This window comes from Ambystoma mexicanum, chromosome 8, assembly GCF_040938575.1.
Source record: "Ambystoma mexicanum isolate Mex_15411 chromosome 8, UKY_AmexF1_1, whole genome shotgun sequence".
NCBI classification, from domain to species: Eukaryota; Metazoa; Chordata; class Amphibia; order Caudata; family Ambystomatidae; genus Ambystoma; species Ambystoma mexicanum.
The window spans coordinates 1534651511-1534723599 of NC_090929.1; positions in this window are offsets into that span (position 1 = coordinate 1534651511).

Consider the following 72089-nt stretch of genomic DNA (forward strand, 5'->3'; position numbering starts at 1 on the left):
CAGGTACCACCCCAATGCATGTGATACATTGCCATTCCAATTTCCACAGACCCATAAATAACGCTCGCCCTCCATTACTCCACCACAGGGTCCGATTCAAACGACGAGCTTCAGGACACCCCTACCAGCACACCTGCAAAGAGGGCCAAGACCAACGGCCAAAGACCCTCCACCTCAGCTGCACGGATCAAGACACGGCAGCAGCACAAATCAAGTGGCAGCACACAGGAGGGGACTTCAACAGGCACCCCAGCAGCCAGCATGCCCACAACAGCAGCACCACAGGTCCCCCCAATGGATGCCACAGAAGGCACTGCTTCTGGTGGCAGCAGCACCATAGGTGACACTGCATTAATGCCAGCATGCTCCGACACAGAAAACGGTGCTGTCGATGTAGGACCCATCCATGACTTGTCTCAATCCCCCTGTTTGTTTCATCCCGTACACCATGAGGATACCACGCAGGGGCACCCACAAGACGACGACTGGCCATCCCCCACAAGCCCTGTGGCAAGGCAACATGAGGTGATCAGCCCCTCTGTGACACCACCGCAAATGGGCATGGCCCAGCAGAGGCAACAGTCCCTCGACCAGGTGATCGTGCAACAGCAGCAACTGGCCACGCTCCTCAAGGAGCATGCTGATGAATGTGGGGGTTCTAAGGCAGCCATAGAAACATCTACTGAGACACTTAGGGCACAAATGGAGCGAAGTACAGAGACACTAAGGGTACAAATGGAGAGAAGTACAGAGACACTAAGGGTACAAATGGAGAGAAGCACCGAGAGCCTGAGGGGGGAACTGCATGCGACGTCCAAAGACGTATGTGGTGAACTTGCCGCTGTGCGCCGTGTGCTCACTGAGCTCTCACAAACCCTTAGGGACATGCATGGACGTGAGCAGGCAGAGACATCATCCGTTGCAAGTTCCGTCCAGGGCAGCCCCCAACGTAGATCTGGGAGGAACCTGCGCTCCACAGGCAGGGGTGCCCCTGATACCCGGAGAGGGGGCTTGCAATAGCGTCTGCCCACTGACAATGAGCATCTTTGGACACTGGTGTTCGGGGGGGGAGGTAGGAGGGTGGAGGGGGGTGTTGGGCTTTCTTGGGTGGCGGGTCGATGGGGTGTGTAATATAATTTCACATATGCTATAAACATTTCATAATCATCCAATGAGATGTGTGGACATTGATCTTTGTGTACGAGGCCTTTATAGGCGTACAGTCCACATTGTGCATGTTCCAGACACACACAGTGCCACAAGTCCCGTGTCCATGTATCAGCCACCAGGCGTGAGTGCTAGAAGCATGAATCTATGATATTCTGACGAATTTCACGGGCCTCCTGTGCCTCGCGGACTCCTTGAGGTGCTGCCACATCCCCACCCTCATCATGACCATCTTCAGGTGCTTGCAGTTCTGCGTCAGGGGGCATGGGCACATTTCTACGTACGCACATGTTGTGTAGCATGACACATGCCATGACCATCTTTGCAACCTTCTCATGGCGGTACAGGAGTGCCCCGCCAGACCTGCTGAGGCAGCGGAAACGAGCCTTCAGTAGGCCGAATGCCTGTTCTATGACTACACGGGTACGTGAGTGGGCATGGTTGTAGTCCTCCTCATGCTGGTTCTGTGGGTTCCGGAGTGGTGTAAGGAGCCATCTCTTCAGTGGATACCCGGCATCACCTGTATGTGGACAATAAAGGATGTTTGTGGAATGACATTGCTACGTACGCATCCCCCCCCCCTTCCTGCCAGGTCATTGCCGCATCACATACCCCACATTATCATGCATGAAATGAGACTCACCGAGTAGCCAGGAACTGTTCCCTGCGTGTCGCTCCATGTAGCGTGGTATTGTAGAGTTCCTCAAGACCATAGAATCATGGGTTGATCCAGGAAATCGGGCACAACAATGTGTAAAGATCCTGTTGGAGTCACACACCATTTGTACATTAAGAGAATGATATTGTTTCCGGTTGCGGTACTGGACCTCCATGGCATGTGGGACAACCAATTCCACATGGGTGCAGTCGATGGCACCAATGCAACCCGGTATGCCGGCAAGTGCATGGAATCCCACTTTTGTGTTTGTAATCTCCTGCTCCGAGCGTGGTAAAGAGATGTAGTCGTCTGCGTGCTTCAGGAGGGCATCGAGCACTTGCAATAGTGTCCGTGATAACAGTGGCTGTGAAATGCCATGCAACTGTCCGACTGTGTGCTGGTAGGTGCCTGTGGCCAGGAAGTGGAGTACAGACACCACCTTCAGTAGGGGTGGGATGGCGGTTGGGCTATCTATCATGCTGACAAGGTCAGCATGTGTCATGTTCACAATGGCGGTTATGGTGTCCCGGTCCAAACGGTAGAGGGTGTGGATCTGCTCAGCAGTGAGGTTGAACGGATGAGCTTGGAGGCGTGGGATTGCGGGCTGCCTGCGTGGTGGTAGTGGCTGTGCTGGTGGGCCTTGCTGGCCCTGCCTTGCCCTCCTCCTCCTCCTGCGTCTCCTCTGTGCGGCCGGTTGTTGTAGTAGTTGGTGTTCGTCTTCTTCTTGAAGTTGGAGTACTTGCAGTGCTATCAGGTCCCCCAGGGCCAACATCGCTAGTCCTGCCGGTAGCATTTTGGAGTGGGTGTGGTTGTGGGAGGGGGTTGGGTGTGCAATTTATGTGTTTTCAGGCTGTATAGCCTCCACCTGTGGTGATTCATTCCACCTGTGCCAGCTGCAATCCCCTTTGGGCGAGCACGTCCCGCACACAAAGCTGCAATGTGACGCATGGCATCTTGCTATTACAATCATGTATTTACTCCCGATGGCAGTGAAATATTGGTTTATATGTTCATTCTGCTTTGGTCCCATTGTTTCACATACTATCTTTGCAGTCGCGAACAAACTTGTGAAGGGTCAGTGGAATGTAGTACTCGATTAACGGTGGACCCTCATGCAGCACTGTACCGAGGTTCACCGACGGGCGGGGCGTCCCATTTGTGAGTGAAGCCAGTTGCCATTTTCACACATTGCCGCACTACATGGATGAATTTGTGATTTCAAGCGGTCACAGATGCCTTTTCGACGTGATGTTGCAAATGAGGAATTCGAAGGACAGCGCTTTCGGTTTTCAGCTAGCGGCGAGGAGACGCCCACAGGTCTGACTGCAAATATAACGTTCTATTGTTTAATGTCCTTGGGACAGGGGCCATGGCGAGAATGCAATGATTGATATGAATAGTATGGGATGCGCAATAGCGTAGTGGACGATAAGGCAGGACGTTCCCAAATACATGTTACTTCACAACACTAGAATTCCGGCCTGGAGCACAGTGGATTTTGCAGACTGCATTACGCACAGACTCAATGGAAATTTCTAATGTTATGTGAGTAAATAATCAGGCGTTTTTATACCGGGATGAGGGAATGATGTATGGATGCATGGACAGATGATTTAATTGAGAGTTTGCCATGTACATGGCTTTTTGGAATCTATCCCCTTCCCCTGCGCTATGTGATGCAGAGCTGCCATAGTGGGACCATCGTCTATCTGCCCTTGTTGAACCCTCCCTGTCTCGACGCGCCTTCAAACACTTGTGTCTATGCACGTTACTAATCCCATCTAATGGATTCTGTTTTAACAGACGCATGCACACAAACACTCGTTTGTAATAGTGTTTTCACCTCGATTTATATAGTTATGATTCGCAAGTGATTTTTGGGTGGAAATTATCCTTTTGAGTGGGCTAGCATGCATATGGCTGTAGATTTAGTGTGATCATTGAAGTGAGTGATACAAATGAAGTTCTGATGCCCATACTATTCTTTTTCATTTCATTTGGGTGACAGGTATCTCCTCCCCTTTTGCCGCTGCCATCTGTATGCCACTCCTGCAGATGGCTTTTACTCCCGACACCTGCTGCTTCGAGTTAATCAGTGGAGCACCATTACGATCTTATGGGACGATCGCCAATGGGCCACATGCCCTTACGCAGTAATAGTGGCTAGGAGCAACATATCAACCTTTCAGCTGGACTAGTGCCTACCTAAAGGGACGGCCCTGCGGTTCTAGGCGCTTCCATGTTGCCTTTTTGAACGTGAATGTAGCCCCTGTGTACCATGAAGGAACAGGGCGTCACACAAGAAGAAGCTGGTCATTTATTGCGGATGCAGCCCACAGTAATGAAAAATATTTTGGAGTTTATGACCCAATAGCTGTATGGGCTTGGTGATTTTGATGTGCATTAAAATTTTATTCTGATATTAACCGTGTAGCGTTATTCTTTGCAAGTAATGTAGCATATTCCTATTTGTGGAGCGATGTATTGTGAGAAGATCTGCATTGGGTTCCGGCTTCTGAGTATAGTTGCGTGGTACTGTACTGGCCGCGTTTGCCTACGAAGCCCAGAAAGGTCAGGGATAGGGGCTGCCATTATGACTGTTTTAATGATGTCATGCTCAGGGGCGGGGGATTAGCTTTTGTGTAACAGATGCCGGTCAGCCAGGTGGATTGGTGGAATGATGTGATTATCAGAAAATGGCTGGTCACAGGTGCCTGTGTTTGCGTGCGTTTCTTGGAGGGAGACTGAGGTCATGTCCATTGGAATAGCTTCTGTATTTGTGCCATCTGTGCCCTGCAGCTCCCATTGGCCCCTCTTGAGATGAGCCTGGCTGCTCAGTCACTCTGCCAACTTGTGTGGTACATGCTTATGCTGATGGTTGGTTTGTTTACTGGCAAGAGTACAGGGCTGGTGCAGTCTCCCTCAGGATACTGCTTTGAATGTTGCCTTACACTGGTGTCAAGCGATGGGGGCCTGTTGTTGTTTTGTCTCATATTTCAGTTCATATTGCTGTACTTGGACCTTCACATGCCTGTGCTGCATCAGTACGGCAATGGTGACATGCCAAATATGGATGGCCACTCACAAGGCACTTGGAGCCCCTACATTCATTTGTTCGTTGGCATGCATGGGTGACTTGTACATTTCACTGGTTGCATTGTGTAACTTCATTGCACCTATGAGGAGTTGTGCAATGTGGGCAGGGAGTGGTGTACAGGCACTCAGTAGGGCCATTTACGGTTGGTTCACGATGCCGTAATTCTCACCATGGCGGAATGGTACTTTCCGCCATGCTTGATGGCATTAAGTAAATGTCCGCTAGGGTCAGAATTCGCGTACCGTTGCGCCATGGTGGTAATTACGGTTTTGCATGGCGCGCGTGCGCGTACTTGGTGCAGTTAGGGTTGGCGTTCACTACGGTGTCGCTAATGGCATCGTACTTTACGGTGACGGGTCATAATCGCACCGAGCGGTATTCGATGGCGGTATTACATTTCCGCCATCGTTTTTCGATTTCCGCCAGGGTCGTAATGAGGGCCAGTACATTAACTAGATAGATGTAAAGCGGGGGGCTTCAGATGGAAGAACCGGAAGCCTTTTGTGCGTGCGGAGCACCAACGTTTAGTGGTATAGTTCAAGAATAATCTGGTCGATTGACAGTAAGTTGAGCGTTCTGGCTGACAGTGCCTGCGCACTGGTGAAGAAGTAACCCTGCCCAGTGCCACAAAATTGGGTCTAGATGCACCTTAGTGTATAAACATATACAATTTCTCAAGAAGAAGAACAGGCAGTTTGACATATGACATGGAACAGGACGAAGTTGCACATAAACTATGGCAGAAAGTGCTCTTGATACTCTAAGTTATACCGAGGAGCAAACATCATATTTACTTTCAGGGCCATCTTTTTTTGATCCTACAGGACCAAAAACACGGGAGATGATCTTGTAAAACTTAAGAAAAAGGTCTTCCGGACGGAACTACATGGGCATTTTCTCAAAGAATATTTGAGAGCCAGTATTATTCTGACCAGTTTAATTGTTCGAAACAAACCTTGTCTATTCTTAGAAGACAAAGAGTATACTACGAATTTTGGTTATATCGCTACAATATGCAGTAGGAACCTTATGGTCCTTACAGTTACAAGTGCACAGAGGATCAGTTTAGAACTACAAAAGACTCTAGACGATGAAGAGACGAAATGTACAAATAACACACTCATTACAGATGCTAGAAATCAAATAGAGGCAAACAATAAACAGTTTGCCACTTTCAAAACAAATAGCCTGGCAAGGAAAACCAATAAATTACAGAAAGACATCAAAGAATTTAAAACAGAATTAGTGTACCCCTACACAACCGAAGAATACTCCAAAAATATTAAACAGTCCTGGAACACCCATCCTGGGCAGCAGAGATAAAGGAGGACGGGTGTGACTTTTTCAGGGTCAAGCAGCAGCTCATCAAGTGGCAACTCTAATTATAACTGCAATCCCTTCGAATACAACCAATTTGGCCAACCACAATCACAAAATTACCCACCACCACCTCCTCCACCGTTTTTAGGACGAGGAGGGATAGGTGGAGGATGGGGCCCTCCACCATGGAATCCTGGTTTCCAAGGCCAACGCAGACGACCGAGACGTCGGAGGAGATACATTTAGAGGCAGACCAGGATTTACCAATCTTTAATTTGGCAAAGATTCAATTTACAGCCACACAAATGTCTGTATTATCAAAGGGCCTATCATTTGTACCATCTGGTAGTACCATCTGGTAATACAGACTGGTACAACACTGAAATGGAAATACGACGGTTCTTATGCACTGTGAGACTACGCTCCTTTTTTCAAGAGCATGAAGACATTGACACCCGCAATGACACTGGTCTTCACCCGAAACCTACCTTCACCCCCTCTGACAATCAAATCCCCGATGACCTTCTGACATTTGAGAGATGTGTCCTGCGAGATCTCAGAGATATGAGCAAGAGGAATGGTCCCAAGAGACACAAAACATTACCCGATCAGAAAGGGAAGCCCCATTGCAAATTATCTAAGAGATCTGAGCTAATCATAAAACCCGCCAACAAGGGTGGCCGGATTGTGATTATGAAATCTGAACAGTACTATCACATGGTCATGGAGCTTCTGAATGACTCAGAAAGTTACAACATACTTAAAAAAGACCCAACTAAAGATTTGAAAACAGAAATTGCTGCAATGGTCTCCTTTGCATTAGAAAGGGACTGGATATCAGAGAAATAGTCTGAATTTCTCTTGACTACTCAAGGCAGAACTCCTATATGCTCTACCTACGATATATAAAGACTCCACCAACCCCCCAGGGAGACCAATTGTGTCTGGCTGTGGGTTGATATTGGAACCCTTAAGCAAATGTGTTGATTATTTTTTAAAACCCACCAGCAGCATCACAGAATCATATATCCGGGACACCATGCATACTATTCAGTTATTTGAAAATTTGGACTTCAACCAACAGAAACAGCTGCTGGTGACTCTAGGCATCAGGGCATTATATACCAGCATTCCCCAACAGGCAACGATTGACTGTGTGTACGAATATCTTATCGCAGCCAATATACAGACAAAAGCTCCACCAGAATTCATCATTGAAGTTATGACACTAGCCCTATGTATTCAAGTTCAACAAACAGTTCTACTTACAGACTAAGGGAACAGCCATGGGGGTGACATTCGCCCCGAGTCTGGCAATTCTATTCATGGCCAATTTTGAACGAAATTTTGTACTCAATCAAACCAACAGGTGGAGGGATAACATCAAAAAATGGCGTCAGTCCATAGACGACGTGATATGCCTATGGGAAGGATCAGAGGAAGCACTACAAGAGTTCTTCGCATGGCTCAATACATGCAGCCCAGATATTCAATTCACATTCAAATACAGTAACTCATCTATTCACTTCCTGGTACTGACAATTGAACGCAATCAAGGCAAACTAGTGTGCACCACTTTTCGTAAACCCACAGATCGCAATACTCTGCTGCATTTTGCAAACGATCACCCCTAGCACATCAAAGAAATCTTACCATACGGGCAATTTTTGAGAATTCACAGAAATTGCACCTCTCTAGACGACTTTTATCATGACGCCAGCCTTCTAAGCGACAGATTGCGAGAAAGAGGCTACCCCAAAAAACTGGTGGCTAGATCCTTGAAAAGAGCTCGATTCACACCCCCAAAACACCGGCTGCAGGAGATGACCAAATCACATGTGTAATCACCCATGGCCAACATGCCTTTCAAATTAAAAAAATCATTCACAAGTACTGGCCCATAGTCAGACTATGTTTACCGGATCAAGAAAAACCCAGATTTGCATTCAAGAGGGCCCGCAATCTCAGAGACCACCTGGTACATACAATGTACATCAAAACATCCCCTCAGGGCAGCCTCTGGAATCTTCGACCCCTCAAAGGACACTATCCTTGTGGACCATGTTCAGTATGGCAATTCACCACTAAATTGCAACAATTCCAGGTCGGAGAAAGAACTTAGACCCTGAATGATGTTTCAAACTGCAAAACAAAGCAAGTGGTATACTGCATTGAGTGCCTGTGCCACTTGCGCTATGTTGGGCAGACTATGCGCAATGTTGGCATACGGATATCTGAACATCGATCATGAATCCGATGTAAAAACCTGACATCTCTTCTAGTACAACACTACATAGAGAAAAAACATAGCACTCAAGACATCAAGTGGTGGGTCATCGAACGGGTCCGCACTGGTCCCAACATCCAAGGTCGACTTTTATACTTGGAATGTAGGAGAATACACAGAATGGACTCAGTCGCCCATGGCCTGAATGAACAACAACTTTTTCCGCACAGATGACTGACAAATGCAGTCACTCTACTACTTCTGCACGCCATCTAGACCAATGATCATTGGAGGTGCATACACAAACAGTGCACCACAACAGGAGAGGTTCCCGGTAGTCGATTTTCCACCATGACAAGCAAGACTACCTCACAGAGAGCCCTCTCACACCAAACATTTTTTGTTTCCACTCCAACACTCAGATATCCCTTCTGATCCCTACAGACCAGTACCTCCCCAGCCAGGCGGCACCTGCCTCTACTTTGAGGGTGCCAGTGACTATTACTTCTTCATGCCATCTAGACCACAAGAGACCAGTACCCCCATAGCCAGTTGGCATCTTTCCTCAGCTCGAGGAGCCAGAGATTTACCTACCTTCTGTACACCAGATTGGATTATTCCCTCTACCTGCCAGACACATGGGAGAACCAGTGTGTGGGGGTGCACATACGCAAGTAATTTCACCGCAGGCATGACGGGCCTGCACACTTCAGACCCAGGGTCTCCACATCACAGACTGAGCTCTGGGTCTGCACCAAACCCGCCAATCATGACCCGATGCATTCAGGACTATGATTGGAGGATGCATGGCACACAACCCACAGGGGCCTGCCGGGCTCTGTTACATGCACACTTCTCGAGCCACAGTGGATGGCGTGATTGCAACAAACAAAATTGGATACGACTTCCTTATCACACCAGAAAACCCCCCGTGGGCCATGGAAGAACATGCATCTGGTGTAGCCACTCTTGGTTGAAAGCACTCAGCACTACCAGCCCCGGCAGCAGATTCTGCTTCCGGATTCCAAACGTCACAGCCAATCGCGATACAGAATTTCCAGTATCCTGATTGGCTGGGTGGCGCACACCCTCCATTTCCCCTGGGTACGTTTCACTGCAGCAGCAGCTCTGAAGCACTGCTGACACTCACCGCACAGCTCTGTGCACCAGGCTCTCAACTCGGGTAACACACCGGTTCTTTTTGGGAGCCAGGACCACATACAGGCCTAACGGAATAGAGCTGTACCCCCTGCAGCACTGAACAAAAGGTAAAAGAGAGAGAGCAAATAAAAAAAAAACAGGCAGAGAAAGGCTCTATACAGATGGTCTCTACTATCATGACTCTTAAGTGGAGTTTGAATGCACGGTGAGCAGAAAAATGCCATACAGCTTTTTCTCACTGCATTTCCATTGCCTCCTCCCGGATAGGATACACATGGCGCTGTGCTTACGCTGGAACACGGACACGAGCAGAGTCCCGCTCTGACCTCCAAAAACAGAGGACTACACGGGAGTCCAGGGACGGACCTTCAGTCTCCAGGTACCCTTCTCATAGATAATAATGTATTTTTTATCTGGCAACATTACCAATCCACCCCGGGTCCACATATCACCGGCCCTGTGTTCCATTGTCTGGAGTCTATCCATGCACAAGGCATTAGACTTTGGCTCTCCTTCATGCATGAACTCCGAACATAGTGACTTTAGCACATATTTAAAACAATGTCATTTTTTTTCTTGCTTCTCCACAGAGATACAGCACTCAGCACTTGAGCGGTATCTGCGCACCTCAGCGTGGGTTGAACATGACTGTCCCCTTTTTCAAACTAGTGAACAGCCCTGTGAACTGCAGAATCCCGTCCGGGAGCCTGCCCTATCAACAGATTTTCTACAAGGTTTCTCTGGTGAGACATGTATTCAATATGCCCACCTGAGAGTACCAGAGGTAGCAGCAATGATATATTCTACCCTGTGTTTTTACCAGCCCCCCCCTTCTTTGAACAATTGGCTAATATTTAATTAAATCTCCTGACGTTTGAAAAATTCTTTCTTTACTAATCTGCAAAGAAAGGTCCAGAAAGGAAACACAATTTCACCAAGAGGACATTAGACCTATCCCCCCTTTTTTTCTCTCTTGTTTTTTCTGCTATAGGGGCCGCTCAATCGCCCTGAAGAAGGTGGCTAACACGCACTAACATGCATCTCTCTGACGCAGCCTCAAGATGGATGCTATTGCCGCCAAAACATCTTTTTCAAGCAAGGGGGAATAATGAACCTACTCTTTGGGGTTCGGTGACTAATATGGTACATGTGATTTCTACAAACCCCCTGCGACGTTGGCATTTAGCTATTGGGACCATTCTTTCCTGGTAGAACCTACTAAAATAGGCAGATCCAAGACTGCTGCAATTACCTAGGCATCTCAAAACACTTTTAACTAAGGGTGCAAGGTAGACAAATGTATGCACCAGATACCTTGAATCTGGGCAGTTTCTAAGAACATAAGGGCCCTTATTACGACTCAGGCATTAAGGGTTTAACAGCGCCGTCGGTGCCGTTAACCCTTAACGCCTGATTACAAGTGTCCCTTTGCGGGTTGGTGTTTAACGCCTGCTTTTAGCAGGCGTTAAAAATCCAACCCGCAAAGGGACTTTGGAGCTAATTACGGCACCGTACTTTACGGTGCTGTAATTAGCGCCTTCCCCATTCCCATTATGCCCTATGGGGGCAAAAATGGGAATGGGGAAGGGCAAATGGTGAATGGGGAATTACCGCCCCACTCACCATGGAATGGGGCGGTAATTCCGCCATCCACCATGGCGGAATCGTAACCTTAGCGGCATGGACCATGGTGCTAATAGCACCATGGTCCTCCTCCAAGGTTGTAATGAGGGCCAAGTTGTTGATAGATGTACATATGTGTTAATTCACATGCACATTGAAAACATCCATAAGCTTTGTTTATGTTTTATGCTATGTTTATGATTCTCTTCAAAACATTCATGTTTAAGCTTTATGGTGTGTTTTTCACCATTCTTCAAACCACACTAACTCAAGGAGTATAATATGTTCAATGTTGTTTTGTTTAAAACTCTATTATATGTTTTGGTTTGTAATTCTGAATTTTGTTCATAAGTGTAAGTGTTTATAAGAAAACTATATTTTTGTTTCAATACAATTATTTTATATCCACAGCCCCTTGTGTGCATGTGGGTTTTCTTCCTGGACAATTTTTCGGGCAACTAACTTTGGGATATATTCCATTAGTAAAATTGGCAAAGGTTCCCTGATATAACAAACACGTCTTGCTTCATTTAATGACCAAATCAGGTTGAGCCTTCCCCAGTAGCAGTACTACCCCTTCTGTATAAGAAATGTAGCTCTTCTAATGACTCACCGAAGAAAGGTTTGAGGTGGTGTGCGATCGTGGATTAGATTGGCAGCATGATGGCACCCTGCGCCTTTAGCGCTCTGTCAGCTCGGTCAGCAGCCTTGGGCTTCGGCCTTTTGTTAGGCCGGCTTCGCTAACTGGCTGCTGCTGATTGGGTGAAATGCTATTCAGCAGCCAATCAGCTTCATGTAGGTGCAGCGGTGAGGATGTGCGGGCAAATCTAAGCTGGAACGGCCATTTTAGAGAGTAGAGGGCCACATGGATTCTGATGGTGTCTGTTTAGGGGATCAGGCGAAACGGTTTACAATTGCAGTAAGCTGCAATTTGCAGGGCCGGGTGACGGTGCTGAACAAAAGTAGCATCCAGCTGCTTCGCTTCAGTAATAAACAGCACCTCAGATTGGGGAAGATCAAGGCAGCTTGTAGAACTGCTCCAGGCCTTACCGCCACAGAGGTGGAAGGGGTGGGCTGCTCCTACAGTGCGGGATGCGGGCAAGCTCCTGCTCGGGGCAGATGAGGCTGATATAGAAAATAGAGTCCCGTTAATCACTTCAGTGTTCCAGTGTTTGTGTCCTTACAGGCGAATATTGAATAAGCCTCTTAATCTGAAGGAGTGGACTACCTCTATGAATGTATTCAACCCCCCAGGGAGACCAATTGTGTCTGGCTGTGGGTTGATATTGGAACCCTTAAGCAAATGTGTTGATTATTTTTTAAAACCCACCAGCAGCATCACAGAATCATATATCCGGGACACCATGCATACTATTCAGTTATTTGAAAATTTGGACTTCAACCAACAGAAACAGCTGCTGGTGACTCTAGGCATCAGGGCATTATATACCAGCATTCCCCAACAGGCAACAATTGACTGTGTGTACGAATATCTTATCGCAGCCAATATACAGACAAAAGCTCCACCAGAATTCATCATTGAAGTTATGACACTAGCCCTATGTATTCAAGTTCAACAAACAGTTCTACTTACAGACTAAGGGAACAGCCATGGGGGTGACATTCGCCCCGAGTCTGGCAATTCTATTCATGGCCAATTTTGAACGAAATTTTGTACTCAATCAAACCAACAGGTGGAGGGATAACATCAAAAAATGGCGTCAGTCCATAGACGACGTGATATGCCTATGGGAAGGATCAGAGGAAGCACTACAAGAGTTCTTCGCATGGCTCAATACATGCAGCCCAGATATTCAATTCACATTCAAATACAGTAACTCATCTATTCACTTCCTGGTACTGACAATTGAACGCAATCAAGGCAAACTAGTGTGCACCACTTTTCGTAAACCCACAGATCGCAATACTCTGCTGCATTTTGCAAACGATCACCCCTAGCACATCAAAGAAATCTTACCATACGGGCAATTTTTGAGAATTCACAGAAATTGCACCTCTCTAGACGACTTTTATCATGACGCCAGCCTTCTAAGCGACAGATTGCGAGAAAGAGGCTACCCCAAAAAACTGGTGGCTAGATCCTTGAAAAGAGCTCGATTCACACCCCCAAAACACCGGCTGCAGGAGATGACCAAATCACATGTGTAATCACCCATGGCCAACATGCCTTTCAAATTAAAAAAATCATTCACAAGTACTGGCCCATAGTCAGACTATGTTTACCGGATCAAGAAAAACCCAGATTTGCATTCAAGAGGGCCCGCAATCTCAGAGACCACCTGGTACATACAATGTACATCAAAACATCCCCTCAGGGCAGCCTCTGGAATCTTCGACCCCTCAAAGGACACTATCCTTGTGGACCATGTTCAGTATGGCAATTCACCACTAAATTGCAACAATTCCAGGTCGGAGAAAGAACTTAGACCCTGAATGATGTTTCAAACTGCAAAACAAAGCAAGTGGTATACTGCATTGAGTGCCCGTGCCACTTGCGCTATGTTGGGCAGACTATGCGCAATGTTGGCATACGGATATCTGAACATCGATCATGAATCCGATGTAAAAACCTGACATCTCTTCTAGTACAACACTACATAGAGAAAAAACATAGCACTCAAGACATCAAGTGGTGGGTCATCGAACGGGTCCGCACTGGTCCCAACATCCAAGGTCGACTTTTATACTTGGAATGTAGGAGAATACACAGAATGGACTCAGTCGCCCATGGCCTGAATGAACAACAACTTTTTCCGCACAGATGACTGACAAATGCAGTCACTCTACTACTTCTGCACGCCATCTAGACCAATGATCATTGGAGGTGCATACACAAACAGTGCACCACAACAGGAGAGGTTCCCGGTAGTCGATTTTCCACCATGACAAGCAAGACTACCTCACAGAGAGCCCTCTCACACCAAACATTTTTTGTTTCCACTCCAACACTCAGATACCCCTTCTGATCCCTACAGACCAGTACCTCCCCAGCCAGGCGGCACCTGCCTCTACTTTGAGGGTGCCAGTGACTATTACTTCTTCATGCCATCTAGACCACAAGAGACCAGTACCCCCATAGCCAGTTGGCATCTTTCCTCAGCTCGAGGAGCCAGAGATTTACCTACCTTCTGTACACCAGATTGGATTATTCCCTCTACCTGCCAGACACATGGGAGAACCAGTGTGTGGGGGTGCACATACGCAAGTAATTTCACCGCAGGCATGACGGGCCTGCACACTTCAGACCCAGGGTCTCCACATCACAGACTGAGCTCTGGGTCTGCACCAAACCCGCCAATCATGACCCGATGCATTCAGGACTATGATTGGAGGATGCATGGCACACAACCCACAGGGGCCTGCCGGGCTCTGTTACATGCACACTTCTCGAGCCACAGTGGATGGCGTGATTGCAACAAACAAAATTGGATACGACTTCCTTATCACACCAGAAAACCCCCCGTGGGCCATGGAAGAACATGCATCTGGTGTAGCCACTCTTGGTTGAAAGCACTCAGCACAACCAGCCCCGGCAGCAGATTCTGCTTCCGGATTCCAAACGTCACAGCCAATCGCGATACAGAATTTCCAGTATCCTGATTGGCTGGGTGGCGCACACCCTCCATTTCCCCTGGGTACGTTTCACTGCAGCAGCAGCTCTGAAGCACTGCTGACACTCACCGCACGGCTCCGTGCACCAGGCTCTTAACTCGGGTAACACACCGGTTCTTTTTGGGAGCCAGGACCACATACAGGCCTAACGGAATAGAGCTGTACCCTCTGCAGCACTGAACAAAAGGTAAAAGAGAGAGAGCAAATAAAAAAAAAACAGGCAGAGAAAGGCTCTATACAGATGGTCTCTACTATCATGACTCTTAAGTGGAGTTTGAATGCACGGTGAGCAGAAAAATGCCATACAGCTTTTTCTCACTGCATTTCCATTGCCTCCTCCCGGATAGGATACACATGGCGCTGTGCTTACGCTGTAACACGGACACGAGCAGAGTCCCGCTCTGACCTCCAAAAACAGAGGACTACACGGGAGTCCAGGGACGGACCTTCAGTCTCCAGGTACCCTTCTCATAGATAATAATGTATTTTTTATCTGGCAACATTACCAATCCACCCCGGGTCCACATATCACCGGCCCTGTGTTCCATTGTCTGGAGTCTATCCATGCACAAGGCATTAGACTTTGGCTCTCCTTCATGCATGAACTCCGAACATAGCGACTTTAGCACATATTTAAAATAATGTCATTTTTTTTCTTGCTTCTCCACAGAGATACACCACTCAGCACTTGAGCGGTATCCGCGCACCTCAGCGTGGGTTGAACATGACTGTCCCCTTTTTCAAACTAGTGAACAGCCCTGTGAACTGCAGAATCCCGTCCGGGAGCCTGCCCTATCAACAGATTTTCTACAAGGTTTCTCTGGTGAGACATGTATTCAATATGCCCACCTGAGAGTACCAGAGGTAGCAGCAATGATATCTTCTACCCTGTGTTTTTACCAGCCCCCCCTTCTTTGGACAATTGGCTAATATTTAATTAAATCTCCTGACGTTTGAAAAATTCTTTCTTTACTAATCTGCAAAGAAAGGTCCAGAAAGGAAACACAATTTCACCAAGAGGACATTAGACCTATCCCCCCTTTTTTTCTCTCTTGTTTTTTCTGCTATAGGGGCCGCTCAATCGCCCTGAAGAAGGTGGCTAACACGCACTAACATGCATCTCTCTGACGCAGCCTCAAGATGGATGCTATTGCCGCCAAAACATCTTTTTCAAGCAAGGGGGAATAATGAACCTACTCTTTGGGGTTCGGTGACTAATATGGTACATGTGATTTCTACACACCCCTTGCGACGTTGGCATGTAGCTATTGGGACCATTCTTTCCTGGTAGAACCTACTAAAATAGGCAGATCCAAGACTGCTGCAATTACCTAGGCATCTCAAAACACTTTTAAATAAGGGTGCAAGGTAGACAAATGTATGCACCAGATACCTTGAATCTGGGCAGTTTCTAAGAACATAAGGGCCCTTATTACGACTCAGGCATTAAGGGTTTAACAGCGCCGTCAGCGCCGTTAACCCTTAACGCCTGATTACAAGTGTCCCTTTGCGGGTTGGTGTTTAACGCCTGCTTTTAGCAGGCGTTAAAAATCCAACCCGCAAAGGGACTTTGGAGCTAATTACGGCACCGTACTTTACGGTGCTGTAATTAGCGCCTTCCCCATTCCCATTATGCCCTATGGGGGCAAAAATGGGAATGGGGAAGGGCAAATGGTGAATGGGGAATTACCGCCCCACTCACCATGGAATGGGGCGGTAATTCCGCCATCCACCATGGCGGAATCGTAACCTTAGCGGTATGGACCCTGGTGCTAATAGCACCATGGTCCTCCTCCAAGGTTGTAATGAGGGCCAAGTTGTTGATAGATGTACATATGTGTTAATTCACATGCACATTGAAAACATCCATAAGCTTTGTTTATGTTTTATGCTATGTTTATGATTCTCTTCAAAACATTCATGTTTAAGCTTTATGGTGTGTTTTTCACCATTCTTCAAACCACACTAACTCAAGGAGTATAATATGTTCAATGTTGTTTTGTTTAAAACTCTATTATATGTTTTGGTTTGTAATTCTGAATTTTGTTCATAAGTGTAAGTGTTTATAAGAAAACTATATTTTTGTTTCAATACAATTATTTTATATCCACAGCCCCTTGTGTGCATGTGGGTTTTCTTCCTGGACAATTTTTCGGGCAACTAACTTTGGGATATATTCCATTAGTAAAATTGGCAAAGGTTCCCTGATATAACAAACAAGTCTTGCTTCATTTAATGACCAAATCAGGTTGAGCCTTCCCCAGTAGCAGTACTACCCCTTCTGTATAAGAAATGTAGCTCTTCTAATGACTCACCGAAGAAAGGTTTGAGGTGGTGTGCGATCGTGGATTAGATTGGCAGCATGATGGCACCCTGCGCCTTTAGCGCTCTGTCAGCTCGGTCAGCAGCCTTGGGCTTTGGCCTTTTGTGAGGCCGGCTTCGCTAACTGGCTGCTGCTGATTGGGTGAAATGCTATTCAGCAGCCAATCAGCTTCATGTAGGTGCAGCGGTGAGGATGTGCGGGCAAATCTAAACTGGAACGGCCATTTTAGAGAGTAGAGGGCCACATGGATTCTGATGGTGTCTGTTTAGGGGATCAGGCGAAACGGTTTACAATTGCAGTAAGCTGCAATTTGCAGGGCCGGGTGACGGTGCTGAACAAAAGTAGCATCCAGCTGCTTCGCTTCAGTAATAAACAGCACCTCAGATTGGGGAAGATCAAGGCAGCTTGTAGAACTGCTCCAGGCCTTACCGCCACAGAGGTGGAAGGGGCGGGCTGCTCCTACAGTGCGGGATGCGGGCAAGCTCCTGCTCGGGGCAGATGAGGCTGATATAGAAAATAGAGTCCCGTTAATCACTTCAGTGTTCCAGTGTTTGTGTCCTTACAGGCGAATATTGAATAAGCCTCTTAATCTGAAGGAGTGGACTACCTCTATGAATGTATTCACCTCTGCAGACTACTCTGCCAGATGTTACATATTTTGGCCATGCTACTGACAATCTGGCCACTGGCCATGGCCACTTTGGGACTGGCTATGGGGATAAAGTGGCACAGGACTTGACCTCTGGCAATGCCCAATGTCTACTCTGAGATGGCTAGCAGGGCTGGCAACATAGCTCAATGCCTCAGGGACTTTGGCCACTTGCTATCCATCAACAGTGGCCCACATTCCCATCATTAAAGAATAATGGCCACTGGGCCCGGCTACAGGTATGGCCAATGTTTAGTAAGGGTTGATAATTCATGCAGCGGGCAAAATAGTTGCATTTTATGGCCCAGTGAGTATGGTCAGTGGCCATGGCCTCAAGTCATGGACAGCAGCCACGGTCTGCAGTTGGGCTATAGAGGCTAAAGGGCCGGGCTGCAGGCTAGGCTCAATCACTACTGTGGTTTGCTCTGCTTGGCCAGCAACATATTTGAAGTCCATGCCCAGGGTTTGCCGCCACAGACCATGGCCATGACATTTGAACAGTTGCTCACAGTCCAATGATTGCATTGTCAGAACTAAACTGTTACAATAGGAGATACCCAAACAACGGGGTGAGCTGTTCCTTCTACATTGGCAATAAGAGAATCCACAACCAAAAAAGGAAAACATACGAAGGGATGGAATGTGTAAGTGGTGAACTGAAGAGCCACCAACAAGTAAACATATAATACAAAATCCATTTATTAGAAAAATGCAAAATCTAACATCAGTACAAACAACAATGGAGAAAGAGGACCTAGCTGACTTCATATTAACACATGAAATCACAATATCATAATCAAACAGTACCATATACGTTTGAAAAACAATGACATTGCATGATAAATTAGATCATATTTTTGTTATGCAATAGACAAAAACATTGTCATCTGACCTTAAATGTTGGACATTCCTCAGGGGTATGGTAAAGAAGTAAATCATAAATATATAATGTAAAATGTGTGTTTTTAATTTCTTTGGTGGTCCACCTATAACCTTCATAAAGGAGGACATTGCCTCTAATCCTGTATGAGGCTCAAGAAATAGGAGCTGCTTCCACCAACACTAGTGAATATTCAAAATACACCAACAAGATACTAACATTAAAATAACAATAAAAACATTTAAAATCGCCAACCACCTGTCCTCTGTTTCCATTATTGTTTTTTTGTTGTTTGTGCTGATTCTATATTTAGCATTTTCTAAAAAAATGATTTTGGATTACATGTTTACTTGTTGGTGGCTCTTTAGTACACCACTTGCACCTTCCATTCCTTTTTTATTGTTTCCTTTTTTTGGTTGTGGATAGTCGGAACTACACACGGCTGCAGGCTAGCTTCATTGGCTATTGTGGGTGGCTTTGTGGGGCTGAGTATTTTTTCTGCCTCATGCCCTAGATATTTAATCCACAATTTGCATCCCCAACTAAATAAGGTCAGAAGAAGAGGCTGGGAGGCCACCAGGGGGCGCGGGCAGGATGGACGCCTGAACGTCGAGCTCCGCACCCAGCCCCGGGTGAACTGCGATTTACCGGCGGAACGAGGGTCCCATGCTACGAGACCCCCACCAAAAGACGTTGGAGCCTGTGGCCCCCACCTGGACCCAACTCTGGTCCCGATCCGACGCTCCTGTGAGGAGTTACACGGACCGAGGCGGCATCAGCTGCCCCTCCCCCACGACCTGGCGCGGAGCAACGCACGAAGCAGCGCGAGCCGCGCCGCCCACGAATAGGCCCGAGAGGGAGGGCCCACGGCGCTTCCTCCCCTGGATATCTTCCACGGCCCACCGCTTGACCCAGGGCCCCGATCCGAGGAAAGCCGTACGCTCGCCCAGGGAGCGCACGCCGGGGCGGCCTTCTGCGCCCAGGCGCTTCTGATACCCGAAGCCCGACCTGGAGAGGACCATCTGCCGGTACTGGGAGCTACGGTATTGCAAGAGGGCCGACGCGGGAGCGCGCCCCCCACCATCACAACACTCGCCGAGATGGCCCGCGGTGCTCGGGGGCCCCACGCCTAAAGAGACACACCTGGTCACGGGGAGGCCCGAGTCCACCGGCCCCCTCCAAGGCCTCAGAACTCGATCTGTTGAGGGCCACCCACTCACCCGCGGAGCAACGACGGGGCCGGAATAAGGGCACCAAGGACACCAAGGACCACGTGGAATACACCGACAGCGCTGTAAGACCTTGGGGACCCCCCAGTTGACTTGCCGGGAACCCTCCACTAAAGGACTAACTCGACCGCCCCTTCCCGGCTCCCCAGTCGACGAAAAGGCGGTGCCCGCTGATAAGTGGCCGGCACGAACCTTCCATGCACTGGAAAGAAAACCTGCAGAAATACCAGTTCGTTGCCAAAGAAAGTGCCATGGCCACCGGTAGCCCCACTCCCCCACCCCCAGACCTAGGGGCTATCCAGAACAACATCCAAACGATTCTGGAGGAGATACGAGGGATGAGGACAGACATGGGGGCCAAACTGGCCGACCTCACCACCAAAGTCACCACCCTAGAAGACCGTGTGGAGGGTGTCGAAAATAATCAACTCTCAGTAACACTCCTCGAAACCCAAATGGACATGAGACTCCGAGACATGGAAAGGCGTGAAGAAGAGCTTCGACTTAAGGTTGATGACATGGAGAACAGGGAGAGGAGGAACAACCTCCGAATTTTTGGCCTGGAGGAATCCGAGGGCGAGTCCATACAAGGTCTCGAAGGCAAAGTGCACGACATCGTGAGGATCGCCTTGGGTACAGAGGGCGTGGGGACGATCAATTTCGACAGGGTGCACCGAGCAGGGGGGGGAGGCAGAGGCCCACGCTCGGTCCTGGTTCGGCTGCACTACTACAGGGACAAGGTCAGAATCCTGGAGAAGGCGAGACATCTTGGCATCATACAGTACGGCGACTCGAAGGTATCCATCTTTCAAGATCTATCGGCCCTAACCCTGTCAATGAGGAGGAAATGTGGCACACTTACAAGATGGTTGCAGGGAAAAGGGGTTCGTTATCGATGGGGGCACCCCTTCTACCTGGAGTTTGAGTGGCTGGGTGAGAAGCACCACCTGGTGTCGGAGGAAGACATACGGAGAGCCACGGAGGATCTGGTGAGCGACCAGGCGGGCCACTCGGGGGCCCAGGAGGGAGGACCACGGGACCCCCCCAGGGGCCCCGACAGACTAGGAAATCACAGCGGGAAATCTAAGGTCAAGGGGGCCCGAAAGTTTCGGAAAACCAGACACCCGTCGGCGAATCTGGAAGACCACCCAAATTCATGATAATAACGTTCGATTGGAGGTGGAGAAAATCACGAGGTGAGAGATGATTCGGGGTGTGGGCGATGGAGGCCCTGGGCCCACGAACTGCCCTGAATGTACGCCGCGGCGGCGCTGTGTTTAGCCCGCTGGACTATGGGACGGCAGAGCGTTTTGTTAAAAAGTTAACTGTTTATTTGTGTTGCCCCATGTCTGAGGTTCGGGTTATGGGTTGGTGGCCGGGGGGGGATTCCGGGTCCCGGAATTCTATCTCGGCCATGTCTACCTGAGGCCTGCAGGGGCCGACCTGAATCAAGTTTGCCATCTGGGACTCTCCAAACACACGAAAACCCCGGGGCTGGGGTTAGAGTCCTTGGTGGTTCGTTGACCAACCCCAACATATGTTGGGGAAAGTGGACGGACGCCTTATGTTTCAAGGGGGGGGCGGGGGGAGGGAAGGCACAGGGAGGGGGGTTTGGAATAAGGGGGAAGGGTGTAGGAGGGACAACGGGGTAGTTAGAGGGGTTCAGGGGGAAATTCAGTTCAAACCACAGGAATACGCTTGGCAAGGGGCTCTAAAATTCAATCACCAAGAGGGGTTCAAAATGCACGCCCGGAATGATGACAATGATTGAAGGGAAGGTGGGCACGTTGAATGTCAAGGGTCTAAACTCTCAAAATAAAAGGTCCCTCACGGGTAATATGTTCCGTAAACAACACCTGACGGTCCTATTCCTACAGGAAACACATTACAAGCGTGGGAGAGAGTCCAGAATCAAGGGGAAAGATATCGGCAGCAATTACTGGGCTTCACATCCGACCTCCAAGAAGGAGGGGGTGGGCATTCTCCTGGGAAGGGCTCTCCAACTCACGGGGGTGGAAACCAAGAGAGGATTCGGGGGTCGATTCCTAGGCGTTAAGGGGCTTTGCGAGGGGCAACGAGTCACTTTTGCCACTGTATACGCACCCAACTCGGGTCAAGTAGAGTTCCTCACACGGATCTTTGGCGTCATGGATGAATGGGCCGAGGGGGCCATGATTCTCGGGGGGGACTTTAATCTCATAGCCGACCCCCAACTGGATTGGTGGTCCGCCAGAGGTGGGACACCCAAGGGGATCACTAAGGACAACCTGGCTTTGCAAAACCTCCTGAGGGATCACTACTGGGTAGACGTTTGGCGCAAGGCGTACCCGGCCCAGGGTGGTTACACATTCTTTTCTCCCCCACACTGCACCTACACCAGAATTGACCTTCTGCTGGCCTCAGAGGAGGGGGACGGGGCGGTAACCCAACCAAAGGTCGAGACCATAACGTGGTCGGACCACGAACTACTTGTAGCTAACTGGTCCCTGCCCATCGCCCCGAGATCGGCTCGATGGCGGTGTAACGACACGCTCCTCAGGGACCCAGTATTCCGTGATTTCATGAAACAAGAAATGCTGGCCTACTTCGAGATAAACGACACCGGGGAGACGGACATGTCCACGGTATGGGAAGCGGGGAAGGCCACCTTCAGAGGTCTCCTCATAGCGGAGGGCTCGAGGCGTAAAAGGGAGAGGGGCCTGATCGAGAGCAGACTCCGACCGGAGTTACAGATCCTGCGGGCCAGGCTGGGCGTCCCGGGGGTAGACCGGAGGGCACTATTGGACGAGATGCAGGGCAAAAGACAGGAGCTCCACACGGTTCTCATAGGTGAGGTGGTTAAGAGGATGCGATATACCAGACAGAGATACTATGAACAGGGCGACAGGGTAGGCACTCTACTGGCACAGAGGTCGAGGGGGTGCAGAGCGGAGAGAGGGATTACCCAGCTAGCCGACGAGGAAGGCAGAATTCATGGGAACCGGCAGGAAGTGACGGAATGTTTTGCTGATTACTACAGCAAACTCTATTCCAGGAAAGTGGGTGAATCACAGGAGGATATTGCCTCCTACCTGGCAGAACATCCCCTCCCCAAACTGACCGACCAAGACTTAGAGGCCCTTGAGGGGGAAATCCTAGAGGAGGAGGTTGAGGGAGCCATTAAGAGACTGAAGGCCGGGAAAGCTCCAGGCCTTGACGGCTACACAGCGGATTTTTATAAACAGACCCAAGCCACCCTAGTGAAGCCCCTGACTAAACTGTTTAATCAAATTATGGGCAACGACACAATCCAACCGACTTTCTTACAGGCCCTCATCACTGTCATACCCAAACCTGGTAAGGACCGGGCGGTCTGTGGGTCCTACAGACCCATCTCACTTCTCAACGTAGACGCCAAGATTTTTGCTAGGATCCTGGCCTCCAGACTGGAAAATTCCCTCCCACGCCTGATACATCCAGACCAGGCGGGATTTGTCCTTAATAGACAGGGTTCCGACAATCTAAGGAAAACACTTCATATACTAGCCACAACCGAGGCCAGGAACGAAGGTACACTCCTACTGGCTCTTGACGCGGAGAAGGCCTTTGACAGGGTCAGTTGGGCTTTCATGAGGGAGGTTCTCATGTCGGTGGGGATGGGGCCAAGGTGGTTGGGATGGATATCCGCGCTCTACTCCTCCCCTTCGGCCAGAGTGGTGGCAAATGGGATTGAATCTAGAGAATTTCCCCTTGAACGTGGTACGAGGCAGGGATGCCCCCTGTCCCCGTTAATCTACGCATTGGTGATGGAACCGTGGGCAATCTCGATCCGCAATGACATGGCCATCAGTGGTGTGCAGATGGGAGATATGCACTGCAAAATCTGCCTCTTTGCGGACGACGCCCTGCTCTACGTTACTAGACCGTCCCATACAATCCCTCGGCTACTGCAGGGCCTCACAAGGTATGGAGAACTATCGGGGTACAAAGTCAACCTGGACAAATCGGTGGCATTTATGGGAGGGAACCTGCCAGACATAGAGGTGGCCTTTGTGGAGGGCCTCCCCTTCAAGCGGAACGATGAGGGGTTCCGTTACTTGGGAGTCCAAATCACACGTAGCCTTGAAGACCTATATGGGGCCAACTTCCCCCCCCTCTGGTCAGCAATCAGGAGAGACATAGAAAGGTGGGCGGGAACGGGTCTCTCATGGATGGCACGCCTTAATCTCATAAAAATGGTAATTCTCCCAAAATTCCTGTTTCTCTTCCAAATGCTCCCGGTGCGGGTCCCTAAGGCCTTTTTCGATGAAACAAAACGAATCCTCCTTAGATTCCTCTGGCAGGGCAAAAAACACAGGATTTCGTACGAGGTATTGACTAGGACCAAGGAGGATGGGGGGGTGGGCTACCCCGACCTCGAGACGTACTATAGGGCATCCCAGTTGAGGATCCTGGTTGATCACTTCACACCGGGAACGAAAAAACAGTGGGTAGCCATGGATAATAGGCCCCTGGCGCCCGTCACACTAGAGGAATGGCTCTGGGTCCCAAGGAGTACGATCCCTAGAACAGTCTTGAACCACCCGATCCTGAAAGTATTGTGGTCCCTATGGAAGGAGGGAGGTTATTACAGATGGCTCACGACATGGCCCTCCCCCCTGAGCTGTATATGGGCCCCCCCTTTCCTGGCCAAAATAGCGGAACCAGCAGCTTACCAGACGTGGTTCGAGGCGGGCCTTAGTAGGACCGGCCAACTGTGGGTGGGGGGCTCCTTCCTCCCCTTGAAGGACCTCGAGGAAGCCCTGGGAATAGGTACACTTTCCCCGTTTCGTTATCTTCAGCTCAAGGGTGTCCTCACCGAGCCATCTTGGGGCGATACCCTCAGGAGGGAACTCACAGACTTTGAAAAGCTCCTTCTGACCGCAAAGGGTTCTAAGGGGACAATCTCTCGCCTATACAAGCTCTTTCAATTCTCTATTCCCCGAGACCCACCACCGGCACGCACGCAATGGGGTAGGGACCTAGGCGAGGAAATCGATGACGAGAGATGGACAGAGATGTGTAGACGGGCTAATCGGTCCACATCCTCCCTCCAATATCGCCATCAGGCCCTCAAGATACTACACAGATGGCACTACCCCCCGCAAAGGATAGCCAGAATGCGGCCAGGATATGACCCACACTGTTGGAAATGTAAGACAGAAAGAGGCGACTATATCCACATGTGGTGGGGATGCCCAGTGGTTCAGAAATACTGGGACAGGGTGCGGGCCTGGATCAAAGGGGTGGATGGGATCGAACGGGCTTCCTGTCCTTGGCTCCTCCTTTTCGGGATTAGCAACGGGGAGGACCGGGATAGCACTCAAGACCACATGCTCCAGGTGATGCTGGTAGCAGCTAGATGCTGCCTGGCACAGAAATGGAAACACCCGAAAATGCCAGGGGAAAAAACCTGGGTGACCAAAGTAAGAGCCATCTACGACATGGAGTTCCTCACACACCTGCTTGATGAGTCCAAGTCCAACATCGAGGAAATCTGGCTCCCCTTTTTTGACAAATACGGCCGAGTGGTCTAGGACCTGGTGGTTGAGCTGAGGGATCCCCCTCCTCTTCAAGGACACGGGACCATGGCCCAAGGACCTGGTTGTGAGCTGAACCCGTTTGATCAGCATGACTTTGACGTGTCACACGCACAATGCATTGACGCCTCTATCGCTAAGAGAGCCCGTTGCGCAAGTAACTACCCATGCCATGAACGCTCGAACTGAAGGGGGGTGGGGGGAGGGAAAAGGAGGGAGGGGTAAGGGGTGTGTTGCTTTTGGTTTTTTCTATATGTTAACTCACATTAATAAATGCAATGTAATAATGTAATCACGCAATGCACAAAGGAAACCTAATAAAATCGATTTTCAAAGAAGAAGAGGCTGGCCCTATGTAGATTACAAATGTTTAACCCAGACCATGAGCTCTACAATGAAACAACACGACCACTCAAATCAGAGTAAACGATCGAGGGGACTTGACGGCCAACATCAGAATCAACAAGGGTGTGAAGCAAGGCTGTCCGCTTGCAGCAACATTGTTCAAACTGTTCATAGCCGACATTCCAGAAATAACATCATGCACAAGACATTTCAGTCCGAAAATAAACAACCAGGAAGTGGCGATATTATGCTATGCAGACGACATAGTATTACTAGATGAAACAAGAATGGGGCTACAACGACTCATAAACAACTTACAAACCTATATGCAAAAAAACGATCTGAAGATCAATGTGGGAAAATCAAAGATCCTGACAATCAACGGCAAGAACAATGCCATAATGAAAAAATTTAAATGGCATATAGCAGGAGAACCTCTTGAACGAATACTGACGATAAAATATTTAGGAGTCGGTCTTTACGCCTCAACAGTGGAAAAGAGTTGGGTAGAAACTCTGCTCGTAAAAGTCAGAAATCTAAGTGCACAAGGAAGGGTCCTAGACGGCAAATATGGAAAATTTTCGTTGGCTCCGGTAAGATTGTTTTACAATCAAAAAGTCCTGCCCTCCTTAACATACGGAAGTGAAGCCGGCTTGAATCTATCATATAAAGTATGGTCGAAACTGGAAAGCGGATTTTGGAAACCAGTACTGAAGCTTCCAAGGTGCACACCGATAGTAGCAATAAGAGCAGAACTTGGGCTCGAGTCACTTGAAGCCATAATGAAATGGAAATCATTATGCCTGTTGAGAAAAATCTGTGAAAACCAGTCCGGCTGAGTGCTACAAAATACTGGCATCCAATGGAGTAGACAAAAGTTCAACTTATCTTAACCTTTGGAAAAGAGAATGGTTGCAGGTACTACTAGAAATGGATTCATCTAAAGAAGAACTGATTACAAACCCCAACAAAGTAAAAGAAAAGCTCATGAGACAAGACTGGATTGCAACAAGAGAGGCCAAAATGAAGATAAGGAACATAAAAACCATGGCAGTCGAACATAGAAAAAGAAATGTGCTTCCAGAGTATCTAGCAAAATTTCCCTCATACACACATAGAGCAACATTACTAAAAATCCGGTTGGGAGTCTACCCAACAAACGAATATAAAAACAAAACTGGAGGAAGAGGAATCAATGAAGGGCGCTGCAGGTTCTGTCAAAAAGAGCATCAACTGGAGACACCGATGCATCTCATGCTGAACTGCACAGCCGTTTCAAAAGACAGAAAACGTTTGCTATCAAGGTATATGCCAAAAATAACCCAAAGCAACGACGAGGAACGATGGGACTATTTTATTCAAGGACATAATCCCAGATTCTCATGTGCGGGTATAAACTTTTTGGAAAAAATACTCAAAGAAAAAGACGACGAACTAGCGGATGAAAACATACAAACATCCGGATACACCAAGTAAACATGCAAACATATACCTAGGAGGCGATGGACGTAAAGTCAGTCTTGACGAAACGAAAGGAAAAGAGATGAAATCGAAATGATATGAAAAGTGTGCTAAAAGTTTAAATTTAAACTAAAATACTACACTATAAATAAAAAAATAAAAAAAAAAAAAATGAAACAACACTAGGATGTCTTAAAATAAATCCAGACAATAAGACAGGGAATGTCTGGATCAAGAGTTTAAGCAGGAGAAATATGATACTTTTATGCACCTGCTTTTGTAACTTAAAATGCTCAATTAAAACCATAAACAACCAAAAAACACATAGCTTGGTAGAGGTTGACTGTTATTAGTTGGTCCCTTCTAGTATCTGGTCAACCGATTTCAGTGGCTTAACTGGGTGGTGCCACTTTCTTCAAGACCTTTAGGGGCTCTTATTATTCATGACAAAAGTTAGCACAGTTAGTTTGTACCCACATACCCTCATCCACAGGGCATTTACTACCTATGCAATAGGCTGTACTCGTGTTTACTCAAGGAACGACAAGGGTGGCCTGATCACTTTCAGGGTGTTCAATTACAGGGTTTGACGTTCATTTCATCTACTGGTGCAAGCGTGAGTGTTCTCCGCTGCTGCAGTGCATGCAGCGGAGGGCACTGACGTCACCAACCATAATCTAGGGATAGAACTCCACTGCGGAAACAGTTACCATCAGTTGGAGGACGTGATAGGCTATTAACTAGCTTCCTTTTACTTAACCAGGAATCCCTACCTAGAGTGTGTGTGTATAAATATGTTTGGAATATGTACAGGTCCTAACAACCCATCCTTTGCTCCCCTTTTGCATATCCCTGCAATTTTCTATTAGCCATTCATTTTCCCACAGGAAAAATCTCCAATTTTTGCAAAGCCCACCGCCCAAATCGCTGGATGGATTTTCTCCAAATAAGAAACAGTTTGAGCACAAAGCGCTCGTGAGAAATCGTTTGTTGGTTTTGGTGCAATCCGCCCAGTGTTTTAAAAAACAAAGAAATTGACGTAGAACTCAGAAACCTGTACCCAAAAATGAAGTTATATGTCCAATGATGCATTGCCGGTGTCAAGGCTTTTAATTTCTGAGAATCTACCATTACGCAATTTGAGATTGCAAATCTTCTTATTGGAAAGTACCCTAAAATGATGTAAGGAGAGTAAGTACGGTGGTTCTGAAGCCAGGGGGGGCATGAACCCTTAGTCCATTAGTTAAAGATGGAAGCACTGTTAGTGCACATCATGGTGTTGGCTTCCATATCGTGGCAGTTTCTTGTGCTACTATCTATCTTTTGGATTGGCCCAATTCTGTGAAGTCATGTTAGACTTGGAACAACCTCAACACATCTCCGACCCTACGCATGCCCAGGGTGGCATCTTGAATCTTATTTTCTCACCAGCAGCTAGTATTTCTGTGGTTCAGGGACAGCAGATACTGTGGTCTGACTACAGGAGTATTTCTTTTGATATCTTGGGGCAGTAGGATTGACTAGGGTATCCCCTGACATGTCTTGGAGAAGGAACTATCACTTTGTCGGCCATCAGCAGTTATAGTCCCTAATTGCAGACAGTTGTAGGGTCGCTGTGGCCACTTATTTTTCTCCTCAGCCTTCTCGACACCCTCAGCCTCACACAGCCTCACACAGCACACGAAAGACCCAACGCATGAGAAAGGGAACATTCTCGACCTAATCAACAGCACACTGCCTTCCTTCCACAACAGCTCTCCTTTCCTGCTTGACTGGTCAGACCACCTAGCCGTGCCTTTTTCTAACATCCTGCACACCATGCCAGTGAAGCACTCCGAGCAGAAGCCCTATAGACAAACCTTCAGGTCCTACAAGAACTTTGTCAGTGGAATGCAAGAACTCAAACTCATCAAAAAATTCATTAGGAAACAAGAGAATATCCGGCACCACTCCAGGACTGCACCTGACCTGGCGCTCCTGTGTGCTACCTACTAATTAACAAATCCAAAGCCTCCTACTATCAGAACAAATCCAAAGCCCCCTACCATCAGAACACCAAAGCAGAAGCCAAAAACAAAAGGAGAGCCCTCTTAAAAAGAGGTCAAGCACTTTGTTAACCCGTTACCTGACGGCAATACCAAATTCCATCAAAAAATACACTGCCATTAATACCTTCTTTATTGATAAATTCAGCAAGAATGACCTGAATATAGACACTAGCTCTGCATCCAGATACCCGCCTCATGTCCCTCCTTGAGAAATCTCCACACCTTTCACAACATTCAAGACACTCTCTACAGAGGACCTGGTAGAAATGCTGGCCGCCCTCAAAGCCACATCATATACAGATCACATACTCCCAGCATCCATTCTCAAGAAATCCCTAGCAAAAACTCTCCTTCCCTACATGGAGATCATCAACAACTCCCTAACTCAAGGCACCTCTCAATCAACTTTAAAGACATGACAAATCCTCTCTCTACAAAAGAAACCCGCTCCGGATCCTGACAACCTAGGTAGCTATCGCCCTAGCCCTCATCTTCCATTCCTATGTAAGATCATTGAAAAAGTGATAAACGTGCAACTGCAGCAACATATCAACACCAACAATCTCCTCCAAACCTACCAATCTGTGTTCAGACCCAGATGCAGCATGGAGACGACCACCATACAGTTGGTCGACGAAGCCCTCAACATCCTTGATGATTGCCACAATTGCCTCCTGGTTCTACTCTACCTCTCGAATGCTTTTGACAGAGTGGACCACCAGGTGCTCATGGGCACCCTACATAAGTGCATAGATAGCAGCAACCTTGGCCTAGGCTGGTTCAAGTCATACCTTGCCAACCACCGGAAGATTGTTTGGATGGACTCCTCTAGATTGCCACTGGTACCCATCACCTGTGGAGTCCTGTAGGGTTACATCCTCTCCCCAGGGATATTCAATGTATACATGGATCCACTGGGAGCCCTCCTAATCACACACAACATCCACATCCACCAGTACGCCAACAACACACAACTATACTTAAGATCAACTTCATCAAGGATATCCACAGGCTCAGAACCTGCCTCTCGCTGATCCAGTATTGATTATCCATTGCATTCTTGAATATCAACACCTCCAAGACCAAATTTCTACTCCTCACCAACAACAGCGAACACCCAGAAATACAGACCTGGCTATCAACCATAAACTTTGAGGGTTTCACATCCGAGCTCACCTCCTGCGCCAAGTCCCCCCGGTTCCATATCTGGCAAACACCTCTCCTTCAAAACACTGATAGCTAAGAAATCTGGTATCAGCTCTCCCTCCTGTGGAAAGTGAATCCCTGCCTCACTCCAGACAGCTTTAGCTCCACCGTTCAAGCACCGGTCCTATCCAACCTGGATGGGGCAATGCCTTCCTTGAAGGCCTTCTATCGTCCGCCCTTGTGCCATTGAGAAGTGTGCTTCACGGTGCTGCACACCTCATCAAGCTACTACCCAAATATGACCACCTCACCCTGGCCCTCATCGACCTTTACTGGCTCCCACTGCACACACAAATCACATTCAATTCTTGCTGCATCATCTGTAAGGCAGTCACCCACCTACCTCGTGGAGAATCTCAGCATCTCTGGTGGACAGTGCACCACCAGTAGCCAGGAAACATGCAGACTTGACATCCTCTGCTGCAAATAGAAATGGACCAGAAAACCAGCCTTCTCTGCTTACACCTTGAGCCTATGGAACATCCTCCCCATCTGAATTAAACTTGCCCCCATGCTTCTAAAATTCAGAAAAAAACTCACCACCTTTTCAAGGAGTTTCTCTTCCTCAAAACCTAGTCCACAACGCTGCCCCCCCCCCATTCCACCTGCCTCGCTAGATGACATCAGCCTCTCTCCTCCACACCACCTTTAAGGCTGTACCCTTCCTCTGTGCTCCTCTGTATCCTACCCCCTGCTGTATATCTGTTCTGTTGTTACCTCTGAAAACTGCTCTGTTATGCCTATGTACTGTTGTATTACCCTGTAAAGCTCTCTGTTGTGTATCTGTATTGTGTTATAGCTCTGTAAAGCACTCCACTGCTTCTCAAAGCCATGTCTGTGCTCAATAAATACAATAATAATAACACAATAGCAATAAAATATTCATATAATGTTGAGATATTTCTGACCCATTCTCCTACCTGTTTTTATGGTTTCAGTCAAAATATAGGATTACATTTTCCTCAGTAGAGGTAAATGATGATATCCTTCAGATTTACTTAATTGCAATCCATCAAAAGTGACTTTAAATACACGTGTTCTGTCAGGTCTATGTATTAATAAGAAAATCATTTTCAATTATAACTACTGTTAGAACTTATTTTTTTCTATTTTTGACTGTATCTGACATTTAATTTAACTGTACAGAGTGCATACAAAGTTACTTAATATATATTTTTTTATTCTTAATATGTTCTTGTTGCTCTTAAGTATATGTAATTTTTGCTCTTAAGTACATGTGTTCATTGTAATTGTAATCAGTCTTGTAGACTTCCATTTCAGTTCATCTTCCTGAAGGATAACTAGTAAATAAAACAGAAAGATCAAATAGTGTGGAGAATTATTTGTAAAAGGTTTTACTATATATCAAATAATCAAGGCAAGTTAATCATTAATTCATATAAGTATTATGTTTTTTTCTTAACCCGTAGGCATGCATACAATGGTGGTGTTGTATACAGCATGTTTTTCAGGGTTCAAACGTGGACAACATTTTCAAAGCCTATTTAAATTTATCTGGTTCTTGTTATAGAAACTACAGTAGAAATACTTTGTTTTGTGTCACAGAGAGCTCCAAATAGAGATCTCTCTATTTCTTCTGCAAATTCATGCTTAATGTATTGTCTTAGTTTACTACTATTCATCTCTATTTACGACTAATTGTTTTTTTTTCCAAATCTTGCATTTAAATATTTATTACTTTTCTAACTATTTGGATTTTCCAAATATTGTTCTTCAAAAAGATGTATTATACCTCGTTACGAGCTTGGAATGTAAACGCATTTCTGTGCTGTCACGAAATTAACCTCTGTTTTCCCTACTGCTATCGCTACATTTCCAAATGAATCATGCATCATCAATTATTAAAATTTAATTTGTCGCAATGCAGCTCTACTCAAATGATTTGTGATGGAATTAGAGATTACATGAGATACATGAAATGCATTTGTATATTTCCGTATTTCATGAGAAATTAAACAATGTATTATCAAATACTTTTTATTCCTGCATTTTATTACAAGTATGTTGCAAAAATGCTACAATCTACATGAAGTAGACAATAAGACAAAAAAATAACAGTTTGATTGTAAATGTTATCCAAAGACTTCTTACATACAATTCCATAGCTCTGTCTTTTAAAGAGTGAAAGAGGATTTTTATGACTTTTTGTTGTCATTTTTCTCTCTATCTGCTTTTCTTTGATTCGCAAACACTATTTCTATGCCAATACATCGTTACTGTTTATGATCTGCTCCTTTGTGATTTTCTTCCCAACGTATCTCCAGTGGTAGTCGCTTGTCTTCAATGATTATCTCTCTGATGTGTTCATCTCTATAAATAACAGAGACAATCTGTTCGTTTGTTCCTTAAACCGTTCCACATCATTCCAGCAAGCTGCACAACAGTTTGTATAATTACCTGTTAGGACCACCCCAGACATTATTGTCTACATGACATTTAGACACCCCAACGCTTTCCCCAGATTCCAGCACTGTCACACATGAGATGGTTGCATGAAATCGGCAAAACATCAATGTGGTTGTCGAAGAACCGGGCAAAGTTCATTTTAAGCATCTCAATGTGAGGGAAAAACTTAAAGTTCTTGAATACCACGTTTCAAGGCCCTAGGAAGCACCATTTCCAAGTTATTTGCACCACAAGGCACTGCACCACGTCAGGGTAAGGCGTCAGGTGTTAAGAGTGCACAGAAAGTCCCAGTATGCTGCAACACACCAATGTTCACCTCCCCTCCACGTCTGCTCTGGTGTATGTCAGCCAGCCAAACAGGGCCGTCCTCAGTGGAGTTTACTTCAGAGCGCAAAGCAAATCAATCGATATGCGACTCGGAACAGCGACCTACAGTTTCATTGATTTTCAACAATTGGTGAGAGTGTTATGATGTCTGTCTAGAGAACCTATGCAGAGTGCGGGTACTTTTTGCTAGAATATCATACACCGGAGTTTCCTGATGGTATTTCAAACATACACTTTCTCATGAATGCAGATGGCCATGTATATGAGAAAGTTACTTTTACTGGTAATACAATGATTAATTCTGAGTTGTCTCTCATAGTTATCTTTTATCATTGTTGATGTATCTATTGCATAAGGAAACATGCTAGAGTCCTTTTGGTGGTTTCCCCAACAAAAAGGTGAATGGTTTAGTTCTATTCTAATTTGACTGGGTCATAGTATATTCTGTAAAGTGTTTGCTTTTTTGTATACTATTCTAGGTTGACCTTATGTGTACAAACTAAGTTCCTTATCTATTTTCATAACTCCCACAGTTTGATCAAGATTTGAGAGATGTATGGCAATTTGAAATATTCTTTGTAAAGAAAATACACTATCTAAAATGGTATTATTTTTGTTTTAACATATCAGAAATGTTAATCTATCCTTGTGTTTTGCCTTTTCCGTAGCCTGGCCGCATACTTCTCATCACATCCTCTTCGTAAGAATCACTCCTTTAAAATATCACATTATTTTCCATAGTCCAGTATCTCGCTACATTTCTTTTGGCTTTTATATATTCCGCAATATATATGGATGTATATAGTGTTCTTCCAAAAGAACACATTAGAGCAAATGAAGGGGCTATTTAAGCTGTAACGCTGAAATATTTTTCAAAGTCTTCATTGCACCCCTGCCTGAGGAAGTGGTGATTACCGTGAAAGCTTGCAAATGAGCAAATAAATGACTTTGTTAGTCCCATCCCATATCTGCTTCCAGTGTGCAGTCCTTTCTCTACTCTTTTCTCTGCATTGCTTCCTTCCAATCGCCTCTACACCAGCCCCGGAAAATTAAAGGTGAAAGTTGGACTCATCTGCTCCTTTGGTTGCATGCATCTATTTCAGACCAACCATCTTGGAAATCTTTTCTCTGTCGTGTGAGCATGAGAAGCTCATGCTTCAAGGTGGCCACAAACATGATATTATGTGCTATGTTATGTTGATCTATACTGAACACCACTGCCATTTGCATGATCTCCAGGCACTCACGTTGTTACAACTTTCCAACGGTGGCAGTTAAGATGACAATGGTCGTTATGTGGATCCGTACTTCACAGGAATTTCATGATGGCTGGGAATCACTGGCACGGGCGAAATGACGGTCTAGTTGTTGCACGTCTTTCACACAAGCGATCAAGCAATCACGTGACTGAATTTAAAGACTGGAAGCCCTCCCTCCAGTGCGTCGCTTCTGCTTTGTACGACGCTTCCTAAGTTTGCTAGTCTCTTTTTGAAATATTCATGTGGATATTCAAGGACCTTACCTTACTCCCTTTCTGCCTTCCTTCACATACAGCAATCCTGCGCTTACCATCTCTCCCACGATAGTTTCTCTTCTGAACTTCCGGGTTCACAATTCCATTCCTGCTCAGGTTTCACCTTCCCGTGCAGAATCCTTTTTTGGGCCAGCCTCCCCCCTTGAGACAGTGAGTTTCCTCCTCTCAGCAACTTGTATTCCTCCCTCTCCCTCCTCTATTTCTACAACTAACCCTCTTATTCTCATTCAGAATCTCCAGGTAACACACAGAGCCAACGCTCTCGACACCAGCCTCCTCCTAACGATCTAAATCTGTTTAAAGTCTAAGTCAATAAGTGGGGTCACCTTCCAACAGACTTTCTTATTCTGACTCTCTCTCTTTTTCCATTACTCACCTGTTAATCCTTGTTCTGTAGGAAACTCCTCTCCTGCATCAGCATCCTTGCGCCAAAGAAGAGTCAACTCCCCCGAAGCACTCATCAAGATCGCCCAGGGTTTTCTTCCCCAGAGGGTTTCCCTGGGGCTCCTGTCTCTCCCTATCTTGGCTTTCATACCACCCGGGACTCGGGAGGGGCAGGTGTCTCCAGGAGATTCTTGTATTCTCCCTTGCTGCTCCAGGAGATTGCCATCAGAACAGGTTAGTGGCCGTAATTTATTGAGCCGTCTTCAACACACGTGGCTCTATAAGAAAGATTTGTAGGGTTGGTTAGTGAAGAAGAGAGGGTTTAGATAGAATGTATGCCAATCTGTTGATGCACACAGAAAAAGGAGTTGGCATCTGTACATGTGAGCTTTGTGGGTGTGCTTTGTTGTATGCACTGGGTGTCCATTGTCTGAGTTGTTTATTGTTTCAGGTATTGGGTTGGTAGTATGATTAGAGAGAGGTGTGCATTTTGCAAGTTCTTTTTGGGTTGCTTCACTAGCCCTCTGGGAATGTGTAGTGGGTGAGAGGAGTGAGGGTGTGGAGAAGAGAAGTTGTTTTGGGGGATCTCTGGGTGTTGAGTAGTTTTATTGTTGGTTCTTCCTTCGGGATTGTACCATGTTTGCTTTGGTCCTGGTGTATGGTTTGCAGTGTTCCGCAACTAAACTAAATGTAAACAAATATATCAGTACAATTCTAGTATGGCTAAATTCAAAAGCAGTGGGTGCCAAATTAGTACAGTTCTAATATGACTAAGTTCAAAAGCAGCAATGCTAACTCAGTACAATTTGAGTATGGCTAAATTCAAAAGGAGCAGGCGCCAAATCTAGTGTGGGTAAATTCACAAGCAGCGTTAACTAAATCAGTCCAAATTATAGTGGGGCTATATTCAAAAGGGGCGGACACCAAATCAGTAAAGTTCTAGTGTGACTAAATTCAAAAGCAAAAGTAGCATTTACCACAGTTCTAGTGTGGCTAAATTTAAAAGCAGCTGGAATCTAATTGGCTGATTTATATTGTGATATCCCTTACCTTCTTTTCTGTAGTCCTCTGGATAGGCGGGGGTGGGGGGATGCAAGGCTTCCAAGGGTGTGTCCTTTAAGAGTGCTAATTGCGTCACATGACCAACGTGTCAACTCAAGACACTAGTTCCCATTTCCAGGAATGTTAATCTTTAGACCCTTCGGTCCTGGTTCAACAAGACACTTATATGCACTTAACCCAGGTAAATGGCCTTTGTTTTGCTGGGCATTAATAATTTGCGTTAAAAAATACCGGTATTAATCATGTCCTGTGGTGCTACCACTAAATTAAGGTCCTGATTCACAGAACGTTTTCCTATGGCATTGCACCATTATAAAACACGTCCATGAATCATTCCCTCAGTGTTTGAGAGGTGTCAGGAAATCTGCTTAACCTGTCACTCCCCGTGATTGCTCTGGAATAAGGCATTGTGACAACACAAGTCAAATGTACAGCTTTTCCGTGTATCCTAATCTGGTGTTAGTATGAAAACATATCTGCTTAGCCATGAATGGAAACGCATGCTAATGTAATTGCTCAAAAGCTTGTCACAGACAAAAGAATGTTAACCCGCTTTCCACATGCATTTCATTATGCATTATATTTTGCCAGATAATGCGTGAGACAACACAGTAATGAGAAGTCACCATGGAGGCAAGGGTTTCAATTAGTGTTCGCCCAATCATTAAAATGTGAGGACAACTGATGCTGACATGGAGTGGAGGTTTATTTTCATTCTCCGTGTCTACGGAAAGTTCTTGTGCAGTGACCTTATACTTTGATTCAGTTCTCAACTGGTGTAACCAGCATTAAAGGTGACAGCGGAAATGCAATCTTCCTTCTAAAGATTTTGCGTGCCTTTGGCAAAGGTTAAAGCAACTGTGTTGTTTAAAATCCCTGATGCAAAATGCTTGTGTCACTTGCAATGGAACTGAAATGTGAGCAACCACAAGGGAGTGCATGGTTAATAACGGATCTGAGTGTATACAGTGTTAAACTATTGCAGATGGGTTAGCGAGATTTAATAAACTCCCCTTCACTACTTAACATATGTCTATCATCGTTTTCCTGGTGATGAAGGTGGAATTGTGATGTTGTCTGCGGTACAACAATGAAGAAGGCATTCATCAGGACGGGGTCTCTATTAATTTTGGTGCCAATGCTGACATCCACACACTAACATCAGAAAGCACCATTGATTGATGTATGTGGGACCTTCGTGTCCGGCTCCAACGGGGCTAGAGGCACAGGGACGTCATTTCACCAAAATGCCAGGGGTAGCAAAAGTGACACCACACGACCGTTGACCTTTGAAGTCATTTGACCCCCACCCCAAAGTGATATCACTGGAAGCAATGAAACACGACCTTTCACGCCTTGACAACAGGAAATGGCATCACATAGCTTTGTTCCTAAGTACACTATGAAAAATATGGTTCCAATTTCACTATAATGTGATGTACATTTCATACAGGAATGGATCACCATATGTATCGTTAATATCAATGTGTATAGGGCCATGTTACCAAATTACTGTGAATTCAAGCAGACGTCCATGGTCAAATAATAATGATGTGTTATCATATAGCACTTATGCTTGAGCGCTTTATATAGAACAAATATACATACAATATCACCCAGCCTGTGTTGGTACTTATTTATCAAGCTCAGAAGGATGACAAGCTGAGCTGAGGGCTTTACGAACAGACTAAATCAGTGACTCACACCTTGAAGTGTGCCTGAAATAAATCTTTAAAGAGTTTAACAATTATTGTATAGAATTCCAGAAAGACACATTATTTGGTATTCCGTTTCTTTCTTATTTAGGGGCACTGCTTAAAGTGTTAGACTTGTGGAACCCCTGTTATTTTTAAGAGGCCTGAACAAGAAATTCAGCCAGAAGCAAAGAGACACATAGGGGTAGCAAGGGAGACCACAGGGGTAGCAAGGGAAACCTCAAGGGTCTCAGTTGCGACCCTTGGTGACCGCCTAAATAACGTCCCTGTACATGCAGTAGACTGCACAGAAGGGAACATTGTGAACAGATATCCTAAGCCAGCCCCCGTTCCTGTGAATTATCTTTATTTTCCACTATTCTTGGAGTGTTTGGGGGACAGTAGTAGAATGGCGAGAGGCTGAGGCTTTATTTTTATTTATTTTTGCTGAGGGTGTTTATTTAACGTGCTGCAAAAGAGAATGCTGCGCATGTGACAGAATTTATCTGATTTCGCATTGGATGGCCAGGTTGAGTTTGCTGCATCTGCTTTCCACAATGAATGTACTGGAAGGATATGGCAGCTGCAGAAAAGTATCACATATGAAGCAAAAAATGTGCCTATGCCTTACTGCAGGATTAGTTTGGACAATGCTGCAGGAAAATGATATGCAATGGCGCATATGTTGTTGCTGTTCATTTGGGGGCAACATTGGGTTTTCACGATATGTGATAGCATGGTGTGTGACTTTTGGTTTTACTCTGAAAGTTTATGTGAAATGCAACATTTTTAGTTGTGCCAAGTGGAGACTGGAAGGTATGTATTCAATTTCTAAACAGTAGAGTGGGCTAAAATCCAAGCTTCAATGTTTAACGAAGTGAGTGATCCTGGCAAGTAATGTTATCTGTGCTATCAGAGCTCTTAGCAGAGCCAACATTAATGTCCTCCCATTTAGCAGAATCAACATTAATTTCCTCCCATTTTGCTGCCAGTAAACAAAGCTGAGTTGACCATCCCGAGTACTGTCCCACAAGAAAATGAGTGAAACTCTGCTTTGCCCTGTTTTGCTATGTTATTGAGTCTTGAATAGCACAAAATCTACCATGTTCATGGTTTCTTGCCAGCACTGCCACTGTAAAACACAGGCTGTTGATGCCTGTCCACATAAAGGGGGTAATTCATAGAATTTAGCGCAGAAGCAGCACATGCGGGCTGCCCAGAGAGGGAGCGTGAGCCAGCGTGCACTATCTGTGTGCGCCAAAACCCATTTTCACGCACAGCGTATTCATGGATACTTACATCCATAACCAGCCGTGGCGCAGAGTGGCGCAGCAACCCTGCAGCAGCACCAGTTAGGCCCCCAACCCCGCCCTGTGCGGCAAAAACATTGCACAAATCCCCTAGATGGCGCAAAGGCCAGTGGAGCAGCATACAGTCCCCCAACCATGAAAACGCACTAAAAACGCCACACAGCCCTCACGCGCCAGCAAAATCGCCTGTAAAACTCCCCATGCACCCCTTGGAATGTGCGTACCCTGCTTGCGCCAACGAAAGCGCGTGTGAAACTTCCTGCGCACCCCTCGGAATACGCATATCCCACTTGCAACAGTGTAATTGCATGTACAACTCCCCGTGCACCCCTTGGAAAATGCGTACCCCACTCGCACCATTGAAATCGTGTGTAAAACTCCCTGCGCACCCCTCGTAATATGCGTACCCAGCTTGCGGCAGCAAAATCACATGTAAAACTTCCGCCACACCCCTCGGAATATGCGTACCCCGCTCGCGCCAGCGAAATCGTGTGTAAAACTCCCTGCGCACCCCTGGAATACGCGTACCCCACTCACACCAGCGAAATCGCGTGTAAAACTCCCCATGCACCCCTGAAATATGCGTACACTGCTTGTGCCAACGAAATCGCATGTAAAACTTCCCGCACACCCCTCGGAATACACGTACCCCGCTCGCGCCAGTGAAATCACGTGTAAAACTTCCTGCGCACCCCTCGGAATACACATACCCCACTCGCACCAGCAAAATCGCGTGTAAAACTCCCTGCGCACCCCTCGTAATATGCATACCGAGCTTGTGGCAGCAAAATCACGTGTAAAACTTCCCGGACACCCCTCAGAATACGTGGCTCGCGCCAGCGAAATCGCGTGTAAAATTCCCCGCGCACCCCTGGAATATGCGTACCCCACTTGCGCCAGCGAAATCGCATGTAAAACTCCCCATGCACCCCTGGAATATGTGTACACCACTTGCACCAGCCCAATCGCGTGTAATTCTCACTCCTGTACCCCCGGATTCATGCAGCAGTGTGGTGAGAAGCCACATGCACCCTCTGCAGCCAGACCACAGCACAGGGGTCCCCCCACCCACCCCCTATTGACGGGCACCTGCCAGCAGGCCCCGACTCATGTCCCCATACCCCATTGATGGGCACCTGCCAGCAGGCCCCGACTCATGTCCCCACCCCCCATTGACGGGTACCTGCCAGTAGGCCCTGAATAATGTCCCCACCCCCCATTGACAGGCACCTGCCAGCAGGCCCTGACTCATGTCCCACCCCCCATTGACTGGCACCTGCCAGCAGGTCCCGACTCATGTCCCCACTGCCCACTGTCAGGCACCTGCCAGCAGGCCCCGACTCATGTCCGCACCCCCATTGACAGGCACCTGCCAGCAGGCCCGACTCATGTCCCCACCCCCCATTGACTGGCACCTGCCACCAGGCCCCGACTCATGTTCCCACCCCCATTGACAGGCACCTGCCAGTAGGCCCTGACTCATGCCCCCCCACAATTGATAGGCACCTGCCAGCAGGCCCCGACTCATGTCCCCACCCCCCATTGACTGGCACCTGCCAGCAGGCCCCGACTCATGTCCCCACTGCCCACTGTCAGGCACCTGCCAGCAGGCCCCGACTCATGTCCCCACCCCCCATTAACAGGCACCTGCCAGCAGGCCCGACTCATGTCCCCACCCCCCATTGACAGGCACCTGCCAGCAGGCCTGACTCATGTCCCACCCCCCATTGACTGGCACCTGCCAGAAGGCCCCGACTCATGTCCCCACCCCCCATTGACAGGCACCTGCCAGCAGGCCCCAACACTGCGTCATAACTATACAGACCCATGGCCCTAATGCCAACCCAAATCCCACACCCCCACCCCAGTACAAACACCCAACGATCCACTGCACCCACTCCCTACTAAATTACCCATTCCATGATAGTCTGAAAAGAACCAGCATGCCCATCAACAAATGTCCTACAGATCCACACCGTGGCAACACATGACTGAGCCAATGCTCATGGAGACATGCACAAAAGAAATCATAGTAGACCACACCAAGAATGAAGAATAATGAAATGCATTAAAAATAAAAATAAATGATAATATGAAAATCTCACATGCAAATAAAGATATAATGAATGCAATATGAAAAAGAAAGTGAAATCCAAGGAAAAATAAAAATCCGAAACATGAAAAAATAAAAGTGGTCCATCCCCAAAGTCCATAGAAATAAATCCCAAGATGAAAAGCATAAAAAAACATTCTCCATGTGAAAATAAAAAATAAAAAATAAGTATGTGCATGTCTGTAATATTGAAAACAAAAGTCTGAAGGGTCCATTATCCCAAAACAAAAGGAAACCTACCTAAAACCCGAACGAAAATACAACTATATATAAAAAGTGGAGCAAAGTCTGTGAACTTCAAATAATAATAAAAAACAAATAAAACTTGAACCTAAATTACTATATACAAAGGTGGCGGGCTAGTCAGACGGATAACTTTTTGATGTCCTGGGCCAGGGCATCATCGAACTCCACATCGATGTTCCGGAGGCGGACCTCTTCCCTGGCCTCGAGGTCTCGCAGGGATGCAGCCATGGCCTCCTCCAACTCCGTGCAAGTTGCCTCGAGGCACTCAGCCTGCCTGAAAGCCATGTGCACGGAGTTCTCCGCCCTGACCATTGTGAGCCGTGCCCTCTCCGCCCACTGACGCTCTGCACCTATTCGCTGGCCCAATCCCTGCCACATGGAAGACACTCCCAATCCTGGGTCATCCTGCCCGCCGGCAGATGCCTGCCGCGATGATGTAGAGGGCCCCAAGGCCACATGCCTCCTAGGCCGAGCCTGCCGCCGCCTTTCTGCTGCCTGCCGCCACCACCATGACTGCCTCTGGGTAGATGGCAACACCCAGGGCTGTCATGCAGGTGCCCTGCTTGTATGTGCCTGCACATCATCCGTTGCCATGGGTCCAGTTGCTGGGGTGACCACCTGTGCTGGAGCTCCAATTCCCGACTTTGGATGGGATTGGATCTCCACCAGCCTGGCTGCGTTGGTTTGGGCAGGTCCACAGGGGGCCCTGGTGGCATCTGGGCCAGAAGATGACACAGAGAATGACTGCCATATAGTATGCACAGAGGAGGAGAGGGCCGCAAGACAGTGCCACACATGGAGGAAACCCCTGACCCTGATCCCTCCCAACTGGGCCATGTTGGAACACATCTCTTCGTGATGATGTGCGTGGTTCCTTCAGGAAGCTCGCACGTCATCACGAATGATACGTGTGCACGACGCGACACCAATCAGGACAGACTCAATCCTGTCACGGGTCCCCTCATCCACAGGTAGAGGAGTGCCATATGTTGTGGACCTCCTCCTCCTCCTCTGTACACACCACCAACCTGGATGGCTCTGCACCGTCTTCTGCCGTCGCAAGCCCCTGTGGGTGCTCACCCACCCCGTCCGCTGCAGCTGTAGTGGCAAACGCGGCACCAGTCCCCTCACTCCCGGATGATGGAATTTCCTGGGAGGGTGACTGGGCCTTGCATCGCCGGCCGGTGGAGGCATCCCTGCCACTTTCCTGCACAGCGCCGTCTCCGCCCTCTTCTTCACTCGCCGCTGTGTAAAGGGAAACATTGAACATAAGCATCAGGGTACTGTACAATAGTCCCCTAGACACAAACCAATAGCACATGATTGGCACTGTCAAACGTCACTTACATCATGTCCCTCCACAACACATGGGTCAGTGCAGGCAACACACATGCAGGAACAGGCATGGCACATGCAACAAACATTTGCATCCATGTCCAAGGCACTGTAGAAACATCCAATGGTGGGCTGAAACTCACATGCATTATGGGACATGTTGATCACATGCAAACACATCACTGGAGGGTCATGCATCTGGCCCCGTATACCCCCAGACACAGTGGATACAAGGATTACTAGGCTCTACAACACATTGTCATGGACATGTGTCATGCATCCATGGTGTTTACCAGTCACTCATACACTACTCAGACACACGCCATGTACACCATGCATGTCCATGACAGCAGCACCCATCTCTCACACCCCAAACATGTACAAGTACCGACACAGGCATGCATACATGTGTGCACTCTGCATGCTGCTCCGCATGATGCATTGTAACACATACACCATCCATGTGGGTCATGCCTGACTGGACTCACATGCAGCACCATCATGTCCCTGCACACACACATCCATACATGACCCATGTCACACATACAGCCAAGTAGATAACTACCACCAAACTGCAACATGCACTGTTTTAAATGGGAATGCATGGGCACTTACCGCTCAACTCCAGACGTGCCGGCATCCTGAGGATCTGGTGGTGAAGCACTGGGCGAATGCGCTCCAGGACCCTCACCTGCTGGGTGGTAAGGTGGACCCGGCGCCCCACTGCATCCGCTGCATCCAAGATGCACCAGGCCTTCTTGAGGTTCCTGGACTTGTAGTCCTCCCAGCGCTTCAGGACATGTTTGATGTAGCGGGGTTCCACCCCCTCCGCGTTGATGGCACCCACCATGTACTTCCAGATCCTCTTCCGTCCTTCCTTGTTGGTGCGCGATGGTGAGAAGAGGCATCATAATGCCCCAGGACTTGCTCCACCAGGATGCCAACTTCATTGGCAGTGAAGCTGGCAGCACTCTGCCTCTGTGCTGGGGGGTTTCACTGGTGCCGGATGGTGTTGTGTCGGACATGGCAACCCCTGAGGCAGGTGTGGGTGGGCAACTGGGTCCTGGGGCTGGGCTGTGGAGCGATGGAACACCAGTTGGAGTCTTCTTTTCCAGCAGGGGTGGTCACAGCAAATGGAACCCTGCAGATGGCTGATGTGCAGGCACCAAATGGCAGAGCACTGTTGGCAGCAGGCAGGCAGGCAGCAGCAGATGGCTTGTAAGAGGCTCCCTGTGGCTCTGGGGGCAAGAAATGGCCTTCTGAGCAGGAGCGTGGTCTTCCGTGTGTTGTCGCGTGGCCAGATTGATGCAGAGTGAATTGGCACGTGATAAAACAGCACATCAGCATGTAATTCATTGAAAGGCCCTTAGCGTGTAAGCGCATAAGTGACGTGATGCGCATGGGTGTTTCCCTCGTACGGGTGCATACTTGCAAAAAAAGCACGTCCGCATGTGAATGCGTGTAATTCGAGGAAAGGGCCTTAGTGCGTAAGCATGCTAGTGACATTACGCACACAGACGTTGCCTTCAGCACAGGTTAAAGGTGAGTGTGGGTGTGCTGTTCGTGGAGACCGACGCTTGTGTTTACTCTTCTGGAATCACACGCGATTACTTCACAGCGTTTCAAGTTCATACCTTTTCTTTTGGCAGGGTGTTGCCTACACGCACAAGCGCATGTGTTTTTCTTTTTCTTTTCCACACAAGGCAGGTGGTGAGTCGCGAACGCTATTTTTCCCACTGTGGTTCCCCCTGTGCATCGCGTACCATTTTCGAGGTCATAGTAGCCCGCATGTCCCATGCATATGTGTTTTTTGTGTCCCTGGGTGCCACACCGTAATGCTGGAGTTTAAATCCACGCACGTGGGCTACCTGGATGGCATGCATATTTTTCTTTTGTAATTTTACTTTTTTTTTGTCCATTTTGTATTTTTAATTCTATTTTTTATTTTTTCGGGGGGCCTGAGTGTTGCGTGACCCGTCATTTTTCCCCAGAGGTCACAGACAGCCTTGCAGGAGCACAGGGGTACCTATTCCATCCAGTACCCTACCTCATTCAACCCAATTGCCCAGACAATTGTTGAGTGTCCTCCCATTGGCTATTTACCATCTGTACCATGGTTGGGAGTCCACCAAAGGGTTGGGGGGCAAAGCTGGGCGTCCTCCCAGGGGTGTGCTGGGTCGGGCACATGGGAACGGAGACCAGGGGGAACTCTAGTCCCTTAGTTTGGGGGGGGCGAGTGTTAGGGGGAATTCTCATTTTATGGCTAGTTTCCCTTACCTATAGAGTCCCCCAGCAGCTTTGCTGGATTTGAAGGGTTTGTTTCTTTTTTTCCTGCTAAGAGTGAGACTCCTTTTCCCACTCTTAGACATTTTTTCTATGTGTGTTATAGGCTATTCTTGTGTTTAATGCCTATGGGGTTTCTCTCACCTCCATAGGAACCATCTTTATTCACATGTGTTGCACAGCACCCTCAGTGCAGTGACACAGGGGTCGTAGCGACCCCCAAACATAGGGCCTCATTACGGAAATAGAAATTTACACCAGAGGAGCTCATAATGCTGACTAGCACACTTGCAGCCAATGCCGAAGTCGTCTTCGCCAATGATATGCGCCGGGAGGCTATCATCAAGAAAAAGGCCATCTGGGATGAAGTTGCCCGCAAAGTTAGTGCGGTGGGCACTACCACCCGCAGTGTGAAGGACTGCCGCAAGAGGTGGGACGACCTCCGGCTACGTGTGCGGAATATCCTATCAGTCAACCACAACCTTGCAATGGCCACAGGAGGTGGCGCAGAATCACCTCTGAAGATGAAGGAGTGGGAGGAGACATGTGCCTCCACAATAGGAGTCGAAGCCATAGAGGGGGTCGGAGACATGGAGCATGGTGTGGCCATCTCATCTGATGGAGGTGAGTGTATACGTCAAACAATGCACAGTGAAGGGTGAGGGGGTACCCCAGACATGTGTCAATGACCAGGCCATTGATCCAGCCACACACATACATGCATGCATCACCATATACACATGCAATACAGACCCATCAATGCATGACCAACCCGACATCCCCATTACAAGAATCACTGATGAATAGGCCCCAATGCATAGAGCAGCATGACGTGAACATTCTGCATGAGACACCTAGACCCATTAACGATGTGTCATTTATCTTGGACAGGGTCCTTTGTGGACTCTAAACATGCACCAGGGCAACAATATCCGTCTCCGTCCATGCAATTTCACCTTTGTGCTTGATGGGATTTCAGAATCAGATGCTGACGCACATCATGTGCCTCCTTGGCATTGCCTCTTGCATGTCCTGCCGGGGCATTCAACCCGTACTCATCCCCATCCACATCATGCTCTTCTGGTGGTTGCATGTCAATTTCTGGTGGCATTGGCACATTCCATCATATGCACATTTTTTGATGCTCTACACATGCCATGGTTATCTTTGCCACTTTGACACGGCTGTACAGGAGTGCCTCACCCAGGCTGCTTAGGCAGCGGAGCACTGTCATTGGAAGGCTGACTGCCAGCTCTATCACGACGCAGGTACGGGGATGTGCAATATTGTTGTCCTCTTCCTGCTGGTTCTGTGGGTTCCGTACAGGGGTTAGGAGCCACCTCCTCAGTGGATAGCTGGCATCGCCTGTATGGTGTGAGGGATGGGTACCTGTTACGGGTCACCTCTGGTGCGGGCTGTTGTTGTTGGTGCTGCACTGCTATCATGTAGTCAAGCCCGTCATGTCATGCTGCTGCTATTGGGACCATCTTGGTGTGGGAAGGGTGTGGGTAGGGGTGTGGTGTGCTCTTTTGTGCTGCCTGTCTCCATTGCATGCACCTGTGCTGATTGTGTCCACCTGTGGTAGATGGGTACACTGCTCAGGTCTATTAACGGGTGCTTTTCGATGCTGTTATTAGCGCCATGCCGGTAAGGGTTTTTGGGGTGTTTTCCATGCCGCTAATGCCATGTCCGCATGGCTTGTGATGGCCTGGTATTAGCGCCATGGTGCTAATTCCGGCCTGCGGGTCGCGCGCCCGCGGCCTTGCCGCTATTAGTGGCACCGTAATTAACGGGTGCGCTGATAGCGGTGGGTCCGGGTCGTGATTGCTTTAGGAAATTACCGGTAACGGTAATTCTTTACCGGTACCGGTATTCCCTTACCGCACAATGTGTAATGAGGCCCATAGACTCCATACACTGGGACTGACGACTGTCTCCCAGGGCATGTAAAGTCCCCACTGACTTTACTAGTCAATTTTTGTGAACTAAACCAGTACCACCCATCTTACTATGGAAGTACTGGGAAGGGTTAATAGTTTTTCCCTTATGTTCATTTTCGAGAGGGTACCGTACAGTCCCTCTCTCAAAGGTTTCTGGCTGGTGGCAGTGGTTACTACCAAAAATATTCGACCGCAAATATTTCCCTATGGGATTTTCCCATTGTTCGAGGCTACCACTTTTTCTGACAGCCTCTAACATACCGCCTGTGTATTTTAATATTAACTTTACTCCGGTAGTTTTTATTTGCCAGAACTTTAATATAACTTCTTTCTCATGTCTTTCTCTAAACTCCTAACCCAGGTCAGGGATCCTTTGTTCATCCTTTTGGCGTGCTTCTGCCAAGAAGCCCTCCTTTCGGCGCCACTGAGTCTGGGGTGGGTCCATTGTGTGCGAGGGGGAGTAGGACCCCTGGACAGGGTTGCCACAGCATAGGGGAAAAAAGGCCCTCCTGCCGCACTTCTCAAAATTAAATGTTGACACAAGTAGTAAGTTTCAAAAAGTAGACGATTTTTTATTTTAAATCGTAAATATGAACACATGTAGGTCAAAGGACTAGTTATTTGGAAACATAGGAAAAAAGCACATTTGAAAAAAAGAGTCTTTTTTCAAAGTTCAATCCTATCAACATAGGGGAATGGTGTCCTTAGTTGATTTCACTAAGTCGGTGATAAAGTCCAATCAATGCAAAAGTTATGAAGTCCTTCGTTGCTTTCGCTTAGTATTTAGTTGTTTTCACTAAATCTGTGGTGGATTCCCATCAAATGTGAAATTCTAATGCCCTTAGTTACTTTCACTAGGTCTTGAGATTAGAATCAAAGTTTCTAAAAAGAAGATTGCAGGTTGGCTAGGGCTTGAAATATCCTTAGTTGCTTTCACTAAGTCTTGGTAGTAAGATCAAAGTTTCAAAAAGAAAATTGCAGATTGGCTGTGGCCTGAATTTTTGATGATAGATCCTAGTTCTTGGTTCAAGTATAGTTGACTCTTTGTTTGGTGCGGTTCCTTGAGAAAGTAGTCCTATGATGGACTCAATTTATCAATGTGATGCAAAGCAATTCCTTGGTTCAAGCATAGTTGACTCTTTGTTTGTTGTGGTTCCTTGAGAAAGTAGTCCTATGATGGACTCAACTTATCAATGTGATGCAAAGCAATTCCTCAAAACGTGTTTCCCCGCCGCAGGGTTGCGGCGGTTCTTCAGGATGAGTGTTGGCTAAGTTGACACAAATGTTGTCTGAGAGGAAGAAGAGAGAAGGGGTAAGGTTTCGAGGAGCATTAAGTCTTGTTCATAGTAATCTTATAGTAGGAACACTGTGTAGTTTCATAATTACAAAAATTTGGTACTTACAGGTATTGTGGAGTCAAGCATTTGGTTGTTGTGTAATCTGCAAACTCAGATGAGGCTTGTGTAAGTTGTTGTAAATAGTCTGATCTGAAATAGTAGAAGTGTACATATTTGAAGGTGCTCATGTAGTGGGGTTCTAGAGTATCAATATACCATATAATATGGTCTTGGATAGAAGGGCTAAAGGTGTATAATAGTTACATTAGAGTACTATGCAGGTGGCTAATGAGAGCAATTCTGGGTTGAGCAGAGAGCACACAAAAGTAAATGTGGCTGTACAAAGACTGGCGGTGAGCAGTTGAAATAGTGCAGGTGAAAGGTCTTGTGGGCAGTTTATAATGCAAAAAATGGCTGTACTCATCACTATTTGGGAAAATGCAAGATAGAAATGGGCCAAGGTGAAAATAGTTTAACATGATGCTGGGTAGAATGCTGCTTACCGCTAGGAGATGAAGTCCTTCTCGTTTGATTCCTGCTGCCGTTCTGTTTTAGAATGGTGTATTTATGGCGCGTAGTGTTGCTGTTTAACGTGTGCCACAGCAACCCATGTCACACTCTATCCTGATAGGCTGGAGGGTCTCCCGCCAAGATGACCACTCCACTGTGTGAGTGACAGCTAGGCTGTATGAATGGGGATCTTTTTGGATAAAAGCAGGGTCCTGAGGACTGGAAGAGCAAGACCTTGCCACTGAAACTAAGAAGCCAAAGAGGAGAGAAGCCAAAGACATCTGCAATGACTGAACCACCGCTGAAGCCCTGTTGCAGCGTCTCACCACTTTTCTCCATTGTCATCTACAAGAGCCTTCTCCCTTTTTAGCTGGTGGGGCCAACCAGTTTGCCAATTGCCTTCCCGGGCCTGCCTTAGTCGAATCGCCAGTACCCTGTACTTTGAGACCGGATAGCCAGGCACCCGTCCACCCGGACAGTGATTTAAAGGAGCGTACCTTTTATTCGTCGGGCAGCACCACAGCTGGTTTCATCCCTGGGTAGTGCAGTAACTCGAACCTTCCTCCATGACGAGAGCCTCTCTTTCTCTGCTGGATCCCCCAAACTGCAGGAACTACCAGGAACAACCGCCACCGCAGGAGCCACTTCTTCATTTTAAAGGTACATTGTTCCGCCAGGCTGCCGTTTCTTTGCGGTAGCTCTAAAGGTGTTTTAAATCCTTTACCCACCTGTTCGGTTGGCCGCCCCTCTTTCTTAACATTGTCTTTTACCTTCTGCATCCACCTTTTTGAAATCATTATCCAAAGACCTGACTGCAGCTACAAGAACATTTTGCTCCTGGGCACTTGCCCTATACCACTGACTCTGACACAGGCCTATTGACTCTGGCTACATTTGTTAGAACTGCCTTCTTAAGATTGCCTCTTAATTAGAACTGTGTTGGTGCACATACTTCTCATAACTACCATTTTCATCCCCTTTTTAAAACTTGTGAAATGCCATTTTGCTCAGTTTTCATTTAAGTATTTCCTATACTGATGCACTGTCGTGCTTAAACTGGTGCACAAGCTTATGGGAAGTGTTGCTAGGGTGTGTAAGAAGATATTTCTGTATAACTTGTGCTTTCCCTCCCTTGTGAGAAATTGCTAGAGTATCCCTTGTGTGTGGTTTTCACTGTGCCATTTTGCTAATTTTTCACTCTGGTTCACTTGGTCTACAATTTAACTAGGGAGTGTGTATATTTTTCGTTGACTTATTTTAACTTTCTTGATGACTGTGATAGATGTGTTTAACTAGAAGTGTATAAAATAAATATATATATATATATACTTTTTAATACAAAGCTTTGGTCAGTGTTTCCTTGTGACATAGTACTGTAGGCCTATTGTGTAAACCCTGAATACTGCTCATCTCCCTCTTGAGAGAAGTCTGACTGCTCAGCCACAGCTACCAACTAAATCTTTGTGGTACAGACTGATACCAAAGGGGATTTATTGCTCTCTCCTGTAGTCCTAATCTTCTGTAGTGCTCCCTAGGGGAACTGCACAGTATTCTGCCTAACATAGGGTGGCCATGGTGGCTACAGGGGGAAGAGGCCGGGGTGCCCCACAGGGGTGGGATGCCCAGCCACGTGCTGGTGCAGACATGCCACCACCCCCTGTGGTTCCTGGTGATGCAGCTGTTGCATCACAACCCGGCGCCCATATGACCCAACAGCAACTTACATCTGCTTCACAGGCCCACCGGTGGGGGTAGCTGCAGGTGCAGCTGTGGAGACAACCACCCAGGCTCGGGGTGGGCGGTGCATGTTGCATTGTGTGACAGGGACTCCCAGGAAGATTTCCATCTTGTCCGGAGGTGCGGGACACGTGTGTCCAGTGTAGCTGTGACTGGGCCACACGTATCTGGGGCAGTTATGATATCTGCTGCCCCAAGCAGCCGGGTGGTGGTTACTGAATGGGCAGATGCAGCCAACACCACCCCGGCAGTGAGTCAGACCCAAGCCAGACCTTCTGTCCTCATTCCAACACCCACTACCTTGGTCCAGTCCACCAGCGCCACTGCCCCCACTTATCAGGGCCACATTGCCCACTCAGGGTCAGTACCACCACCCAAAAGGAGGAAGGGTGCTCCTGCGCAAGAGGCTGGGACCCCAGACACGGCTCTGGCCTCTGGCACGTCGAGGAAGAAGCCTTTCAGCAAGCAAGGAACTGGACTTCCTTGTGGACTATGTGTCGGCACACCAACGCGATATGCTTGTGGGCCCACAGTGCCATACAACACCTGTCCAGAGTTGGGTTCACTGGCAGCATGTTGCGGATGGTGTGAAAGCCATGGGATTCCAGGTGCGCACAGCTCAGGTCTGCAACAAGCGTTGGAATGACCTCTGATGCAGTGCAAAACGAAAGCGTGCCTCCAATTATTCCATGTCTCTGGTGACTGGTGGTGGGCCACCACCAGAGGAGGATGAACTCACTCATCATGAGGAGATCGTTGCAGAGTTCATCCCAGAAGAACAAATCCGTGGAGTGGGAGAGAGGATGGATTATGATGCATCGTCCGGTGAGTATTGATGCGTGTTACTCAATGACATGTGTGTTTGGCGTGTGTGACCCTGTCAGCTACAACTTGGGTCCTTCCTTTCATCAATCTCCCTCTGTACCTGTGGTGTTCACCAGGGGTCTGACCTCTCGGTCTGGCTTTACAAACAGCCCCTGGCAGCTCTCGCCTACTGCATTTTCATTTTCTGCTACAACTTCCAGTGCTATGCTGATGACCCTCAACTCATTTCCAGGCTGCCCTTGGCCACCTCTTCTCCCTCCCTCATTTCTGATTGCCTCATTGACATTTTAAATTGGTGTACTGCCAACGATCTCTGTCTAAATGCCAGCAAGACTGACATCCTCCTCATCGGTACACCTTCGCCATCCTTTCCCCTCACTCTCTGGCTGGCCCCCCTTGGCCCTTCTCCTACCCCCACCTGCAAGGCCAACAACATCTGGGTCACCTTTGACTCCACACATTCCTTTTCCACACACATTTCTGATGTTTGTTGAGATATATTAACTTCTTGCTTAACCTCCTCAGGCGTACTGTGCCTTTCCTATCGTTCAACTACAAGCTCACAGTCTCTCAAGCTCTGGTTGTCTCACGGTTGGACTACTGTGACAGGCTCTTTCAATATTCTACCTGCCTCCACACTCCGCCCTCTACCACTATTCCAGTAAAGGACTGCAAGACTTGTCCTTGGCCTCATGCCCTGGGATCCTATCTTTCCAGCTCTGAAATTCCTTCATTGGCTAACAGTGGATGCAAGGATGATACTTCAGACCCTCTGCATTGTGCACAGGATTTTTGGGTCCTGGGTCAAAAATACCTTCAACCATCCCTCTGCCAATGCCTCCCCTCTCGAGTCCTTTGCTCCTCTACCTCACACTCCCTCCGGGTCAGTCGTTTATCAAAGAAATAAGCTCAGGGCAGATCTGTGTCTACGGCTGGGACCTCCCTTTGGAACAGCCTACCAGTCATATTGAAACTTGAGGAGAAACATCTCTGCTTCCGGAAGCACCTCAAGACCTTCCTATTTGCTCCTGCATTAGCCCCTCTTCTCCCCAGCTGAACAGTTTCCTCTCTTGGCACTGTGCACCTGCACACCCTCTGTCCTTCGGGCCCAGGTGCATGCTCACCCTGCCTCCCTGCTGCACTGCCTCCAGGCCTCCCATTGCAATGGGTCCTGTAAGTGTACCCATACAGTCCCCCACTCTTCTTCTGCACTCATCAGATTTGCCCAATCCAAATGATTGTGCACTTGCCACTTGCTGGTTGTACTACCAACTTTTGAATGCCTATTCTATCATCAGACTTCATTTTCATTCTTTGGTCTCCTCTGTTTGGCACGTTCCACTTCTCCCCTTCCAGGGTCTTCAACCTTGTATCCCTTCTCCATGCACTTGCGTGTTCTCAATGACACTGTGCCCAGTATGATCATTGTTTTCATTTCCTTTTCTCCCTTGTTCCCCTCCCTTTGCTTGGTTGTGCTCTGAGCCACTTGTGTACGAGGGAAGTCTTGATGAGATGTCATATCATGTCATTTACATCCTTTGTCCTTGGTGCAGTGTGTCTCTGACTGTGCTGATGACAGTGTCTTCTCATGCACATCTGTGCACATTCATGTCCCATGTGCATTCCATGTATGCCCCTAGGTGTCCTTGACCGCCTGCTCATTGTAGTTTGTCTCCAGGATGATCTAAGTGTCATGTTATTTGGACAGCCATTTCATGCTCACTGTGGGTCTGTTTGTCATAACGCAAGGCTTTAGGGTGTCCACATCTGTGTCCCCCCCCTGTTACAGGCCCACTGTCTCTTTTCAACTGGTTTTGTGTTTTCTGCATGCATGGGTGTACTATTGATGGTTCCTCATCTGTCCTGCATCATGTCCACTTCTCATCGGCTGTAGTGTCATTTGACTGATGAACTGCAATAGATGCATGTCAACACTGCCAATGGACAGTTCTGTGTGGAACCTTTCAGTGCCTTCCTGCTATTGCTCTTGCTCAGAGGGTGGGAGTTTCACAGTATCCATGCTACATGGTGCATGCCATTTGCACATGATGGCTGCAATTGCCCTTACACTGCCGTCACGTTTGGAGATTGAAATCACTACATACGTCTTGATGTTGGAAGTTGAGGGAGTACACATGCACTGCACCGCACACACCCACTCCTGTACCAAGTTCAGCCCTTCAACATGCCAACACAATGCTGCTGTGTGATAGTGACCTGCCATGTATGTACCCATGTCCCTCCTTGCACTGTATCTAAACACAGTACCGTAGGTGCCTCCTATGACACATGTACTCTGCACAGTCAATGGTTGTTGAGTGCGCACGTGAACATGCATGTTACATGTGTCATGGTGTGTTTGGTGTGATTGCCAGCTGTGGCTATTTGTGTGTTCCCACATGCTTATGCTACGTACCACTCTTTCTTGCCATCTCTCATTTCTGCCTTGGATATGTGCCTGCTAGAGGCTGTGTGTGATGCAGGTGATGGGCAACATGCAAAACATGTGTTGGCTTCACATTTTGCACACATCCTTTTCTGCTTTTGGTATACCCGTGCATTGCAATGGAACTGGATACATGTTGGGCTTTGAGTTGTGTGTGACATGTCTGCTTCATGAGTTGGGTGTCAATGTTGTGATCTGTATGTGTGTGGTATGTGCTACTGACATGTGTGTTCTTCTTTCTTTTGTTTATGTTGCAGGTGTGGAGGCTGAGGATGAAGATCTCATCCCAGACACGGTGGTCAGTTCAAATGACCATCCAGGCACCAGTGGTGGTCATGGGATGGCAGCCCACAAGAACCCACTAGTACTCCAGGCCATCGTGTCCAGAGCGGACTCTGAGTCAGGTTCTGATGTATCCTCTGACCACTATGTTGAGCCGGATCTGCATCATGACGTGTCGACGCCGGTAAGTGATCCTGTGTTGGATGATCTTCTGTCCGCAACACCTGCAGTAGGGGGCCAGGTGGGGTTGGAATGTCCGCCTGTGGTGGTTACGGGTGCACGGTCACACTCAACACCAGTTGGCCATGTTCCTGGGTCATCAGGTCGACAGAGGGATGCAGTCAATCAGCCGCGGGCGGCACCAACCCAGCAAGGACCACGGCTCCTTGGGCCCGGCAGGTGTCATGTCCGGCAACATGGTGGCCGTGCGCTACCCGGGTCAACTGAGTGGGAGCATGCCGTTTTTGCCATAACACAGCAACAGGGGGCAGCAGTTGAAATGATGGCTCAAGGTATGGAAAGTGTGGCCCGTTCCATCCTCCCCCCTGAAAGGTAAGTGCATCTCCAGCAGCAGGCTATGCGGTCCACATGCTGCTCACTCAGGCTGGGCATGGCGGCTTCTGACAGGGCACGCCGGCTGAAATTGTGGCTCTGCGTCAAGCTATGTCTGCTCAGGCAGAGGCACACCGTGAGATCCTGAGGGTCGAACATCAAAACCTCTGATCTACTCTGGGTGCTCTCATGATGGACGACAGTAGGCGGGCAGAAGACAGAATGGAACGGCTTGAAAGAACCATCTCAGCTGAACTCCATGCAAGCCGGGAGGTACTCTGTATGTCATGTGAGGCCATGCAGGCAGAACTCTGTCTTACACGTCAGTCCTTGCAGGAGGAAGCACGTGTGACACGAGAGGTAATGCATGCATACCTACGTGTCATTGCCATGCAGGACCTGGTTTACCGGACCTGCATGCTTGCTGCAGTTGAGGAGCAAGCCGCTGAAAGGCGTGGTTAGGCAACTGTGCCGCGTCCACCTTCTGAATTCCATCCAGAGGGTAACAAGAACAACCTATCTCCCACATAGTTCAGGCTGTGCAGGCGCTGAGCCCATTGAGTTTTTTTTTATTATCTCAACATCTACACATGTGGGTGTTGAGATGCACCCTGTACCTCTCCCCTCCTGGTTATCCCCCTGGCCCCCTGGGTCATATGTGGGCATTTTTTTTCTTTTTTTTTCTGCAAGTATTTCTTTTTTGTCTATTGTGCATTCATGTGACAGTGTGGTGCTTTGTAGCATTTGAAGGCATCCACTGTGTGTTCCAGCAGGGCCCATTCAGGCTTGTCTCGTGTATGTGTTTTACTTGGGGTCCTGACACATATGCTACTCCTGCTTCCCCTTTCCATGGGCTCGCAATGATGGCTCGGTGTGACAGCATCTCACACAGGTGCATTGGGCTTCCGTCATATCTGTGGCCAGCCTGCAGTCCTACTTGTGTGTACACCCCTAGTGGGTATTCCAAATGGCTTCTCCAATCTATGTCTGCACTTCATTTTGGTGAGTATTCTGTTGTCTGTGCATTTCATCATGTTGCTTATGATTTATTTTAAGAATTGACTGTCTATGTTCATGCACTTACTGCTGTAGGCGGTACCATACACCCTTTGGCTGTGTAACACACACTGATGGTGGGAGGGGTCCGTGTGCTGACAATGTTGCATTTGGACACTTGGCCTACAGTGATTTTGATATGCCACATGAACACTGCACGCTGAGTTATCCTTGTCACCACAAGTTACAACTACCCCCATTTCCTTGATTCACCTGCTTTGGCCATCTTGCAGCCCTGCCTGGTGTTTTGTTGTGCCATTGGAAATATGGCCACATTGTTTATGACTTGACTGTCATGTTAGTGGCCTGGACCTGCTCCCCCCATCCCATTTGTTGTACTTGGCCCTTGTGACAATCCGGACAACCAGGAGGCTGGAGCCTGCCACCACTACCAATGGCCCACAATGGAGGCCCTGTCTACCCCTGTCCACGCCTGTCCACCACCCTTCTGGGTCCCTTGATTGTCCCCCTCTCTCGCCTCCCACCCACCTGTCTCAACCTTCCCCCTGCCAGTCTCTCCCTGTCTCCCTTGCCCCTGCCAGTCTCCACCTGCCCCACGTCAGCCTCCCTCTGTCTCCCCCTTCACCATCACACCCCCTCCCCTTATGCACCGACTTCTTTCCCTCTGTCGCCTGTGTGTGCTTTCTTTCCCCCTCTCCCCCTTCCTGCCTTTACACCTTGGCCCCCTCCTCCCTTCTCTCTTCCCTCTCCCTCTCCACCACCCTTTCCCCTCCTCCTTCTCCTCTGTCTGTCTTTTTTCGGCACTACCGCAATTGCCATCAGGCATGGTGATACGTAGCCGCTTGTTCTTTGCAGACACTTTCCCCTCTGCCTCTCTCCATCCGACCCCCACATTCACCTTTTTGAGTTTTATTTTACCACTTACTAATATCATCAGTCCCTTCACCACTGATTACAGATCGTCTGTTCCCCCTTTCCCTTCTGTGTTTCTTCTCCCCTCCCCCGCATTATCTTGATTCTTCGCTGACCTTCCACAGATTGTCACTTCTTTTGTTACTCTCCTCACCTCTTCCCTCCTCTTCCCTCACCCCCCTCCTTATGTGACTCCTGCCCTGAAACTATTGCCGTCACGCATAGCAATGTTGATGCTAGTTTTGTTTTCCCACATTCCCTCCCTAGACTCTCCCTAACTTTCCAGGCACTTGTACTATGTAGTTTGATTTGATAATTCATTTTCACATTCTGGACTGTTTGAAGGACTTGTAGGAATGTACTGTTATTCTCCCGTGTTCCCTCCCTCCTTGAGGCACTTTGATGCACGTTGTGTGTAGGCCCTATAAGGATTTTCAATGAATCAGTGATTGCTCACTCTCTGCCATTGTCGATGTGGGGTATTCTGTACATGATATGTTCTGCTGGTCAATGGCTGATCCTATGTTGGGTTTATTATTATTATTATTATTATTATTATTATTATTATTATTATTATTATTATTATTATTATTATTATTATTATTTTGAGGTATTAGGGGATGGGTCCTTGAGTGCAATGCTCAGCAGTACTGTGTACAGGACACTGAGGCTCACTTAATTTCACATGCATGTATTCGATGCATGTCCTTACTGACACAAACACTTAGGCAATGCCCCCCATACCAACTACGTCGACACCATGCACACACGTGCACCCAGATTGCCTTCTCAGGCATGCGGTGTCTCGACAAACCATGTTCACTTCTGATTCATTGATCGTGTACATGCATGACAGGGTACTATTTTGTTGATTGTAGTTTTTTTTCATGATGCTCAAGGGGATTCCCCAATGCAATGCACACTCTCTGTGCTGTCCGGTGACCGGTGTGTTGCAGGGGACACACAAGCAGCACACAGTGTTTGTAATGCCAATATTCTAGTGTCCAATGTGCATGGCATCAGGTATTCTGACTTTTGTTGCTTGCACCACTGGTGGCATGCATTTGTGAAACCGATTTCAGGGTGTGAGGTTTTGGTCAGTCATTTCTTCAGATTCCATGTCAGCTGTAATTGTCTGGTGCCTATTTACATTTCTCACGTGGCACTTCATGACTATTGTGTCATGTGTTGTGCATATGGTTTGATGATTTGCCGTTGCATACCCTGATATGGTGTGGCAGACACAAGTCATGGGGGTTGGGAGGGTTTAGGTGAAATACCAATACTTTCATTCCCTGTTTTGCAGGGGGAGGGGGGAATGCACCTTGCATGTGTGCCTTTTGGTCACATGGGATTGGTTCTGTTTAAGAAGTTAGGGATTCACACAATGTGGCACTTCCGTGGACACATTCTCAGGGTGGTAAGGTTGTGACAGTTAACAGTCCCTTTCTCATCATCGATTATCACCTGGTATGTGCCAGACCTGTGTGCACTCCGCTGGTGTTGGAGTTTAGGTGAAAAATGTGGCCACAAGCTGGTTCCGGGCTGCCTCGCCACGGGCCCTTTCCCCTCCTATGTGCAGCACCTGTGCCTGTGGTTGGGGATGTTGGTGCACCACCATGTCCAAGGTACACCCTGCCGTGTTGCAACATTGTGCAGGACACATGCTGCCACAATGATCCGGCACACTACTGGGGGTGCATATAGTAGCTGTCCTCCAGAGCGGTCAAGGGAGCGGAAGCGTGACTTGAGCACTACGAATGTGTGCTCCACTATGACCCTGGTTGCAATATGGCTGCGTTGTATCTTACCTGGGGTGGTGTGGTGGGTTCCGTATTGGCGTCATCATGTAGGTGCTCAGAGGGTAGGCACTGTCCCCTGGTAAGGTGATAATGGTTGTCATTAGTTGAGCTTGTGGTATTTGTGTGTGACATGTGCACAGGCATTTGTACTCACCTATGAGCCATGTGTCGCCATGCTTCCCAGCTTCCAGGGCCCGGCTTAGGGCGGACATTCTGTATATGAAGCTGTCATGGGTGGACCCTGGATAGTTTTCATAGACAGAGGTGATGATTCCCTTGGCATTGCATACAACCTGCATGTTGATGGAATGCCAGTGCTTGCGGTTGCGGTAGATGTTTTCAGTGGCCCTAGTTGGACGTAGGGCCACATGGGTGCAATCTATGGCACCAAGAACTTTGGGGAAGTGTGTCACCCTGTAGAAGTCCAGGACCACGGCCTGCCTTTCTGTGTGTGTTCTGGGCATGTATATGTGCCTGCGGACTGAGGAGCGCGCAGTGATGATTGCCAACACCTGGTGTAGGCAATGTGACTGCGTGGGCTGTGGATGACCTCCACTATGGCAGTTGTCCGCTGAAATGACAGAGTGACCAAAAAATGCAGTACATTGAGCACCTTCTCCAAGGGGCTCAATACTTGGGAGCACAGGGTGGGTGATTTGAGTTCATCCTCCCACTCCCTGACCAGGTCTAGGATAATATGAGGTGGAAACCTATACCTGCCATAGACCTCGTCATCGGGCATCCCAAAAAAGCTGGTCCTGGGCAAAAAAATGCAGGGCCTGGCTATTCTCCTCCTCCTGCGGCGTCCCACGATCACTGCTGTGAGGAATGGGACATTCATTGTAGCTGTATATGCTTGTTTGTTTGCGTGCACTTTTACGGTGTGCGGGAGTGTTTCCGCCTGCTTTCGGTTGGCAGACATATTTGTGCGTGTGTTTTGATGTGCGCAGGTTTTTCCTATTTGATTCCATGAATTTGTGTTGTTCACTAGCGTGTGGGCATTGCCTGTGTTTCCCAGTGGTACTTCCCACGTTACGCCTACATTTTCACGCGTTGTTCCCCATTCCCCGTGTTCCGGCCCCTTTTTTGGTGCGTGCGCAAGAAGTTGTGCGCGTTCCCCATTCCTGTCGCGCACACGTTTGGAAAGTCGCAGTGACGTGTAAGGTAAGCGCGGATTTGGCGCACATCCCAGGAAAAACACACACAGGGCCTTCCATGAATCGCACGCATGCGATTCACACACTCGCGCTAGCTTTTTCACGCTAATGCCAGCTTGTGCCACACATTTCGGCACACATTTATTCCATGAATTACCCCAAACATGTCCTCATTGTCATTTTAATTAGGGTGTGTAATTCTGCTGCCACAATATGTCTGCGAGAGCTATATGTACAATCCTGGCGTGTCCCATTGTGCCTGCTGAGGAATGCATGATTCTTGTAGCCAGAGGAAGCATTCCTGTGTGCTGTTCTGTTTTTTGTTTTGTTCGTTCCTCTGGAATACTGTGTGCTTCATTAGGGGTGATGGACAGAAGGTTCCCATCCATTCATATATTGTCTGGTTGGGTTATTATATGTTTTGTGCACGTTTCAAGTCCTTAGACTCTTTTAGCATTCACATTCAATTTGTAAACGGATACATTGATCACATCAATTCCACCTAGATCGTTTTTTTTTTCAGTCTTGCCCATTAGTTTGTCACACAAACGTTTAAGAGTAGTTAACCAAGTAGCAATCAGCTTCCTTTTCCTTGGCTGAATTCTTTGAAAATTTTATTATCAATCACAATGGGAGGTAATGATTCCTTCCCTATTTGCATTATAGAAATACCCAATTAATTAAGAAGACGTATAGCTCCAGGCCATATGACGGGTGCTGCACATGTATTTATGTATCCACTTCAATCAAATAATGACTCAGTGGTGGTTAGATAGCACAGTGAGCTGGTGCAGGTTCGAATCCCGTCAGTGCCAAACTCAGCCTTTCATCCTTCCGAGGTCGATAAATGAACACCACACACACTGTGGGTAATAATACGCAGCGCTCAGATGCCTGTGGGTTTGTGGCGCTATAAAATGTGAATTAATATTCCCTTCCTTTATCTTGTTCTTTACCATGGCCTATATATTAAGGATGTGCTTAGCATAATATACACCTTCTGGTTTTGGTGTTTGAATTTGGCCCTGAACAAGACGAGGCAAACTTGTCTCTTTGTCAAAACTAGTATTCCTAGCACTGGAGTCTGTGCGTAGATTGGTGCTAGTATGCCTCCCCCAGTGTTATGGGTCTCCCAGCCATCGCACTGAACCTTATTAGTTACATGATTTCTCATGACTTCTTGGCCTCCGTATAACAATATTGGTTTGGAGGATAGAAGGGGTGCTATCTTCTTATATTTGTATTTGTATTTATTTTATTTATATAGCGCACCAGGCCCCAGGGCATCCGGGCGCGTCACTTAGTTACAAGCATAAAAACAGAGCAATGAAGTGTGTACAGTCATTGCATTAGGAGAGAATATAAAAAATATACAAATTATACAAGAAATACAGTATATAGACATTGCATCAAGAGAGAATATACAAATTATACAAATTACACAAATTATAAAAGAAATACAGTATATGTACAAATTACACTAAAGGATATAACAGAATGCCGTTAACAAAATAGTTGTGACTTAGGGCCAAGGAGCATGATCAAGGCAGGTTTTGGGTAGACAGCCAGGTTTTGACTTTGCGCTTGAAGGCCGGGAAGGTAGGTTCAGCTCTAAGAAGATTAGGTAGTGAGTTCCATAGATTCGAGGCTAGGACAGGGAAGCTCTGACCACCAAATCTCTGGAGGTTGAAGCGCGGAATGGCAAAGCATTTGGTTTGAGCATTTCCAAGTTGTCTTGTGGAGGTGTGTAGTGTGAATCTACGGGCTAGGTAGCTAGGGGGTTGGTTGGCGAGGCTTTTGTGAGTGAGCGCAAGTGCTTTAAGAGAGATTCTTTGGGAGACTGAAAGCCAGCGAAGATCTTAGATCGCACTTCCCGGCTCGCCACAAACAGAATTTCCCATGTGGCATCTCTTTAGCACAAGTGGCACTTCAATGATTGTTTGTGCTATGCACTTCATTTGTATGTATGATAATGACTGTACAGTATTGCTACATCTTGTGCAGTACATCCTAAATGTTTACAAGTCATGTTAAATGTGATTATGATTGTATTGCTTTCTTTTTTATGTTACAAAAAATTATTATAGGTGCCTGAGATTAAATCAAATGTTGTTGATAATTACGGTCAGGACAAAGGTTTACCAAGGGGATTGCATTTTGAGGGATATCTCCCCAATAAAGTGTAATTAACTTTGGAATGAAGTATGTGAGCCAGATCCCTCAGATTACAAAGAAGTGTTGTTTCTACGTATGTGTTCCCTGTCCTTTGTAATTTACAGGGACCCTGGTGTAGGAACTTGAATTATGTGACCTGGCAAAGAAGCATGCCAAAATGCTACCCTTTACATGAATTGGCAATGCAATAAAATGGCAGTGGGTTATATTTTTTGACAAAGCAGAACTTTATGAATGCTGAATTCTTTAAAAAACATAATAAACACATTGACTGAAATCCTCAGATTGTTTTCACATTATCAGTCCCAAAAGAAATGTACAAACTTCTGTGTCAAGCGGCACAGAGTATTGCAGGGCACTGATGGATAACGTGCAGTGTTAGCCTTCACAATGAATATCCCGATCCGTTGCTTGCATTCTGACATGCACGACAATTTTTATAAGACACTAATAACAAATAATTAAAAAAATATATTTTTGAAGTGATTAATATAACAGTGAATGCCTATGTTTTTCCTTTTCTGTACAGAGTAAATAAAAATTGCCCAAAATAATATTGGTACAAATGTCCATGCTCATTAACATTACCACCTCAGTATCTTTCTCTAGTAGCTCCAGTGTAGTGGCCCCCAACTACACGTAGCTCTTGCTAAAGTTAAGGTTGGAGGCCCCTGCTCTAAATGCATTGTAGAGGAAGTTCATCCCACTGGCATGTCATCAGTCAAAATAAGGGGCTCAATAATATTTGGCGCAAGCCCAATTATTCAGAAAATGTGTAATTACCATATTATTAATTACTATTAGGCACAGCACAAACATGCACATCTTCAAGCCCTTCAGTTATACGATGATGTTAGAAACCCCCTAGATAACCCAACAAGAGTTTTGGCAATTAGAAAAGTTGGGAACATTAGACACAATGGGGATGATGTTTGAAATCCCTTACATTTGTTTTCTTCGTATTTATTTTGTTTTAGTTGTTAATAACAACTTTTTCAAAAAGACATCAGTTTTTCAGACTTCCAAATCATTTACATCTTCAGTTTGTGCAAAGTTCACATTTACAATGCATTATAATACTGAACAGTATAAACAATTCTCTTTTGAAAATCATTACAATACTTATTGACAACCAGAAATCATGTAAAACAAACTAACATCTTATGAGTGCTCATCTGGCCCCCTTTCTGTCCCAGTACACAACACATTTCCAATTATAAAACTTCCCCTAAAATATATTGGACTACTAAACCATATTAAACGTAGCTTTTCACCACTGAAATAGAACAAAAAATACACATTCAACCATACTATCTAAAATAAAATCTCATTAGGGTGCATTATAGTAAGAGAAAACTGCATAACAAAGTACACATACAACACTAAAATCTGGCATAAAATACTCTTACAGCAACACAACTTCGCATAGATATAAAACATAAAAACAAACCACTTCTCGTCATTGACAAATGAAGACTTGAATTACATATGTCCACCATACTCGAGTTGCATACTTATGAATTTGATCTTGATATGATACCATATTCAATCGATTTCCTTCTTAATTCATATTCAACTGTTGGGCTTTCCTGCAACTTTCCACTGCAATCTACTAGGGTTTCATTACTACTGGTATCTCATCATGTATGTTCAATGCAAGAACATATTTCACTGTTGCCATATTCAGGGAAACTGGGGTTGCATGAAGATTCTTGGCCACATTTAATCTTTCGTTAGGGTTACAAATTCCCCCAGATGTTTATAAACTCTTTTCTCATATGTATGAGGCTAGTACATTCTATAATTAGATGTCTCAAGGACTCCTCTTGTGTATGGTCTTTGAAAAACCTACAGTTTGAATCCATATCTGGGATCTTGGCCCACCTCGCTTTTTGTAGCTTGGTTGGCCACAGATTTAACTGAAATTTAGTGTCATTGCATATTATGGGGGTAATTCAGAGAATTTGGCGCAGAAGCAGCACACGCGGCTGGCGCAGAGAGGGTGCGTGCGACAGCGTGCGCCAGCCGTGTGCGATGAACAGCATTCTGGTGCACCACGTATTCATGGATTTCCCAAGCCATTTTGAGCCGTGGCGCAGCGAACATCCTGCAGCGCAAGTTAAGCCCCCAAGAACGACCCTTGCGCAAGGAAAAGCCATCGAAATCCCCAATACGGCACAAAGGGCCGCGCTAACCCTGGGCCAGCTTACAGGCCCGCTACACCATAATCACGTGAAAAACTACGCGTACCCCACTCACTGCAATCAAAATGCATGAAAATGTACTTGCGCACCCCCTTGAATACGGGAACCCCGCTCGCGGCAGCCAAAAACTGTGAAAATCTCCCCGCGCGCCTCCTTCGATACGCGTACCCTGCTCACAGCAGCCAAAATGCATGAAAATGTACTTGCGCACCCCCTTGAATACGGGAACCCCGCTCGCGGCAGCCAAAAACTGTGAAAATCTCCCTGCGCACCTCTTTCGATACGCGTACCCTGCTCACAGCAGCCAAAATGCATGAAAATGTACTTGCGCAACCCCTTGAATACGGGTACCCCACTTGCAGCAGCCAAAACGCGTGAAAATCTCCCCGCGCACCTCCTTCGATATGCGTGCCCTGCTTGTGGAAGCCAAAACGTGTGGAAATCAACATGCGCACCCTTTTGAATATGCGTACTCCGCATGTGCCAGGCAAATTGCATTGAAAATGTCTCCACTGTGGTGTGGGCTGCCTGCGGGTCATGTTCAGGGCTGATCGGCTGCCTGCGGTTCATGGTCTGGGGTGATTGGCTGCCTGCAGGGCATGGGGAGGGTGGATGGGCTGCCTGTGGTGCATGGGGAGGGTGGATATCTGCCTGCGAGTCATGGTCAGGGTGGACGTGCTGCCTGTGGTGCATGGGGAGGGTGGATGGGCTGCCTGCGAGTCATGGTCAGGGTGGACGGGCTGCCTGCGGGGCATGGGGAGGGTGGATGGGTGGATAGAGTTTCACACGCAATTGGACTGGCTCAAGCAGGGTACACATATTCCGGGGGTGCACGGGGAGTTTTACACACGATTCTGCTGGCACGAGCGGGGTATGCGTATTCCGGGGGTGCGCATGGAGTTTCACACGTGATTGGACTGTCGTGAGCGGGGTATGCGTATTGTGGGGTGTGCGGGGAGTTTTAAACGTGATTTTGCTGGTGCGAGCGGGGTACGCGTATTCCGGGGGTGCCCGTGGCGATTCACATGCGAATGGCCTGGCGTGTGCACGGTACACATATCCCGAGGTGCACATGGAGTTTCACATGCGATTGGGCTGGCGCGAGCAGGGTACGCATATTCCGGGGGTGCACGGAGTTTTACATGCGATTTGGCAGTGTGGGCCCTCCCAGGTCTGCCCCTCCCAACCTCCCCATGCCCCGCAGGCAGCCCATCACCCCAGACCATGACCCGCAGGCAGCCCATCACCCCAGACCATGACCCATAGGCAGCTCATCACCCCTGACCATGCCCCGCAGGCAGGCCCCATGGCACCATGCGCTTGGGAGCCCCGACACATGTCCCCTCACCGCCACCTCCAGTGAAGGCACCTGCCAGCAGGCCCCGACACATGTCCCCGCACACCACCCCCAGTGACGGGCACCTGTCAGCAGGCCTGACACATGTCCCCCCCACCCCACCCCCAGAGAGGGCACCTGCTAGCAGGCCCCGAAACAAGTCTCCCCACCCCACCCCCAGTGAGGGAACCTGCCAGCAGTCCCCGAAACATGTCCCCCCACCCCACCCCTAGTGAGGGCACCTGCCAGCAGGCCCCAACACATGTCCCCCCACACCACCCCCAGTGAGGGTACTTGCCAGCAGGCCCCGACATATGTCCCCTCACACCAGCCCCAGTGATGGGCACCTGCCAGCAGGCCCCGACACATGTCCCCCCACCCCACCCCCAGTGAGGGCACGTGCCAGCAGGCCCCAACACATGTCCCCCCACACCACCCCCAGTGACGGGCACCTGCCAGCAGGCCTCGACTCATGTCCCCCACCCCACCCCACCCCAGTGAGGGCACCTGCCAGCAGGCCCCGACACATGTCCCCCCACACCACCCCCACTGACGGGCACCTGCCAGCAGGCCCCGACTCATGTCCCCCACCCAACACGTCATCACAATCCAGACCCATGGCACGTATGGCCACCCAAATCCCACCCCACGCCACCCCAATCCGAACACCCAATCAAGCATTCCATCCACTCCACATTGAATTCCCCATGTCATGATAGATACCAAATAACCAGTATGCTCATGAATACATGTCCGTCAGAGCCCCACAATGGTGACACATGACTGAGAAAACCCACATTGTGACATGCACGAAAACAATGAGAGAACACCGCACAAAAAAAGTAGAAAAAAATATGTATTAAATACAAAAATGAATGAATGAAACAAAATCACACAAGAAAACAAATAATAAATATAAGTCTGGATGTCCAAAAATAAGGAAAAAAATGAAGGCTGAAATCAATAAAATCCAAGTAAAATGGCTCCAAAGCGTCCGTCCATGAAACAAAAATCCAAAGTTCCAAAAAAAGCAAATCATTCCACCATGGGTAAAAAAGTAAAGAAAATTCAGGTCCATAACTATATACAAAATAATTTCCAAGGGTCCATGAGCCCAACAATCCAAAGGAAACCTAACCAAAATCCTACCTAATAAATAACTATATACAAAAATGCGTGGCATAGTCCATGCGCCCCAAAGTAAAAATACAACAAAAAGGAAACCTACACCTACATAACTATTTACAATGGCGGCAGGCTAGTCTGACGGCTCACTCATTGATGTCCCGGCCCAGGGCATCATTGAACTCTACTTCAATGTACCAGAGACCGGCCTCTTCCCCTGCCTGAGGTCTCGCAGGGATGCAGCCATGGCGTCCTCCAACTCCCTGTGAGTTGCCTCGAGGCACTCAGCCCGCAACAACACCCGGCTCTTGGAGTTCTCCACCCTGACCTTGTGAGCCGTGCCCACTCCGCCCGCCGCTGCTCTGCATCTATTTGCTGGCCCAACCGCTGCCACACGGAAAAAACTTCCAATCCTGGGTCTTCCTGCCGATGCCTGCCCCAGGGATGTTGATGGCCCCGAGCCTTGATCGCTCCCACGCTGAGCCTACTGCTGCCTCCAATGCAACTGCCTCTGGCACCACAACAGCCTGAAAGCTGATAGAATCCTCTGGTGCCGCCGTGCACATGCCCTGCTTGATGATGACTGCACGTCCACCATCTGCTGGGGTCCAGTTGGTGGGGTGGCCATGGCTGCTAGATCTCCGACTCCCGACTGTGGCAGGGATGTGTCCTCTACCAGCCTGGCTGCTGGCTCAGGGGCAGCTCCACAGAGGACCCAGGTGATACTTGGGTGGAAGGATGGCACAGAGGATGGCTGGCGCATAGGGGGTTCAGATGAGGAGGGGGTCGCAAAAAGATCAAGCACACAGATTAACCCTGTGCTGACAACCTGTCCTAGTAGGTCGACGCAGCCAATGAGGTATTCGAAATGATGTGCATTGTCCAAACGAGAACCCTGCACGTCATCCCGAATACCACGTTGGCGCAATGTCACCCCAGCTAGGACAGGCTCAAACCGGTCACGGATTCAACATCCACAGTGATAGGAAGGCCAGTTGTTGTATGCGCATTCCCTCCCTGAAAAGGGGTCTGGACGGAGGCATCCTTGCTGGTGCCAGATGATGCAGTCACAGGATCGGGGACAGGATTACACACAGGCACCTCCGCGGTGGCCTGTGCTGCCTCCTGACCCTGCCCCTGGACTGCACCACTAGCACAAGTGGAATCCCCTCTTCCAGGCCCCGTGCGCGGGGCTTCCACAACCTCCTCTCCAACCAAACCCCACCAACCTGGATGACTCTGTGCTCTCTTCCTCCATAGGCCCCTGTGTGGCCTCAGCTGCCCCTGCTGCTGCCGAGGAGTCCACCTCCAAACTCCGCCTCTTGGACCTTCCCTCGGCAGCTGCGGCCATGGACACGGCACCAGAGTCCTCACTCCCGGAAGAGATCACTACGTGGGAGGGGAGCTGGGCGTTGCGTTTCCTGTTTGTGGTGGGATCCCTACGACTGTGCTCCACAGCACCGTCTCCGCCCTCTTCATCAGTCGATGCTGCAGACAGGGAGAGACAGAACACAGGCATCAGGGCACTGTACAATGGTCGGATACACACATGACAGTTGCACGTGAGTGGCAGTGTCAAACTTCACAGATGGCATCACACTCCCCAACAATCATATCATTTGAACCCACACACATGCACAAATTAAAAGGAATCGTGCAGCAGCATCCATACACACACACACCAGCATGAACATCCAAAGATTGGCATGATGTCACAAGCAACATGGGGAGTGCCAAACACATGTATACGCGCCACCAGACAGACATGCATCTGTACATCTCCACCACCTGTCACAGTGCAATCATCAGCAACTATGTCACATCTGCCAATCGTGTTCCTACATGTCACAGTCGCACACATGTCAAACACACACACGCAATGTACGCCGTGCATGTACATGAAGGTGGAACCAGCATCCATGTGTCACACCCCAACCATGGTATAGTACATACAACATGTGTGCGTCTGCGCATGCGTTTATGCATCATGCTTTGGAACATATACACCATTGATGTACATCACACATGACTGGACTCACATGCAGCAGGCTCATGTCCCTGCACATACACATCCATCCATGGGCCTTTCCAGACATAAGTCCAAGCTGCACACTCCTGGCACACCTCAACATGCACTGCGTCCAATCAGTACGCATGGACACTTACCGCTTGACTCTGGACGGGTCTGCCTCTTGAGCACCTGGAGGAGAAGCGCTGGGTGAATGTGTTCCAGGACCCTTATGTCGTCAGTGGTAAGGTGGACCTGGCACCTCACTGCATCCGCTGCATCCAAGAGGTGCCGGTCCTTCCTGAGGGTCCTGGACTTGAAGTCCTCCCAGCGCGTATGGACGTATGGTAGGGCATGGGTTGCCACCCCCTCCGCGTTGATGGCAACCACAATGTCCGTCCAGATCCTCTTCCATTCATCCTTGTTGGAGCATGTTCTTCCGAAGAGGGCATAATAATGCACCAGGACTTGCTCGAACAGGATGCCAACTTCTCCTGCTGTGAAGCTGGCAGCCCTCTGCCTCTCTGGCTGGGAGTTGCTAGTGGTCTCAGATGGTGTTTGCCATGACATGGCAACCCCCGAGGCAGGTGTGGGTGGGCAACTGGGTCCTGGTGCTGGGCTGTGGGGTGATGGAACTGCAGTCGGGAGTCTTCTGTTCCAGCAGGGGTGGTCACAGCAACTGGACCCCTGCAGATGGCTGACGTGCAGGCACCAAATAGCGGGGCACATGGCCAGCAGGCAGCAGCAGATGGCTGGTGGGAGTCGGCTCAGGGTTATGGGGGACAGGAAAATGGCCTTCTGGGCAGGAGCGTGGTCTTCCATGTGTTGTCACGTGGCCAGCTTGATACAGAGTGATTTGGCATGTGAAAAAACAGCACGTCAGCATGTAATTCGAGAAAAGGCCCTTAGTGTGTAAACGCGTATGTGACGTGACAGACGCAGGCGTTTCCCTCGGCACAGGTGCATAGTGATTCAGCATGTGAAAAAAACAGCACGTCCGCGTGTTAATGTGTGTAATTCGAGGAAAGGGCCTAAGCGCATAAGTGACGTGACGCACGCGGGCGTTTCCCTTGGCATGGGTTAAAGGTGAGCGGGGCCAGTAGTTCACTGTACTTGCTTTTCATGGAGACCGATGCATGTGTTGCTACTTCCAGTTGTTGCACGCGCCATCACTACTTCACAGTGGATCAAGGACGTATCTCTTCTTTTGGCCGGGGTATTGACTACACGTGTTTTTCATTACCACGCAAGTTGGACAGTGAGTCGCACACGCTATTTTTCCACCTGCGGGTCCACCTATGAATCGTGTACCCATTTTGAGGTCATAGTAGCCTGCGTGTCCCACTCGTACGTGTTTTCCGTGTCCCTGACTGCCACCGCGTACTGTGGGAGGTTAATTCCACACACGTGGGCTACCGGGGGTTCCGTGCACGGTTTTACTGCAGTTTTGGGGTGCCTGAGCGTTGCGTGACCCGTCACTTCATCACCGGGGGTCACATACAGCCTTGCAGGCACACAGGGGTGCTGTTTACATCTAGTACCCCACCCCCTTCACCCCAATTGCCCAGGACAGTTGTTGTGTACACCTCCCATTGGCACTACTATATCTGTGCCATGGTTGGGAGGCCATGAAAGGGGAGGGGTGCCATAGCTGTGCGTCCTCCATGCGGTGGGTGTGGTCAGGGACGCAGCAGGGGTGACCAAGGAGTACGGGGACTCCAGGGTGTCCAGGTTGGCTGCAGAGGGGGAAGAGGCAGGGGTGCAACAATTCGGTAGGATGTTCTGCCACGTGTTGGTGCAGTCATGCCACCACCCCCCGTGGTTCCAGGAGATGCAGCTCTTGCATCTGGCACTGGTGCCCGTGTGACCGGGCAGTCCATTTCATCGACTGCCACAGGCCCATGGGTAGTGGTAGCTGCAGGTGCAGCTGTGGACACCACCACCCAGGCTCAGGGTCTGCCAGCGCATGCTGCGTTGGCACCTGAAGAGTACCAGGATGAATTCTAGGTGGTCAGGAGGCACGTGGTACGTGCACACAGGGCTGCTCTGACACGGGCACATGTCCCTGGGGCAGTGTTGTCATCTGCTGCCCCGAGCAGTCTGGTGTTGGCAACTGCATGGGCAGATGCAGCTGACACCACCCCGGCTGTGAGTCTGCCAGCCAGGACAGTCTTGGTCAATGACCATGGCACAGCGGCTGTTGCTGCGCAGGGTCCGGTCAAGAGCACCCAGCAGCCACTGACACAAGTCATGGCTTCCGTCCTAGTTGCACCTGCCACTCCCTTGGCTCAATCCACCAGTGCCACTGCCCCTACTGATCAGGGTGGCATTTGCCAGTCAGGGTCAGGATCACTGCGCAAGAGGAGGAAGGTTGCACCTGCACAAGAGGCTGGGACCCCAGACACGGCTCCGGCCTCCGGCACGTTGAGGAAGAAGCCTTTCGGAAAGCAGGAACTGGACTTCCTTGTGGGCCACATGTTGGAACACTACCGTGATATGCCAGTGGGCCCAAATTATCACACTACGGCTGGCCAGCGTTGGGACCACTGGAAGCGTGTTGCAGAGGGTGTTCGTTCATTTGGACATGAGGTGCGCACAGCTCAGGCGTGTAAAAAGTGTTGGGATGACCTCCGACGCTGTGCTAAGCTAAAGCGTGCCTCCAATTATGCCATGACTCGGGTGACTGGCAGTGGGCCACCACCTGCGGAGGAAGAACATACTCTGCGCGAGGTGATCGCTGCAGAGTTCATCCCGGCAGAATTGGTCCAAGGAGTGGGAGAGATGCTGGATTTTGATGCCCCATCCAGTGAGTGTTTTTGCATGTTTGCCAGGCCATATGTGGTTTTCTTGTGTGATGTGTTGTGCTTGACTGCCAATACATGTTATGTGTACATGGTTCTCATGTGCGAGTCATGCAATGCTTCACTAATGTGTGCCTGCTGTGCAGCATGCTGGACATGTAGTTCAGACAGGGACTGTCCTCATCACCACACTTGCACCCTACACACATGCTAGTCACCCAGCTGCCCCTCCGGTCCATGTTCCTGCTCATTGGCCCTTCTGCATGTATCCTGGGGTGTCTTTCCACTCAGCACTCGGATTATGTCATCGCATGAATGACGTGCATGTGTGTTCTGCCTGCATGTGGGTACTCCACGTAGGCATGCTCCGTTGCCCCTCCACCCCCCTGCACCACTATTACACCATTACACTGGTGGGTAACATGTTGGACTACTGCAATGGCCTGTTCAATGTTCCTGTGTGCATACACACTCCCCCTGCCACCTGCCAGACACATAATGTGGGGCACATCCTTTCTCCTTGATGCAGGGTGTCTCACTCGGACTGTGCAGATGGCAGATGCTCCGCAGGGACATGAGTGCCCATTCATGCTCCATGTGCATTCCATGCATGCCCCTATGTG